The sequence below is a fragment of the Lycium barbarum genome, chromosome 3, assembly GCF_019175385.1.
Source record: "Lycium barbarum isolate Lr01 chromosome 3, ASM1917538v2, whole genome shotgun sequence".
NCBI classification, from domain to species: domain Eukaryota; kingdom Viridiplantae; phylum Streptophyta; class Magnoliopsida; order Solanales; family Solanaceae; genus Lycium; species Lycium barbarum.
The window spans coordinates 26,372,906-26,444,994 of NC_083339.1; positions in this window are offsets into that span (position 1 = coordinate 26,372,906).

Below are 72,089 nucleotides of genomic sequence, written 5' to 3' on the forward strand. Positions count from 1 at the left end.
AAGTTTTATAATTTAAAGAAGTGTAAATGAGCATACAAGGCCATCATATAAAACAGATGAGAGAATCGAGTCATGGATCAGCCCAGGCAAGTAAGTTCAAAACCCAAGTAAATAATCAAGTAGAAAACAGGCAGAATGGACCGAAGCAAATCAAATAGAGGCCTAACAGGGAAGAGACTAAAGGAAGCCCAAAATTAAAGAAGAACAAATTTTAACAGCAGCCCATAATAAAGAGTGATACACTATTTATACATTAGATATATCAACTCATATACACTGAAATGTATATGAGACTAAATATAGCTTGTATACACAAGCATATTCACTCAATATACCACACAAAATCAATTATGCAAAGGAAATTTTTAAAGGAAAATATGCTAAGACTATGCATGCTTCAAGTTATTAGTTAAATAGGGTCAACCAGGTTCAGAGAATAGGCAACATACCAAACAAATTTCAGGATATACATAGTATACACAGATCCACTTAAATAATCAAAAAATTGATCATTTCAGGATATTAATATAAACCAAGTAGACATAATATACAAGCAAACCTTGTCAACATGTTCATCAGCCCAAAACAGAATACCCTAAATTAGATTTTTATCCATTTAAGTCCAGAATTTCTTCAAGAGATCTTTATGTTATTTGGGAGGGTCCCATGAGGCATGAATTTCAATGAGGGAACCCCAACAACCTAGGACTAGGAATTTAGGCTGAGTTAGCTTGAAACTCCAAGTCCTCATCCCTTTCCTTGGGTCCTAGGTAAGTCACACTCATTTGCATCCATCCTTAAGTGCCAACCTCCTACTAATCCATGTACCTTATAGTTTGTACTAGTACTTAAATCCTAAGGTTTGTTTATAATATGCAAACATAAGCAAAAAACATACAGAGTGTTTCCATCATGAGTATGGAAACCATATACATCAGATCCTTTCACCTAAGTCAAGCAATGGATCATGCCATATCACTCCAATATACACAATGTCCTTAAGGGCACAAACAGACTCAGGTTTGTCATGGAAGTGATCACATAACATGAAGTTAACATGACTATCAATGTAAGCTCCTAAACAATCATCACAAACTTCACAAATCACCAAACAGGTTTACAGATGCCATAAACTACATTTTTTAAAAATCCTTTAACACATTTTTTAGAAATCCTTTAACCTTTTTGCATACATTCTAAGACCCAGAATTCAAGACCAGTTAAAAAAATTCATATCGTAGGCTTCACAACTTGAGATAGGATTATACAGAAGTCTTGGTTTCAAAAAAGGAGCCTTTTTAACTTTCAACAGGTTTTTTTAGGTTTAATAACACAGAGGTTCCATTTTTATCACGTCTTTGCTATAACATCTATGGGGCCAGGACAAAGTTTCAAACAAGTCATCATAGAGGAAAACAAGCATAGTGTATCCCAAATAGGGGTTATGAACAACCTTAAATGCCAAGCTACAAAACATACCACGAACGTTACACAAATCTTTATACTATCATAGATCAAGTAAAGAATTTAAATGTGTTAATCATGTTATCATAAATAAAGGGTTCATGGTCATACTAGTACATAGAACATGGTAATGATTCCCCACAGGCCATACTTAAACAACATGTGAAGCTACAGGACCCTTAATGCACAGAAAAGGACACAAATAGACATTGCATTGGTCTTTACTAGGCATCAAGACATAAGGCCACAGTTTGACACCCTCAGCATGGTAAATAGACCACATGACCCAACAAACAAGCTAAACACTGGACCTAAATCTTTTAATATCATCTCCACATTTCATCATATAAACAGGATTACCATTTGACATAATAGGGACTCACAGTATCATAAATAGGGCCATGTCCCAAAAACAAACACATGTTAAGCTAGATTCATGCTAGCAATATGATAGGAAGCTAAATAACCTAAGTCATGCTGTCTCTACAACTTGAAATAAAATTAATCTAGTCCATCATTAAGATCAGGCTAAGCAGGATGAACAAGTTAACATATAAGCACTTCTAAACAAACTGCCAACTAACACATAATCATGTTTAAAATGAATGGAATAATTACATAAGCATATTGAAATAACATCTAAAATTACATAACTTTAACTAGTACTATCATATAAGCAAAATTCTTTATTAAACAGAACTAATCCATACTAGTTAGTTTGCTTTAATCATAAGAATAACAAACTAGCATACATAAACATGTTGGATTTAAATAGCATATAATTACAACGTGATTGACCAAGTTAATAATCATATTTATCTACATAAGCTAAACTATAGAAGCACTTTTAACTGAGCTAAACATGCATCTAAAAAAGGCAAAGATATTAAACTGAGCTAAACAAGGAACATCATCTAACACTTAAGCAAATCAACAAGAAAACCATACAAAAATAACTAAGAAAGGTAGAAATAAAAGGGATAAAGGGATTTACCTCTTTCGTACGCAGCCGTGAAGAGAGTTGGACCTGGAAGCTTCAATACTCCACCCCAAATCCTCAAGAACACAGAACCCACACAAGAAAATAGAGGATAAAACTTTAAATTTTACTAACTCGAACTCTTCAAATTTTGAAGCTGAGAGCCCTAAAATTTAGGTATTTCGAGTATATGAGTGAATATATGAATACTCAGTCAAAAGGTGTCTAACAATGTAACTTAGGGTCCATTTATATAGAAACCCAAAAATCCTTCAAACCTTAACCGCATCGATGTGGGACAAGTCTATTTTTTGAACTTGTTTCCTCACAATTATCAACGTGCGGTGCGGATTGATTATGAAAATCAAATAAAGGGTCAGATTCAGACCCAAATTAGATCTATCCTGTGATTACTGATCGAACTAATAAGAAACCTCGATTCAAAAATGGACCAAGACAAGCCCCATTAAGGGATTCGTCTTTGTTTGACCTTAAAACACAGAAAAAGTAAGATAGAGGAAGAGTTTTACCTCTTTGGTGGTGGTAGCGTTGTGGTGTGGAGGAGAGATGTTGAGAACAATTAATGTTCTCACTGAAAATGGCCACACAGTACTGCATAAGGCTGATACGCCTGAGTTTTTCCCAAATTCCGCATAATGACGTTACACAAGTGACGTTACGACGCTTAGGGTTTCAAGAGGAGAAGGGTAAGGGGGTATATCGTGAAATGAATGTGTATAGGGGTTTTACCCCTTTTAATTTGTTGTTGGGCCGAGTCTTGTCCGATTGGACTAGGCCTGCTGGTTCATTAAAATAAAGGGAAAAAGGGGCCAGTATGATGTATACACGTATATACATTTGATATACGTGTATACACACATATATCAGTGTATATATGTGAGCATTCAACGCGTATTTAAATAAATAATCGTAATTAAGAAAAGACCAATTAAATTAGACCCTTAATCATAATTAAATGAGGCTAATTAAACAAATAAAGGTTAATTTTGCAAATATGGCCTTCAATTGACTTGGTCTTAAGACTAGGTTATTTCTATTATGGCCTTTTTTGGTCCAATAAGCCATCCTATGGTAACATTTGTAAAAATGACCTTAATTAATCAAACCAATGAAATTGGCCCTTTCATATGAGGTCACAATTAGACTAAATAACAATTTAAAAGGCTAATTTTGCAATAATGACCTCAATTATGGAAATTGATTTTCAATCGAGTCATAATTGAATCAAACAATTGATTATTTCAATGGTATCCATTTAGTGAACAATTTATAGAATTAATCACAATTAAATACTCAATTAATTACAATAAAATTCTAATAAATTGAATATGCAGAAATTGAGAATTGAAGAGTAAAATGATTAATTTGTTTAATTAACCAAATTCCTTGAATTAAATAGATTAAAATATTTGCTAATTGATGATTTATCAATTTTAACAATTTGGACAGTTAAATATATAATTGTTGTAAATTATGTTTCTGTTGGTTAATTTTAGCAAATATATCATAATTGTGAAAATATGCCAATTAATTTCTAAATGATTTATAATATTACAGAAATTATTTTACTAAATAAAAATGGTAAAATATTATCTAAACAATTTTATAAAAATCATTTTGACTTCTGAAAACACATATTTCACCTTGTTTGATATCCAATGACTCTGGGTAATTAAAATAAATTACGGAAGGTCAAAAAATTAGGTGTCAACAACTGCCCCTTAGGTGTTCGGGGATGGCAAGGCCATCCCTGAGCAACGAAATTGACTAACCCTGATTTTTGACTGACCCAACTCATTCTACCTCTCATTTTTTATGCCCGTTTCAAGTATATGGTCGGACGCTGGCTTTTGAGTTTCGTACATATCTCAGGTTTCTTGAGAATTCATGTCATGACCCGACTAGGGGCCGTGACGGGTACCCGGGGCTAACCACCGAGCACCACTCAATCTACTGCTCATCATACTTATTAAACATTCTGTTATCAAATACATACTCAAGTCATAAGGCAACTCATTTTTCATTTGAAAACATAGATACTTTTATAGACATAAGCCTTTCGGCTATCAAAATAGCATATATATACATAATAGCAACCTTGTGAGACCATATAAACCACACTGGGTATCTACGAGCCTCTACTAGAGTTCTAGACATAGGGACGGGACAGGACCCCGTCATGTCCAAAATATACAAATATACACAAAAGAATAGTCAAGGCACCTCCGGAACAATGGAGTGTTATCAATCAGCTACTAGCTCCTACGAGTCGGGATCCAGATCACCTCCCTGCCTACCTGTGGGCATGAACACAGCGTCCAAAGAAAACAGACGTCAGTACGAACATTGTACTTAGTATGAGAGGCATAAACAGTAGTAATACGTCAATGAGATAAAGGAAGCATCAATAAGGAGCAACTGTGTATGACTGTCACTTATAAATAAATAACACATACTGACTTACTCATAATCATCATCATATCATGTATACATATATATATAAGTATAAGCTGCCCGTCCGTATAGGTACGGTGTGATAAAAATTAACCTGCGCCCAGGCCTCCCACGTCCGGGCTATAAGATGCCCACTATAGTGGTGTGTGTCTGCCCGTCCATATAGGCACGGTGTAATGTCATGAACATTGACTCATCATAATGCATGTATAATAACTCAAAGACAGTTATACTTTATCGAGGTGACATAAGGTCGTGAACCCCCGATTCCATTATCGAACATTCATAAGTATTCTGCCTCACATTGATGGAAATAGTATATATATATATATATGAGGTGAGTGTATACAATATACGACATCATTAGCTTTATGGTACTCTGCCTCAGCTGGAAGGAAATAGTATATAAGGTGAGTGGATACAATGAATGACATCATTAACGTCATAGGAACATCATATCATGGGCTCTAGAACCTTTCGGCTTAAGCTCATCATTATCATTATTGAACTCATAATATGTCTCTTGTCTCGTATTGCTACTCATGATTCTAGACTCTTAGCTTTCTGAGGTATAGAGGATTTATGAGAAAGAAGGAGAAATCATGCTATAGGATTCATCCCATAGAAAGAAAGGAATAGCCTCACATACCTTTTACGTTTAACTAATCTATCGCTTGCTCGTTCTCCTTCAATGCCCACGTTTCTACCTTCAAGAGAATTCGCATAAACATTAGCTAATCGGTTACTTAAACGTACTTAATAATGCTAAAGAAAATTGGGGAGCATTTCCTTTGTTTATACAATTTTTCCCATATTCTATATATCAACTCCCAACATCCATGACAACATTCACAATATCGCAAACAACAATCATCATTCATCTACATTATCCACATTTCACCATTTCACTCCAATTTCTCCATAATCATGGTCATAGTTCATTATGGCATTTTATCACATATAATACTTATTCCATGTTCTAAATGTCTTTCATAACATACTTACAATCACAATATACCAATATTCATGATTCACCCCAATTTACTACTCAACACTGACACTATTCACTCATTCATGACCCATTTCCTATATCTTCTACAATCCATGTGTTTCAACTTTTCAAGTACCTTAAATAACATGCAAATACCATAAAACTTACCTTAGATGGTGTAGGAATAAGCTTTGGGTGGAAATACTTCACTTGAGCAAAACCCTAGTTTCACTTTCCATGGAATTTCTTGACTTGGATGAACTTTGATGTGTTTCTCACACTTAGTTTTGTTGATTTGATGAAGTTGATCATCAATTTCTCATAATTTCGTGTATAGTGAGTGTGTGGAAGGTTATAGAGAACTCTTGAGTTGTGTAGAAGAAGAATGAAATGAAATTGATGTGGTGAAGTCCTTATATCAACTTTTAAAAACTGTCCCGACGAGATTCTACGGGCACTTATATGGTCCGTATAAGTGACCGTGAAACTGTTCCAGTAGTCATCCCATTCTGTGTCGATTTCACGGCACATTATACGGTCCGTATAAGTGACCGTGAAATCACCCCTCTCCACAACTTCATTTTGTGACAATCCTACGGTCCATTATACGGACTGTATAACATTATACGGACCGTATAATCGACCGTATAATTCGTCCTTTCACTGATCTTTTTCCTGTCACTTCGTTTGATCTCCAATCATTAGGGAACCTTCTTAGCACTTGTTTATCACTTCTTTAACAATCGAAGGGACGTTATAACTCTCTCTCCAAAGCACCTTTTATTTATCATTAACTCGCTACTCGTAATTTCTTTCCGTTACACATCGTATGCCTTGCCTTTTCTCAGCAAACCTTCTTCCCTTAAGTCAAATGTCTTTGAATCTCGATTAGGATCCTCAGATGCTATTTGTTACTTATCAAAACAACGTATACGTCATGCCTTATGCTAGTCTATTCATTGTACATTAATGGGGAATTTTCCGAGGTGTAAAAATTTAAGTCATTTGTAGTTCAACTCGATTATGACTTCTAGATGCAAATTTAAAAAATTCTCGGGTATCCCAGTTATCAAGATGGGAAGTCCGGTGTGATTGGTAGGATCTTGACTGACTCTCTAGTATTGAGTCCGCCTACATAGCCCAATTTTTGGGAATCAAGTCACTTGTAGTTTGACTCGATCGGAGGAAAAGGATATCCCTTTATGCGGGAACTCCTATGTGTATGTGTCGGTGTGTGTCTGACCAGTTGCAGAATAATAAAAATAAACAAAACACATAAGCAAATAAGCATTCTTGTGTGGCTGATGAGGAGGAGCGATCTTCCAAGTCTTAGCCGGAGAGCTTGACTCTCATGGGCACCCTATCTCGACCGGCTGCGTAAGGAAAAAAGTTCCTCATTTGCTCTGCATCTGTCTGGATCTTGTTTGATCAGCCTGCTTAGTCTGGCGGCTGTAAATCTACTTCCACCTACTGAGTAACGTTGGTTGGTTTTGATGACGAACACTGCAGCCATCCGGCCAGATTTACATCGTCTTGATCTTTGGAGCGAATACTGCAGTAGTCTGACCTGTTTTACGTCTCTTTACCTCTTGGAGAGAATGATGCGGTCACCTGACCGGTCTTACATCTCTTTACCCTCTTGATTTTACCCTGTAGCTTGTATGAATGACCCTCTCGGTTGCTTGTACGAATGGCCTTCATGGCTGTGTTTGTATGAATGGCCCTCTCGGCATGTTGTATGAAATGTCCCTCATGGCAGTGTTTGTATAAATGGCCCTCTCGGCATGTTTGTATGAAATGTCCCTCTCGAAATGTTTTGTGTGAATATTACCCTCTCGGCATTTTCGTATGAATATCGCCCTCTTGGAAAAATAAGAAAAATATGAATGGCCTTCATAGCAAATGTTTGTATGAATGGCCCTCACAGCAACAGAATAAGAGATATGCAATGGCCCTCACGGAAAATTAGAAAAAAGTAATGGCCCTCACGGCAACAGAAAAGGAAATATGCAATGGCCTTCATGGCAAATAAGAAAAAGTGATGGCCCTCACGGTAACAGAAAAGGAATTATGCAATGGCCCTCACGGCAAATAAAACAAGTGATGGCCCTCGCGGCAATAGAAAAGTAGATATGCAATGACCCTCATGGCAAATAAGAAAAAGTGATGGTTCTCCAGGCAACAGAAAAATAGATATGCAATGGCCCTCATGGCAAAAAAGAAAACGTGATGGCCCTCTCGGCGATAGAAGAGTAAATATGCAATGGCCCTCACGGCAAATAAGAAAACGTGATGGGGATGACAGATATGGCCCCTTCGACTAAATCGCCTTTCTTTCATCCTTTATGTCGACTACGTCCCTCGTGGTCAGATATGCTGTGTTGTTTTACAACGACCCCATCGGTTGGAGATTTTGCCATTTATTGTTACACCTCCCATTTTATTTCAAGGAGATTTTGGCTTATTGGTGGTGTATACCTTCGGTACGGTAGTCCGCACCAGAGTTTTGGTCATGAGATATTCTGCTTGGTATGTGTACAGTTGTATAAGTATATATTCTTGACATTTCGAGGGAATTGGAAATGAAACGAATCGAATCGGAACAAAGCGAAGCAGTTCAGGAAACTGCTAACACCAGTCAGCGTCGACGGCCCAAGGTACGGACCGTCGACACATTGACGAGATGTCGCCTAGCACCGTCGACGAGGTTCTGCCATCAAACATCTCAGGCGGAGAATCGACGGCGCACGTCAACGAGCCGTCGACCCTGCACGTCGACCCGCGGATCTGGAAGCTTCCATCCCTGATTATAAATATAAGCTCCCACGTTTTATGTCATTATTTCTCCCAAGAACAGACCCTATATCTCTCTAGAACCTTCTAAATCTCTCTCTCTATTTCTACAACAATCTATACCAAGAAATCAAGATCAAGAACAAAAGCAAAGATTTAAGAGATTCATATACTGTGAAGCCTATTAAGGTTTGTGGAGAGTAAGAATTTCTTTGGCATGTAAGTGAAGGATTCCATTCTAATGGATTAGACTGACTCAAGGCTTTTTCCCAAGTGTTTAAGGTGGGTTTTATGTTTATTTCTTATCATTAAGGGTATTGAGGGGTTGAAGGACTTGGATTATGGAAGAACATAAAATATAGAGCTTAAATGTAGAATCAATGTTATTCTTGAATAATAGTTGACATCAATCATGACTCTTGATGTATTTTGAGTAGAATCTTGTTACAAATGACATTGAGAACATGGGATAAACATTATATGTGAGTAAATGTAGTAGTGCACTATGACCATGATTATGGATGACTTGAAATGAAATTGGGAAATGTGGATAATGTAAGTGAATGGAGATTATTGCTTAGGATATTGTGAATGTTATTATAGACATTTGGGAGTTGATATATGATATGGATAAAGTTGTATAAACATAGGAAATGCTGCTCAATTTTCTCTAGCCTTAGTCAAGCATGTTCATGTGATCGATTAGCTAATGTTAATATGAACTCTCTTGAAGGTAGAGACGTGAGCGTTCAAGTGATAGAGTAGCCAAACGAAAAGGTATGCAAGGCTAGTCCCTTCCTTCTAAGGCATGATTCTCATGAAATGAATTCCCTTTTCTTTCCATGACTTTCTTACATTCCGGAAAATATGAGTCAACGTTATATAGAGCTCCTTCTGAGACAAAGAATAAGAGATACGTTTTGAATTCGATAATGGTAATGAGAAGCCTAAGTCTAGAGATTCTAAAGCCTATGATATGAAGTTAATTATTATTGCTAGACCCACCTTATGATACTAGTTCCTTCAAGGTGAGGTACGATGATTATGATTTTCCCATAATAGAATCAGGGGTTCTCGACCTTACATCACCCCGCTATGGTTATAGATTATCTTAGGACTCTAATGTATGTTTTATGATGAGTTTATGAGACGTATGCGATGATACTATTCCACCGTGCCTAGATGGCCAGACGTGTCACCGCTAATGCGGGCTGCATGTGATTCCACCGCGCCTAGATGGCCGGACATGTCACTGCCAATGCGGGCTGCTTATTATTACACCATGCCTAGAGGGCCGGACATGACACCACTAGTGGGCGGCGTATGATGTTACCCGGACGTGGGTAAATGAGGATTATATATGTAATAGGTCGATATATGTGATATGTTTAAAATGCATTTACTCTTAAAGGATAAGCAGCTTATGTTTTCACCTTATGTTTCATGATTTCTTTATTATGCTTATTTTATTTAAGAATTGCATACTCAGTACAATGCTCGTACTGACGTCCTTTTCTTTGGACGCTGTGTTCATGCCCGCAGGTAGACAGGGAGGTGATCCAGACTCGTAGGAGCTATCAGTAGATTTTGAGAGCACTCTATTATTCCGGAGGTGCCACTGATTTACTATTTTGTGTGTATATATATGTTTTGGGCATGACGGGGTCCTGTCCCGTCCATATGTCTAGTACTCTAGTAGAGGCTCGTAGATACGTATGTGCGGGTAGTATGGCCTCACGATTTCCCATTTGTATATGTATATTCTTTTGATAGCTAAAGGGCTTGTGTATATAAAGGTAATTATGTTTCAAAGTGAAAATGGTTTCTCTATGATTAGAAGCATGAGATTAATGAATGAGCGCAGGATGAGTATGATGAATAGCAGTATGAGCGGTGCTCGGTGGTTGGCCCCGTGTACCAGCAGTGCTTGGTTGTTAGCCCCGTGTACCAGCAGTGCTCGGTGGTTAGCCCCATGTACCTGTCATTGCCCCTAGTCGGGTCGTGACAAAAGTGGTATCAGAGCAGTTCAGTCCTAGGATGTGTCTACGAGCCGTGTCTAGTAGAGTCTTATGTATGGTGTGTTGCGCGCCACACTTATAAACAGGAGGCCACGGGGCATTTAGGAAAAATGACCATTCTTCTTCTCATGAGATCGTGCGATAAAGCCATGTTATAGGATATTCTCATCCCTAATAGTGCGTTATGATTTCAGAGATGCCGCCAAAGAGGAAAGCTACAGCTGCCCAGAAGGGCAAGACTACGATGGAAAGGCGAGTGGAGAGGGAGCCGCCAACGGATGTAGAAGTGGGTGAATCACATAATGAGGCTCCATAAAATACCTCTCCCACTCTACATGTTCTAGAAGAACAAGAGGGGGCTTTAGCTCTAGCCCCTATGCCTCCAGTTCCTCCACCGGCTAATTCGGGTCAACAAATGACCGAAGCTATCCATTTATTGACACAGCTAGTTGCCGCCCAGGCACGGCAGCAGAGTTCGGGCCCGAATGATAGGGCAGTTAGTACTAGAGCGCGTGATTTCATGAGTTTGAACCCTCCAAAGCTTTTCGGGTCGAAGCCGGATGAAGACCCGCAAGGTTTCATTGATGAAATGTTGAGAACATTGAAGATTATTCACGCCTCCGAAACTGAATCTGTGGAGTTAGCATCTTAAAGACTCCGGGATGTGGCGGTCTTATGGTATAATAATTGGATATCTTCAAGGAAAGAGAATGCACCACCTCCGGTTTGGCAAGAATTTGTAGATGCCTTCATCCGCCACTATTTGCCACCCGAAGTCCGTCGAGCTAGAGCGGATAGATTCTTAAATTTGAAGCAAGGAAATATGAGTGCCCGGGAGTATAGCCTTCAGTTTAATTCATTGGCTAGGTATGCTCCGACCATGGTGGCCGACATGGGAGATAGAGTGCACAGATTTCTGAGTGGCCTAGGGCCACATTCATTTAAGGATTGCTTAATGGCTTCATTGTAGGACGGGATGGATATTTCCCGCATTCAGGCCCATGCCCAGAACCTAGAAGAGCAGCAGCATCCGCAAAGGGGCGAGCGTGATATTGATAGAGGGCAAGGTAAGAGGGCCAGATCTATGGGTGCCGATAGTGACTATAGAGACGGATCGAGGCAGTCATATTCCGAATATTCAGGCCAGTCCGAGACTAGTGCACCTCCACGATTTGCGGGTAGGAGATTTGACCTCTCTATTCATTCAGGGCAGGGTCAGAGCTCGAGAGCTTTAGGTTCCCAGTTTGGGGGTGATTATAGCTAGAGGAGACCACCGGTTCCACGATGTAATCAGTGCAGAAAGTTACATTCGGGGCCATGTCGCCAAGGTACAGATGCTTGTTATGTTTGTCGACAGATGGGGCACGTCATGCGTGATTGTCCTATGAGGTACGACAGAGGTGGAGTTCAGCCCACAGGATCAACGGCTGGTTCTTCTTCTGTGCGCCCGACAAGGCAGACTCCCCAGATTCCAGCAGGTCGAGGTAGAGGCAGAGGGGGAGCGTCCAGTTCAGGTGGTACCCAACCCCGTATCTATGCTTTAGCCGGACGTCAAGATCTCGAGTCTTCTCCAAATGTGGTTACAGGTATATTGACTATTTTCTCTCATGATGTTTATGCGTTGATTGATCCGGGTTCTACGTTGTCCTATATCACTCCGTATATTGCCAGTCGTATTGGGGTAAAACCCGAGCCAATTAAACCTTTTGAGGTATCTACTCCGGTTGGTAATCCCGTGATAGCTTGACAAGTCTACAAAAAATGTGTGATTGTGATATGTGATCACCAGACTAAAGTTGATTTAGTTGAGGTGGAAATATTAGAATTCGATGTGATTATGGGTATGGATTGGTTGGCCTCATGTTATGCTAATGTTGATTGCCGAATGAAAGTGGTTCGATTTCAATTTCCAGGAAAGGCCGTGCTTGAATGGAAGGGTAATACAGCATCCCCAAGGGGTAGGTTTATTTCCTACCTTAAGGCGAGAAAGATGATAGTTAAAGGCTATATTTATCATCTAGTACGAGTTCATGACACCGAAGCAAAGTCGCCAACTCTCCAATCCGTTCCGGTGGTGAATGAGTTTCCGGATGTATTTCCAGATGAACTTTTAGGCCTTCCTCCGGAAAGAGAGGTTGATTTCGCTATTGACGTGTTGCTGGACACCAAGCCTATTTCTATTCCTCCTTACCAAATGGCTCTTGTCGAGTTGAAAGAGCTAAAGGCACAATTGAAGGATTTACTTGAAAAAAGATTCATTAGGCCTAGTTCATCACTGTGGGGAGCGCCAGTCCTATTTATACGAAAAAAATCTGGTTCCCTACGGATGTGCATCGATTACAGGCAGTTAAATAGGGTGACGATAAAGAATAGGTATCCTCTTCCAAGAATTGATGATTTGTTAGATCAATTACAAGATGCCAAGTGGTTTTCCAAGATAGATCTAAGGTCAGGTTATCATCAAGTGAGAGTTAGGGAAGAAGATATTCCCAAAACAACTTTCAGAACGAGATATGGCCATTATGAATTTCGGGTAATGTCAATTGGGTTGACAAATGCTCCGGCTGTGTTTATGAATTTAATGAATATTGTATTCAGGCCACTCTTAGATCTGTTCGTGATCGTGTTCATTGATGATATTTTTGTATATTCTCTAAAAGAATCCGAGCATGCTGACCATTTGCGTATTTTTCTTGGAATTCTTCAAACTCAAGAACTGTATGCAAAATTTTCAAAGTGCGAGTTTTGGCTGAATTCTGTGACATTTTTGGGTCATGTTAATTCAGATGATGGCATCCGAGTGGATACTCAGAAAATTGAGGCTATGAAGACTTGGCCAAGGCCCACAACACCTACAGAAGTTCGTAGTTTTCTGGGACTGGCAGGCTATTATAGAAGATTTGTGGATGGGTTTTCCTCCATTTCAGCACCATTGACAAAGCTAACTCAGAAATCAGCAAAATTTCAGTGGAATGATACTTGTGAACGCAGTTTTCAAGAATTGAAAGATAGGCTAACATCAGCTCCAGTCTTGACGCTTCTAGAAGGGTCGGATGGTTATGTTGTATATTGTGATGCCTCTGGGGTGGGGATAGGATGTGTATTAATGCAGCGCGGTAAATTCATAGCCTATGCTTCAAGACAGTTGGGGAAACATGCAAAGAACTACCCAACTCATGATCTCGAATTGGCCGCGGTTATTCATGCATTAATAATGTGGAGGCATTACTTGTATAGTGTACATGTCGATATCTATACAGATCACAAGAGTCTCCAATATATTTTCAAGTAGAAGGAGTTAAATCTATGGTAGAGACGATGGTTAGAACTTCTAAAAGATTATGATGTAAGTGTTTTATACCACCCCGGAAAGGCGAATGTAGTGGCCGATGCACTTAGCCGTAACTCAATGAGACGTCTATGTGAGATTCCTCCGGAGAAGAAAAAATTAACCCGTGAGCTTCACCAACTAGCCAACCTTGGGGTTCGCCTAATTGATTCAGGCAATGCGGGAATTGGTGTTCACAACCCAACTGTTTCATCCTTAGACACGGAGGTGAGAGGACGTCAATATGAAGATCCTCAGTTAAGCTATTATAGAGATACATTTCATGAGAAAGAGAAGTCTCCCTTTGAAACTTCTATAGATGGATTTCTTAGATACCGAGGCAGGCTATGTGTTCCCAATGTTGCAGAATTACGTTGCCGAATTCTAGAAGAAGCTCATTATTCTCGGTATTCTATCCACCCAGGTGCAACAAAGATGTATCATGATCTCAAATTGATGTATTGGTGGGATGGAATGAAAAAGGACATAGCAGAATTTGTAGCACAATGTCCAAATTGCCAACAAGTGAAAACCGAACATCAAAATCCAGGAGGATTATTGCAAGCAACGGAGATTCCAACCTGGAAATGGGAAATGATCAATATGGACTTTATTGTAGGGTTACCTCACTCCCGAAGCAAGTATGACTCCATATGGGTGATCGTGGACAGACTCACAAAATCAGCCCATTTCCTTCCAGTCAGAACTACTTACTCAGCAGAAGATTATGCAAGACTGTATCTTAAAGAACTAGTGTGACTCCATGGTATTCCGATGTCCATTATTACTGATAGAGGAGCGCAATTTACAGCTAATTTTTGGAAGTCTTTCCAAGAAGGAATGGGTACTCAGGTGAAGCTTAGCACAGTATTTCACCCACAAACCGATGGGCAAGCCGAACGTACTATTCAGACCTTGGAAGATATGCTACGGTTATGTGTACTACATTTCAGTGGTAGTTGGGATAACCACTTACCCCTAATTGAGTTTGCATACAACAATAGCTATCATTCCAATATTCAAATGGCTCCGTATGAAGCCTTATATAGAAGAAAGTGTAGATCCCCAATTGGGTGGCTTGAAGTAAGAGAAGTACAACTAATAGGCCCTGAGTTGATTCAACAGGCAGTGGAAAAGGTCAAGGTCATCCGAGATCAATTGTTGATAGCCCAAAGTCGTCAGAAATCTTACGCGAACAACCGCCGGCGAGACTTAGAAGTTTAAGTTGATGACTGGGTATTCTTAAAGGTGTCGCCAATGAACAGAGTGATAAGATTTGGTAAGAAAGGAAAACTGAGTCCTCGATACATTGGACCTTATAGGGTTGCTCGCAAGGTGGGTCAAGTAGCTTATGAATTGGACTTACCCTCGGAACTGGAATCAGTCCATCCGATTTTCCATGTCTTGATGCTTCGTAAGTGTGTTGGAGATCCTACTAGGATCGTCCCATTTGATGATGTTCAAGTGACAGAAAAGTTGGCTTATGAAGAAGTACCCGTTGCCATACTAGATAGGCAAGTACAACGACTTAGTAATAAAGAGGTAGCTTCAGTCAAGGTTCTATAGAGAAATAACAATCGGGAAGAGATGACTTGGGAGGCGGAAGAAAATATGAAGGCCAAGCACCCACATTTATTTCAGCCCCCGGAAGAAATCCAAGATGAAACGTCAAGATTATGAGGTATGCAAGATTTCCTTTTATGCTTTTGGGTCGTGTGTGGCCAAACTTTACTACTATGATGTTATGGCCCTATGAGGCATTATTATTATGGGCTGTTGTGCCAGGTTGGTAGTGCCATATTACAGGGAAACTCTGGCGAAGTTTTCATAAAATTTTCGAGAACTTAACATTCGAGGACGAATGTTTCTAAAAGGGGGGGGGGGGAAGAATGTTACACCTCCCATTTTATTTCAAGGAGATTTTGGCTTATTGGTGGTGTAAACCTTCGGTTCGGTAGTCCACACCAAAGTTTTGTTCATGAGATATTCTTCTTGGTATGTGTACAGGTGTATAAGTATGTATTCTTGACATTTCGAGGAAATTGGAAATGAAACGAATCGAATCGGAACAAAGCGAAGTAGTTCAAGAAACTGCTGACACCAGTCAGCGTCGACGGCCCAACGGACGGACCGTCGACACGTCAACGAGCAGTCGCCTGGAACCGTAGACGAGGTTCTGCAATCAAACCTCTCAGGCGGAGAATCGACAAAGCACGCCGACGAGCCGTCGACCCTGCATGTCGACCCGCGGATCTAGAAGCTTGCAGCCCTGATTATAAATATAAGCTCCCACTTTTTATTTCATTATTTCTCCCAAGAACGGACCCTATATCTCTCTAGAACCCTTTAAAACTCTCTCTCTCTCTCTCTATTTCTACAACGATCTATACCAAGAAATCAAGAGCAAAAGCAAATATTTAAGAGATTCATATACTATGAAGCCTATTATGGTTTGTGGAGAGTAATAGTTTCTTTGGCATGCAAGTGAAGGATTCCATTCTAATGGAGTAGAGTGACTCAAGGCTTGTTCCCAAGTGTTTAAGGTGAGTTTTATGTTTATTTCTTACCATTGATGGTATTGAGGGGTTGAAAGACTTGGATTATGGAAGAACATTGAATATGGAGCTTAAATGTAGAATCAATGGTATTCTTGAATAATAGTTGACATGAATCATAACTCTTGATGTATTATGGATAGAATCTTGTTACAAATGACATTGAGAACATGGGATAAACATTATATGTTAGTAAATGTAGTATTGCATTATGACCATGATTATGGATGACTTGAAATGAAATTAGGAAATGTGGAGTGAATGGAGATTATTGCTTAGGATATTGTGAATGTTATTATAGATGTTTGGGAGTTGATATATTATATAGAGAAAGTTGTATAAACAAAGGAAATGCTGCCCAATTTTCTCTAGCCTTAGTCAAGCATGTTCATGTGATCGAGCGTTGGAAGACATGAGCGTTGGAAGAGAACGTTCAAGTGATAGAGTAGCCAAACGAAAAGGTATGTAAGGCTAGTCCCTTCCTTCTAAGGCATGATTCTCATGAAATGAATTCTCTTTTCTTTCCATGACTTTCTTACATTCCGGAAAATATGAGTCAAAATTATGTAGAGCTCCTTCTGAGACAAAGAATAAGAGATGCGTGTTGAATTCGATAATGGTAATGAGAAGCCTAAGTCTAGAGATTCTAAAGCCTATGATATGACGTTAAATATTATTGCTAGACCCACCTTATAACACTAGTTCCTTCAAGGTGAAGTACGATGATTATGATTTTCCCATAATAGAATCGGGGATTCTCGACCTTACGTCACCCCGATATGGTTATAGATTATCTTAGGACTCTAATGTATGTTTTATGATGAGTTTATGAGATGTGTGTGATGATACGATTCCACCGTGCCTAGATGGCCGGACATGTCACCGCCAATGCGGGCTGCTTATGATTACACCATGCCTAGAGGGACGGACATGACACCACTAGTGGGCGGCGTGTGATGTTACCCGGACGTGGGTAAATGAGGATTATATATGTGATAGGTCCATATATGTGATATGTTTAAAATACATTTACTCTTAAAGGCTAAGCAGGTTATGTTTTCACCTTATGTTTCATGATTTCTTTATTATGCTTATTTTATTTAAGCCTTGCATACTCAGTACAATGCTCGTACTGACGTCCTTTTCTTTGGACGCTATGTTCTTGCCCGCAGGTAGACAGGGAGGTGATCCAGACTCGTAGGAGCTATCAGTAGATTTTGAGAGCACTCTATTACTCCGGAGGTGCCACTGATTTACTATTTTGTGTGTATATATATGTTTTGGGCACGACGGGGTCCCGTCCCGTCCATATGTCTAGTACTCTAGTAGAGGCTCGTAGATACGTATGTGTGGGTAGTATGGCCTCACGATTTCCCATTTGTATATGTATATTCTTTTGATAGCCAAAGGGCTTATGTATATAAAGGTAATTATGTTTCAAAGTGAAAATGGTTTCTCTATGATTAGAAGCATGAGATTAATGAATGAGCGCAGGATAAGTATGATGAATAGTAGTATGAGCGGTGCTCAGTGGTTAGCCCCGTGTACCCGTCATGGCCCCTAGTCGGGTCGTGACATTTACGACCTTTTTCCCTTGTGAGCCTTCATGGCCAGGTGTTTGCCTTCATGGCATTTTCGTCCTTTTATAGCCCTCGTGGCTGTTGTTTGCCCTTATGGTATTTAAATCCTGTATAGGCTTTGTGGCTAGGTATTTGTCTTGAAACTTGAATTCCGCAGCGGTCCTGGCGTTCTTTCACTGAAACGTTTCCTACACATGAAATAAAGTTAGAAAAGGGATCGTCCTCCCAACGTCCTAGAGACCTGCATTATAAATAGGTTAGTTTTTTCCTATTTAAAGTTCATTAGTGTCGCCGGTGTTTTGCATCTTCGGTTTTCTGGATTTGGAACCCCTTTGGCTCCGGTATTTGAAAGATGAATTTTTATTTTCGATATGCAAAATCAATTTTTTATAAGAAAATAAATGCATTGTTTTGAAAGCTATAAATATTAATTGTCGTGACATGTGCTTTTAAATGAGGGGAATCCCCTTCTTTAGTAACTAGGACTCTTTGCTTCCCTGTACGAAATTTTTGAGACCTCTCAAAAATTCTGCCGCAGTTAAAATATTCTTCATCGACGAACTCTCGTGCCGAATCTTCTGAGTTGTGGGAAATTTTGAGGTCCCCTCAAAATTTTCCCTAGTTTACCGCATTGAATAGGTGATCTCAAATTTTTTTCCCTAGTTTGAAACTCTGGGTTAGCTGACTCTTTGTAGTGGATTGATGGCGCGAATTTTTGAGATCTTCTCAAAAATTCTGCCCCATTTGGGCGTGTGGAAATCTTTGTGTCCTTCGTGAAGTCCTATCTCTGAGGCTTCCTATAGGTTCCTTGAGTTTTTCTTTTGGTACGACCGAGCTCAAAGGGCGCTTACGTATCCTGTCGTAGCAGGAATCAGGTCGAATGTAGTTCAGAGTAAAAGTAAATGAGCTTTTGGATTTTAATAATAATACGACCCGATCCCAAATGGACTGCCTACGTATCCTACAGTGGGGAAGTCAGGTCATTGGATAGTTCATATTACAAAAGTTGTTTTGTTTTTCCTATTGTCACGACCCGACTCGGGGCCGCGACGAGCACTCGGGCACCCTCTTGGCTTACTCTCATGCTTACATCTAGGTGAGCCACATAATTATACATGCATTTCCATTCATTCGTCAACTAGTCCCATTTGGACAACAACAAATTTATATCATCACAGGCATCTATGCCACATCAATGCACATGGGCCAACGTGGCCGACAAAATGATATACAAAACATAGGCCAACAAGACCGGACATGTCTAACCATATACACGTGACTACGAGCCTCTAAGAAGAGTATAACATATCACATGAGCGGGACAGGACCCCGCTATGCCCATAACTATGTACACAAAAGAATAAGTACCCAAAAGCTACGGCTCCGATAGAAATGGAGCTCTGCTATGCAATCTCTGAATAAGCGGCTACGGATCGAGTCTGTCTCCCTGTGCACCTGCGGGCATGACGCAACGTCCACAAACAAAAGGACGTCAGTACGAAGAATGTACTGAGTATGTAAAGCATGAGCAACATCAATAAATGAGCATCGTGAACAACATATGAGATACCATAGGAGGGGAGACAATAATATCACCGTCATAGTACTTACCTGCCTTTCGTAGGACTTTCCATTTTTCATACGTATTAGTACACCTACGTCATCATTCGTATTCCATAATAGTACTCGTACCATACTTGTGCTCATATTCGTCTACATGTCCTTATTCGTGTTCTTATACATAATCTTATCACATTCATATTCATATTATATACATAGTCATTTCATATACATAGCATTTTACATAGCATACCCGACCTCATAAGATCGGTGTTTCATACATACTTGGCCAACCAAGGCTCAAGGTTACTCATACCTGGCCCTACCAAGGCTTCAGGGTTATCCGTACCATCTGCAGAGGTGTGAGCGCGTTTCGTATCGTATACATACTTATATATAAACATGTACTCTACCCGGAACCATAGGCTCGGGGTTTCATTATAGCCCTTATAGGCACATGTAAGTATAATGGCCCGTAGGCACCTTTAGCATCATTATTATTATCATCGTCATCACTATCATCATCATTATCGTTACTTCTATATCATAGGCTTACTCGTCGTATGAGGTACGTAGTACAATCGTAGTACATATCAAGGATCGTGAGCTTATGAGCTCGGAGTGTCAATCGTTTGAATACAACGTACTCATATAGAGGATTTAAGAGTTTGGCCAAGGAACCTTGCCTTATGAAAGAAGGGTTAGCCTTACATACCTCTTCGTCGAACTATTCTACACTTGCGCGTACTCCTTCGATGCTCAAGTTTCTACCTTCATTAATATAGTAACAATAGCCATTAGTCATTCACATTATCCACATTCTTCATTTTACCCTCCATTGACCATTTTAGTATATACTTCTACCACCCAAGTATTTCAACTCCCCAATATGTTAACCAACATATAAATATCATGAATCTTACCTTAGATGATGTAGGGACAAGCTTTGGTTGATAATACTTCACTTTGAGCAAAACCCTAGTTTTTCTCCATTTGCATTTCTTGAATTGAATGGTATTTAATGGCTTGCTTACACTTAATTCACTTGTTTATGTTGTTGGTGACTTATAATCCTTGAAACTTATGAAATAAATGTAGAGAGATGATTCTAGAGAGAAGTGGTGTAATGTAGAAATGAAATAAAACAAGCGTTGGTTCCCTTATTTAATGAATTGCAAAAATCTGTGCTGGGTGAACAGTGGTCGTCCATGGAGGTTTACGGTCTGTATTCCAGTTTACAGACCGTCCCTCGTGGTCGTCTTTAACCCTAAGCAGAACCAGAAACTTTGGCTGCATGCATGGTGATTTACGACCATGGTTTACGGGTCGTAAATCACTTTACCGTCCGTCCTCCTGGTCGTATTTTACCATTTATCAACTGGGCAGAAAGTTGAAGTCTTGCATGGTGATTTACGACTGCCAGTTTACGGACCGTATTCCATTTTACGGTCCGTATTTTGCACTTTACGACCACTGGGCAGTTTTTCCAACTTTCAACTTTTCACATTTCTCGACTTTTCATTCTAATCATTCTCGTCCATTTACGCACATTGATCATGAAACATTATACACTCGCACTCCTCGCACACATCACTAGTTTGTTTACTTGCGTACCATCGGGAATTTTTTCGAGGTGTAACATTCTTCCCCCCTTAGGAACATTCGTCCTCGAATGTTAAAGTCTCGGGGAATTCTACAAAAATTTCGCCAGAGTTTCCTTTGTAATGTGGCATTACCATCCTGTCATAACAACCCACAATAGCAATAGAAATTTGGCCACACACGACCTAAATGCATAAAAAGGAATCATACATACCTTGTGATCTTGACGTCTCATCTTGGCCCTCGTCCAAAGGCTGAAATAAATGTGGGTACTTGGATCGCATATTCTCTTCCGCTTCCCATGTCATTTCCTCTCGATTGCTATTCTTCCACAGAACTTTAATTGAGGCCACTTCCTTGTTCCTAAGCCTCCGTACTTGCCTATCTAATATGGCAATGGGTATTTCATCATAAGTTAACTTTTCTGTCACCTGAACATCATTCACTGGGACGATCCTCGTAGGATCTCCAACACACTTCCGAAGCATCGAGGCATGGAAAACTGGATGGACTGACTCCAAATCTGGAGGTATATCTAGCTCATAGGCCACTTTGCCTACTTTACGCACAATCTCGTAAGGCCCTACATACCGGGGACTAAGCTTCCCCTTTTTGCCAAATCTCATAACGCCCTTCATCGGCGACACTTTCAAGAACACCCAATCCTTAACTTGGAACTCTAAGTCCCTTCGACGATTATCCGCATAGGACTTTTGGCGACTTTGAGCCGCTAACAACCGATCTTGTATGAGCTTGACTTTCTCTATAGCTTGCTGGACCAAATCTGGCCCTATCAACTTGGCCTCTCCAGTTGCAAACCACCCAATCGGGGATCTACACTTTCGCCCATATAAAGCCTCATACGGTGCCATTTGAATGCTAGAATGATAACTGTTATTGTAAGCAAACTCAATGAGTGGAAAATGGTCATCCTAATTTCCTCTAAGGTCTATCATACATGCTCGTAACATATCCTAGAGAGTCTGAATAGTGCGTTGAGCTTGCCCATCGGTCTGTGGGTGAAATGTCGTGCTTAGGCGCACTTGGGTCCCTAGACCCTCTTGGAACGATCCCCAAAACTTAGCTGTAAACTGAGTCCCTCTATCGGAGATCATAGATACTGGAACGCCATGGAGTTTCACTATCTCTTTAAGATAAAGCTTCGCATAATCTTCTGCCACATAGGTCGTCCTGACCGGTAAGAAATGAGTTGACTTTGTGAGTCTATCCATAATCACCCATATGGAATCATGCTTACGTCGAGAACGGGGTAACCCTGTAATAAAATCCATATTAATCACTTCCCACTTCCAAGTTGGGATTTCTATAGCTTGCAACAATCCACCCGGCTTTTGGTGTTCAATCTTCACTTGTTGGTAATTAGGACACTGAGCTACGAATTCCGCTATATCTTTCTTCATTCCATTCCACCAGTATATAGACTTAAGATCATGATACATTTTCGTCGTTCCGGGGTGTACGGAGTAACGGGAACAATGAGCTTCCCTCAATATTTGGTGACGTAGGCCTACCACATCGGGAACACATAACCTGCCTCGACATCGGAGAACTCCGTCTCCCGAAATATCAAATGATGACTCCTCTTTCTGAGGGAGTGTATCTCTGTACTGCATTAGCATTGGATCCTCATATTGTCGCTCTTTTACTTCCGCTACTAGCGATGAAACTGCTGAATTCTGAATAGTAGCTCCGCTGCTACCTGAGTCCACTACTCGGACTCCTAGGCTAGCTAACTGTTGAAGCTCACGGGCCATCTCTTTCTTTTCTGGTCGTACATCACTTAGACTTCCCATGGATCTGCGGCTAAGAGCGTCCGCCACAACGTTAGCCTTTCCGGGGTGATACAAGATATCAACATCATAATCCTTTAGCAACTCCAACCATCGTCGTTACCGCAAATTCAACTCTTTCTGCTTGAAGATATACTGAAGGCTCTTATGATCTGTATAAACATCCACATGGACACCATATAAATAATGTCGCCATATCTTTAATGCATGGACCACTGCGGCCAATTCTAAATCATGGGTCGGGTAATTCTGTTCATGTTTCTGCAATTGCCTAGAAGCATACGCAATCACCTTACCGTGTTGCATCAGTACACAACCTAGCCCGACGCCTGAAGCATCGCAATAAACAACATACCCTTCCAATCCCTCTGGAAGTGTCAAGATTGGGGCAGAAGTCAATCTATCTTTCAACTCTTGGAAGCTACGCTCGCAGGCATTTGTCCATTGAAACTTAGCTGACTTCTGAGTCAACTTTCTGAGCGGTGCAGAAATGGAAGAGAAACCCTCAACAAATCTTCTGTAATAACCTGCTAAGCCCAAAAAGCTATGAACCTCCGTAGGAGTCATGGGCCTTGGCCAAGTCTTCACGGCCTCGATCTTTTGGCTATCCACCCGAATACCATCAGCTACAACAATATGGCCCAGAAATGATACTGAGTTCAACCAAAACTCACACTTGGAGAATTTTGCAAACAACTCTCGAGCTCGCAGAACTCCAAGGACTATACGCAGATGCTCCGCATGATCTGCCTCGGATCTAGAATACACCAAGATATCATCGATGAATACAATCACGAATAGATCCAGAAAAGGTCTGAACACATTATTCATTAAGTCCATAAACGCTGCCGGTGCATTAGTTAACCCAAACGACATTACTCGGAACTCGAAATGGCCATATCTTGTTCTGAAAGCTGTCTTAGGGATATCTTTCTCCCTAACTCTTACTTGGTGGTACCCGGACCTCAAATCAATCTTTGAAAACCATTTGGTACCTTGCAATTGATCAAATAAATCGTCGATCCTCGGAAGAGGATACTTGTTTTTAATCGTCACTTTATTCAATTGCCGATAATCAATGCACATTCTCAAGGAGCCATCTTTCTTTCGGACAAACAGTACGGGTGCTCCCCACGGGGATGAACTAGGCCTAATGAAGCGATTTTCGAGCAAGTCTTTCAATTGATCCTTCAATTCTGCGGGTGCCATTCTGTAGGGAGGAATAGATATGGGCTTAGTGTCTGGCAACACATAAATAGCAAAATCAATCTCCCACTCAGGAGGAAGGCCTGGTAGCTCTTCCGGGAACACATCCGGGAATTCGTTCACTACGGAAACTGACTGAAGAGTCGGAGATTCAGCTTCCACATCTTGAACTCGCACTATATGATAAATGCACCCTCTCGTGATCATCTTCCTTGCCTTTAGATAGGAAATAAACCTACCCTTTGGTGACGCCGTATTCCCTTTCCATTCTAAGACTGGTTCTCTCAGAAACTGAAAACGAACCATCTTCATTCTACAATCAACATTGGCATAACAAGAAGCCAACCAATCCATGCCCATAATAACATCGAAGTCTACCATTTCTAGCTCATGCAAATAAATCATGGTACGACGGTCACAAATCGTGACTATACAATCTCTATATACTCGGCTAGCTATTACCGATTCACCCACGGGTGTAGACACCTCAAAAGGTTTGATAGACTCCGGCTCAATTATAAATCGACCCGCAATATATGGAGTAACATATGATAACGTGGAGCCCGGATCAATCAAAGCATATACATCATAAGAGAATACCGATAATATACCTGTGACCACGTCAGGAGAAGACTCTAGATCTTGGCGTCCAGCCAAAGCATAAATACGGTGCTGAGGGCCGCTAGTACTGGGAGCTCTCCCTCTGCCTCTACCATGGCCAACTGGCGCATGTGAACCTGGACCCATAGGGCGTACAGATGTCGAAGATCCGGCTATCGACCCTGATGGCTGGGTCCTACCTCTACTATATACTGAGGGGCAATCACGCATGATATGGCCTGGTCGACCACACGAATAGCATACATCTGAACCTAATCGGCATTGACCCCAATGAAACTTCCCACACTGGGAACATCGTGGTACCGGTGGCCTTGACTGGCCTGAATCATTTCTAAACTGAGGTCCTGGATAACACGGACCTGAACGAGCAGATCTATCAAATCTCTGGCCTGAAACCTATGGAGGTGCACTAGTCATAGAATAGCCCGAATGTTTGGGAAACTGCTGCCTGTGCCCGCCTCTGGACTCACTTATTGGGCCCAAAGATCTGGCCCTCTTGCTATGTCCCCTATCCTGTTCACGTTCACTTCTCCGCTGTTGTAGGCTTTCCTCTAAGTTCTGAGCATGTGCCTGAATGCGTGTAATATCCATATCGTCCTGAAGGGACGCAGTCAAGCATTTATCCATCAAGTATGGCCCTAGGCCCTTCACAAATCGGTGTACCCGGTCACCCATATCCGCCACCATAGCTGAAGCATACCTAGCCAAGGAGTTGAAGCAGAGGCTATACTCTAGGGCACTCATACTACCTTGCCTCAAGTTTAGGAATTTATAGGCCCTAGCTCGCTGAACTTCTGGAGGCATATAATGATGGAGAAAAGCATCAAAAAACTCTTGCCATACCGGGGGAGGTGCATTTGCTCCCCGTGAAGCCATTCATACCGTATACCACTGAATCGAGACATCTCTCAATCTATATGACGCTAGTTCCACCGACTCGGTGTCTGAAGCATGCATCAATCGTAGCGTCCTCAACATGCCATCGATAAAGTCCTGAGGGTCCTCCTCCGGCTTTGACCCAAAGAATTCCGGAGGGTTCAAAGTAATGAAATCAAGGGCCCTTGCACTAACCGCCCTATCACCATGCCCTGAAGTTTGCCTCTGAGCCTGGGCCACAACCAACTGAGTCAAAAAATTAATGGCCTCTTTCACATCTTGGCCAGAAGCATTCGGTGGAGGAGCTGGAGGTGCTGGAGCTGGGGCTGAGGCTCCCTCACGCTCCTCAGTAATAGGCACTGTCTGGGAGGACAGAGATTGAGCTGCACTCTGGGACTCACTTTCCTCTACTACCGGTGGCGGTGCTCTTTCAGCCCGCTTTTCTGCCACCGTCTTTCCCTTTTGGGCTACTGTAGCCTTTTTCTTTATAGGCATTTCTGAAATACACAACACACGATTAAGGAACAGAAATTTCTTACATCATAGCTCTATCGCACGATTCTTATGAAGAAAGAAGGTCATTTATTCCTAAAATGTCCGCAGCTTCCTGTTTATAAGTGTGGCGCGCAACATACCCATAACCAGGACTCTACTAGACACGGCTCGTAGACACACCCTAGGACTGAACTGCTCTGATACCACTTTTGTCACGACCCGACTCGGGGCCGCGACGAGCACCCGGTGCTAGCCCACCCGGGCACCCTCTTAGCTTACTCTCATGCTTACATCTAGGTGAGCCACATAATTATACATACATTTCCATTCATTCGTCAACTAGTCCCATTTGGGCAACAACAAATTTATGTCATCATAGGCATTTATGCCACATCAATGTACATGGGCCAACGTGGCCGACAAAATGATATACAAAACATAGGCCAACAAGACCGGACATGTCTAACCATATACACGTGACTACGAGCCTCTAAGAAGAGTATAACATATCACATGAGCGGGACAGGACCCCGCTATGCCCATAACTATGTACACAAAAGAATAAGTACCCAAAAGCTATGGCTCCGATAGAAATAGAGCTCTTCTATGCAATCTATGAATAAGCGGCTACGGATCGAGTCTGTCTCCCTGTGCACCTGCGGGCATGACGCAACGTCCACAAACAAAAGGACGTCAGTACGAAGAATGTACTGAGTATGTAAAGCATGAGCAACATCAATAAATGAGCATCGTGAACAACATATGAGATACCATAGGAGGGGAGACAATAATATCATCGTCATAGTAATTACCTGCCTTTCGTAGGACTTTCCACATTTCATACGTATTAGTACACCTACGTCATCATCAGTATTCCATAATAGTACTCGTACCATACTTGTGCTCATATTCGTCTACATGTCCTTATTCGTGTTCTTATACATAATCTTATCACATTCATATTCATATTATATACATAGTCATTTCATATACATAGCATTTTACATAGCATACCCGACCTCATAGGATCGGAGTTTCATACATACTTGGCCAACCAAGGCTCAAGGTTACTCATACCTGGCCCTACCAAGGCTTCAGGGTTATCCGTACCATCTGCAGAGGTGTGAGCGCGTTTCGTATCGTATACATACTTATATATAAACATATACTCTACCCGGAACCATAGGCTCGGGGATTCATTATAGCCCTTATAGGCACATGTAAGTATAATAGCGCGTAGGCACCTTTAGCATCATTATTATTATCATCGTCATCACTATCATCATCATTATCGTTACTTCTATATCATAGGCTAACTCGTCGTATGAGGTACGTAGTACAATCGTAGTACATATCAAGGATCGTGAGCTTATGAGCTCAGAGTGTCAATCGTTTGAATACAACGTACTCATATAGAGGATTTAAGAGTTTGGCCAAGGAACCATGCCTTATGAAAGAAGGGTTAGCCTTACATACCTCTTCGTTGAACTATTCTACACTTGCGCGTACTCCTTCGATGCTCAAGTTTCTACCTTCATTAATATAGTAACAATAGCCATTAGTCATTCACATTATCCACATTCTTCATTTTACCCTCCATTGACCATTTTAGTATATACTTGTACCACCCAAGTATTTCAACTCCCCAATATGTTAACCAACATATAAATATCATGAATCTTACCTTAGATGATGTAGGGACAAGCTTTGGTTGATAATACTTCACTTTGAGCAAAACCCTAGTTTTTCTCCATTTGCATTTCTTGAATTGAATGGTATTTAATGGCTTGCTTACACTTAATTCACTTGTTTATGTTGTTGGTGACTTATAATCCTTGAAACTTATGAAATAAATGTAGAGAGATGATTCTAGAGAGAAGTGGTGTAATGTAGAAATGAAATAAAACAAGTGTTGGTTCCCTTATTTAATAAATTGCAAAAATCTGTGCTGGGTGAACAGTGGTCGTCCATGGAGGTTTACGGTCCGTATTCCAGTTTACGGACCGTCCCTCGTGGTCGTCTTTAACCCTAAGCAGAACCAGAAACTTTGGCTGCATGCATGGTGATTTACGACGATGGTTTACGGGCCGTAAATCACTTTACGGTCCGTCCTCCTGGTTGTATTTTACCATTTCTCAACTGGGCAGAAAGTTGAAGTCTTGCATGGTGATTTACGACTGCCAGTTTACGGACCGTATTCCATTTTACGGTCCGTATTTTTCACTTTACGACCACTGGGCAGTTTTGCCAACTTTCAACTTTTCACATTTCTCGACTTTTCATTCTAATCATTCTCGTCCATTTATGCAAATTGATCATTAAACATTATACACTCGCACTCCTCGCACACATCACTAGTTCGTTTACTTGCGTACCAACGGGAATTTTTCCGAGGTGTAACACCTATCTACTATGAAACGGTTACAAGAAAAAGAAAATAGCTAATACAAGCAAATAAATTAACGATTACAAGCAAAAATTACTATTATAGATTGAAAAACTTGTCTTCATGCACAGTAGCACTTGCTTGTGACTGAGTTGGTTGGCTTTGGCCACTCTAGTCCGTCCATTTCTACCAGTACTACTGCTCCTTCGGAGAGTACTTCGCGGACAACATAAGGACCTTGCCAATTTGGAGCGAATTTCCCTTTGTATTCATCTTGATGGGGGAAAATTCTTGTGAGCACCATCTGCCCAATTTGGAAAAGTCGAGCCCTGACTCGTTTGTTGAAGGCTTTTGCCATCCTTTATCGGTATAGTTGACCGTGGGATATGGCAACCATCCTTTCCTCATCAACTAAATCCAATTGCTCATAACGAGCTCAGACCCATTCAACATAGTCCAATTCTGCTTCTTAGATGATCCTTAGGGAATATCTCGACCTCGGAGGTATAACAGCTTTAGTACCATAGACCAGCAGGTATGGAGTTTCTTCTGTTGAAGTTCTAGCTGTAGTATGGTATCGCAGTAAAGTGTAAGGCAATTGCTCATGCCAACCTTTGTAATTGTCTGTCATTTTCCTCAATATCATGTTGATATTCTTGTTGGCTACTTCTACAGCTCCGTTCATTTGTGGCCGATAGGCTGTAGAGTTTCGATGAGTGATATTGAATTGCTCACAGATATCCTTCATCAGATGGCTATTCAGATTGGCCCTATTGTCAGTTATGATGGACTCGGGTATGCCGAATCGGCATATGATATTGTTTCGCACGAAATCGGCCACCATATTCTTTGTCACTGACTTGTGTGATGTTACTTCCACCTATTTGGTTAAGTATTTGATGGTGACTAAAATGAATCGATGCCCGTTTGAGGCTGCAGGTTCGATGGATCAAATGATGGTCCATGCCTCGGGAAACGAAAGGCCATGGTGAGCTCATAGCATTAAGCTCACTCGGTGGAGCCTTGATTAGATCACCGTGGATTTGGCATTGATGGCACATTTGCACATATTTGTAGCAATCACTTTCCATAGTCATCCAATATTATCCAGCTCGCAGAATCTTCTTGGCCAGTACAAATCCATTCATATAGGGTCCACATGTCCTAGCATGTACTTCTTCTAGAAGTTTGGTGGCTTCACCGGCATCTACACATCGAAGCTGACCCAAGTCCGGCATTCGTTTGTACAACACTTCCTTGCTCAAGAAGAAACCATTTGTCATTCTTCTGATGGTCTTCTTTTGTCCACTCGTGACTCCTTCGGGGTATTCCCGTTTCTCCAAGTATATTTTGATGTCACTGTACCACGACTTGCAATCCGACTCTGCTTCTATGTGGCGAGAATGGGCATACTCTTCTTTTAAGCTTATCCTTAGTGGGTCGATGTGACTTCTTTCAGGATGTTGGATCATTGACTTTATTGTGGCCAGTGCGTCGGTAAACTCATTCTGAGCTCTTGAAGTATGTTGGAACTCAATGTTTCTGAATTTCTTGCACAGTCTTTGTGCCAAGTTCATGTATGGAAAGATCTTTTCATTTTTGGTGGCCCATTCGCCTTGTACTTGATGAATTAGTAGGTCGCAATCTCCAATGACCAGCAATTCAATGATGTCCATATCCAGTGCCATCTTGAGACCTAGAATGCAAGCCTCCTATTCAGCCATGTTGTTGGTACAACGGAATTTGAGCTTTGCGGCCATTGGGTAATGTTGCCCATTTTCTGGTATTAAAATTGTTCCTATTCCGGAACCCTTGTACTTGACTGCTACATCGAAGAACAGTCTCCAGCCTGTGTATGGGTCCATTGCTTCCTCTTCTATGGTTAATACCCCTTCGTCTGGGAATTGAGTACAGATGATTCGAGCTCTTCATCCATTGCGCTTTCAGCTAGCAGGTCGGCCAAGGATTGTCCTTTAACGGCCTTTTGGGCTATGTATACAATGTTGAATTCACTCAACAACATTTTCCATTTGGCCAATTTTCTGATGGGCATGGGCTGGCAGAATATGTACCTCAATGGATCCATCTTGGATATAAGGTGAGTGGTGTACGAGGGCAAGTAATGCCTCAATTTCTGGGCCACCCAACTTAAAGCACAGCAGGTTTTCTCCACTAGCATATATCCTGCCTCACAGGCAGTGAACTTTTTGCTTAGGTAGTAAATGGCATGTTCCTTTTTCCCTTCTTCATCGTGTTATCCTAACACTCAGCCGAAGGCATTTTCTGCAACAGATAAGTATAGCAACAGTGGGCTCCCGAGCCTTGGTGGTACTAACACTGGTGGATAGGACAGTATCTCTTGATAGTATCGAATGCCTCTTGACACTTCTCTGTCCATTTTGTGGGATCGTCTTTCTTCAAAATCTTGAGTATGGGCTCCATAATGATGGTGGATTGAGCTATGAATCGTCCAATGTAATTTAACCTTCCCAGGAAACTCATGACTTCTTTCTTGGTTTTGGCAGGAGATTTGGATTGCTTTGATCTTTGTTGGGTTTAGCTCTATGCCCCTTTGGCTAACTATGAAGCCCAATAACATTTCGACTGGTACCCCAAATGCACATTTAGCCGGGTTCAACTTCAACTTGAGCTTTCGAAGCCTATCGAAGAATTTCCTCAGATAAGTAGTATGCTCTGAACTTTCCCTTGACTTGATAATGACATTGTCCACGTATACTTTAATCTCTCTATGAATCATGTCATGGAAAATTGTAGTCATGGCTTTCATGTAGGTCGTACCAGTATTTTTGAGTCCGAAGGGCATCACTCTGTAATGGTACACTCCTCATGGAGTAATGAAGGTTGTTTTCTCCGCATCCTCTCTATCCATTAGGATTTGATGCTAGTCGGCGAAACAATCCACAAATGATAGTCATTCGTCTTTGGTATAGTTATCTATGAGTATGTGAATGTTTGGTAGTGGAAAATTGTCCTTTGGATGGCCTTGTTGAGATCTTAGTATTCTACACAGATTCTTATCTTTCCATCCTTTTTGGGTATCGGCACTATGTTGGCCAACCAGGTGGGGTATGAGGTTACTTTTACTACCCCGGACTTGATTTGCTTTTTAAGTCGTCCTTGATGCGGATACTGAGGTATGGCTTGAATTGTCGGGTTTTCTGTTTCACGGGAGCAAAACCCGCATTGATAGATAACCTATGGGATACTATGCTGGTACTTAGCCCTAGCATGTTAGCGTATGACCATGTGAAGATATGCACATACTCCTTCAGTAGGTTTATCAATTCTTCTCTTAAAGGTGCCTCTAGGTGCACATTTATCCTTGTTTCTTTAACATTCTCTTCGTCACCTAGATTTATGGCTTTTATTTCCTCCATGTTTGGTTTCTACTCATTCTCTAACTGCTCTACCTCTTCCACGAGACCCTCGGGTAACATGTTGGTCTCATCGCATTCCTCGTACTCTTCTTCCTCTATGCTGCCCGACTCATTTGTTTCGCAACATGTTATGACATTTAGGGTTGCTTTATCATTTTTATTAATGAAAATTCAAGGAAAAGTATGTTAGTATAAAATATGCATTCGTAATAAATAAATAAAATTGTTTTGATTAAACTGAGGCTTTCGTTGATTTAGATTAATAAAAGTACAAATTGTGGTCCTGGCTTGGATCAACGTCAAGCCAATTCTATTTTTTAAAACATTACGAGGTACATAAACTAAATTAATCGGGCGTCGACTGATTCTTCCTATTTTCAAAATAAATTCATCTTTCTCTACCAAAGAGCCAGTAGCGGGGTAGAGGTCCAATTGGACAGCTGCTCGCCTGGATCTGCATCTCTGATGGTAGGTGCTTCTGTATTTTTTTCTAGGATTACTGAGCAATCTTCTTCTCAGAATAATATCCCTATCCTCTCTTCAATGTCAGCGTCACCCGGCATAGGCATTCGGTTAGGAAATGACTAGTACATGTTTGGAATGGTTTTGCAGAGATCCACAACCTCTTGCCTCTTCTTAGTAGGTATCTCATCTTCAGCTGGGACATATCCCAGTCCAAAACGAAAATTGTCTTGGGGAATGGGAATTGGATCAGTGATGCTGTGCAAATTCTTTCCCAGACCTTTTTCGGGTTCGAACCCGTTCAAGAGCATAGTTGAAGCAATCATCTTATATACTGCCGGTATAGGAGTCTAGGTGGATTTTATTTTGAGGGCATCCCGCACGAGTTCCATTACATAAAAATTCGTTCCTTTGGGTGTCGCTTCGATGACAGGCACGAAATTATCCGGGTAATTGTGCATGCTTGCTTCTCCATGGATTATCACCTCTTGCCCTTCCTAGAAAAATTTCAGAGACTAGTGAAGTGAAGATGGTAATGCTCCTGCCATGTGGATCCATGGCCTCCCCAAGAGTAAATTGTAGTTGGCAGGTATTTTCATAACCTGAAACTCGGTAGTGAACTTTGCTAGACCTATTTGAATGTCCAGGTCAACTACTCCGGTGGCATCACATCGGCCTCCGTCAAATGCTCTTATATTAGTGTGGCTCTGACGAACCTTTCCAAGGTCATATCCCAGCTGCACTAGAGTAAACTCGGGACAAATATTGAGCTCCGCCCCGTTGTCGATCAGTACATGAGTCATTACTTTGTAGTGGCACATGACAGTGATGTGCAGTTCTTTGTTGTGATCGTGCCTTCTTTGGGGAACTCTTTTTCCGTGAAGATAATTTGGTTTTCCTCCATAGCATGGGCGACCATTTTGGCCAGATTTTCACTACTCCTTCCAGCTGGGACATGGGCTTCCTCCAACACCTTCATTAGAGCCAAGCGGTGCTGGGGTGAACTTTGTAAAAGTGCTAACACTGAGATTTGGGCCGGTGTTTTCTTTAGGTGCTCCACTATAGAGTATTCTTTGGGCTGTATCCAGTGCTATAAATATTCAGCTTTACCCTCATTGATTGCTCTTTTCTTATTTCCCTCACTTCGGAGTGCCCCTTGGGCTAGGTCTTCATAAGTATAGCACCTTCCCAATCTCGTAATTACATGGGCAGTAGCGACTTAGGCCACATGCGCAATAACTGGCGCAGGGATAGTACTTTGAATTATGGGCGCTCTTGTAGAGAAAGCAACGCCACTGTGCGCTCAGGTTCTTTCATAAATTCTCGGATTGTGGGCCTGCCTACGAGCCAGTCCTCTTTTCTTTCAATCAAATGAATCATGTTGTTGCCATGGTTTGGCAGGACATTAGTGTTCACATTTGAAGGAGCTATTTGGAGCACAATCTCCTTCCGATCAATCATGTCTTGTATCTTGTACTTGATATTAATGCAATCTTCAGTAATGTGATCCAATCACGGAAGTTCTCGATAGATTTTTGCTTCACTTTCTCCAAATAGCACCTATCTGATACTGTTTCCATATTAAAATGGAATCTTTCCATAAAGGCCGCAGCCCTGCCTTCCCATGTGATCTAACGGCGTATGTCTTGCGGCGTGAACCTCTCTGAGGCTTCTCCAGTAAAACTCCAACTGAACAATCTCATGATGAGGGCTTGATTGTCTCTAACACTAACCAATTGGTAGTAGTAGGCCCGGAGATGAGCTTTTGGATTATCCATCCAGTTAAATAGCTGAAATGAGGCACTTAGAAGCCCTCGGGTAAATACAGGTTCGGATGCATACACAGGTCGTCATAAATTAAGCCCGTGCTTGTGTGAGCAGTTTTCATGGTTTGCTCCAGCATTGCAGTCATATTTCGCTCGAGCCTTTCTTCTTGTTTTTCCCGCTCAGCCTTTTACGCCTTTTCGATCTCCTCATAGTGGTTGATTTCTTGATCAGGCGAGAAGACATTTGGGGTGGTAGGTGTATGGAATGAAACAATGGGGCGATTTGGGTGAGTAGGTGTAGTTTTGGTAGTTGGTAGTGAGATGGTTCTTGGTTGCATAGTGATACCGGGGTGGGTATTTTATGGTGTTTGGAAGGATGGAATAGAGTTAGTGGTTCTAGAAATTTGGGTAGTGTTTAGCGGTGTTGGGGTATATTAAAAAGTACCAATGTGACACTCGTGAATTGGGGTGAATGATATGGTGGTCATAGTTTACTGGGTGGGAAAGTGGTTGGGTAATGGCTAATTCAGAGATGGAAAGAACGGTGGAGGCCTTCTTTCTTTAGCTGGGGCCTCTCGAGCTGCATTAGTAGCTTTGTTTCGTGCCACTTCCTCTTGAAGATGGGCGATTTTCTCAAACATTATTTTCATGACGTCTTCAGTAGGTGATGACTCAAGCAATTCTCTGATAGCCATGTTAGTAGGGATAGTTTCTTTCCCTGATGTACTTGTCATCATTTTTTTGCCTTTATCTTGTTGGGATAGGGATGTTATTGCAGCTTTAGATCTGGTGAAGTATGCCAGTATGAACACGAATCAACATCTCATTCTATAAGAAAAGAATAACTCAAAGGCAAGCAAAGTTAGTTCATTAGGTAATAGAAGATAATCAAGATATCACACATAGATGGCAGTTAAAAACACTTAGCACATAAATAATTATATGTTTGACTCAAATGCTCAATTGATCTTTTGTATCGATTCCTGGGTACTTGGGCTTTGTAAAGTGGGGGAATATAATATTTATAATATATAAGGACTGAGTCTTACGTAGACTGCCTACGTATCCCTCCGCAGGAAATCAGGCCCTTCCGTAGTTCAGTTTACATAAAAATAAGATCCCCTAAATCTTAAAACCTACCCGTGACCAGGCCCGATAGGGGCTTCCTGCGAATACTTCCTTGGGACATCAGGTCGGCGCAGTTCTATTTACATAAAATAGGGGGGACAAATCTGTGTTAAGTACAAAAAATGGGATCCCCTAAAACTACCCATAAGCTGACCTTTCTTTTGAGGTCATAACATGTCCACCCTTTTCCGGCCCTAAAGGCCCTAAATTCTAATACTGAGGTAGGTGCACATACCAAATGGCGCCTTTGTGGACCATATTCTCCACCTCAAACTTGAATACCTCGTGTTCTTCTATTCGTTCCCTAAAGCTCCAGAATGGTACACACACATTTTGCAGCGGCCAACTCCTTCAGTCTAAGCCTTTCTGGTTCTGATGGGGCTAATCTTTCCGATGCTGACCAACTTATGGAAGATGCTGGCATAAGAGTCCTTGAATACTGTAAAGTCATAATGCCAGTTATGAGTGTTCAGCGTAATCCCTTCTGTTAGGAAGATCTCGTGGACCAAAAATGCCTGTGGGCCGTATATCTTAGTGATGCTTTTCTTATCTATCAGCCTGATTAACCTTTTCCTGAAGGTTAAACATTCACTAATGGTGTGCCCTGCTTGATCCTGGTGAAAGGGCCATCTCTTGTGCGCTAAGACCGGATTACACGGTGGCAACCTATCGAAGCTGACATAGACTATCCCTCTGCTTCGAAGCTTGATCATCACTTCCCCGCTTGTTACGTTCTTAGGTGTGACGTGGAAGGGACAATCTAAGTCCTTGAGTGCAATAGCCCACCATTCAGGCGAAGCTGGTCGGACATACTCTACCCGTTCCTCGGGTTCTCCTCTGGGACTTGGTGGTGCAGCAGAAGTCCCTTCCTTTTTTGGGCTTAATGGCGCAACGGAGGCAGCCTCCCTTGATGGCCAAGTAGGCTCCTGCGGGTCAGATTCCATTTCCTCCTTCTCGGATTCTTCCATTATTGGGATGTTTTCGGGAAGGATTTCTTTTCCCTTGTCCAGGACATTCTCTCCTTGAGTTTCAGTTAGTTCCTTGCGCGGACTTTCCGCTAAATTTATCAACTCTTCAGCCTCTTTAATCTTGGCCGGAACTGCTCGGATTTGCTTTTCGAGGTCCTAAATCTTTCACCAAAGCGAGACCTCATTCTTCCTCATAGCTTCCAGCTTTGGTTCGTTCGTGGTATTCATCTTCAGATTCTGAGAAGGTTACTAAACTTAGTACGGGTATTTTTATTCATTGTTTTTCTTTAGAAGAGTGGACGGTACTTGATATCAATTAAGCATTTAAGCGAAATATATGAAATCAAGTAAGTCACATAAAGCAGTTTATAAAATTACACTACTCGCGTTCCTAAGCCTTTTTGAACCAAAGCATACTAACATTTTGAAACATAAATGTGCCATTTGAATCAAACCATTGCCCATAATCATTAATAATAATATTCTTCCCCAAAAGGGTACAAAAGATAAAGTAAAGACAGTGCATAAAGTAAATTAGCAGAAGCGCCCTCCGGTGGTGGATGATGAAGCCCGATCTCGATCGGTCTTGGCCTTCTTTGCCTTCCGAAGAGTACTCTGAATATGCAAATAGGCCAAAGTCAAAGTGGCCACTATTAGAAATCCCTTTTGTAGAAAAGTAAAGGGAGCAACGTTATCCAAAGTCTTCTTCATCCGTTCATTGAGCTCGACCAAACAGTCATTAGTAAGCTCCAACTCATGTCTTAGACTCTCTATGATGGTTTTGTCATGCTCAATCTTTTCCAAATATTTGGCATCTCTGTCGTCAGCTCTCCTTTGAACCAAACGGGCTCCAATCTCGACTTGCGAATCCTTATCTTGCATACAACTGTAGAGAATAGGTCTGGGAGGATGATTACCTTGTAAGTCAGCCCTCAACCAGTCTTTATACACCACAGCACAACCCGCACGAAAACCTATCCCCGGCTAAGATATCAGGACCCCAAATCATGCGACCTTTCCATTATCATATGCAATCCAAAGCCCTCGGCGGTCTATCGATGTCATAGTCAATGATAAAGTCTCCCATGCCTCTGACCTGGGGTATGACTTGAATCCTCCCAAATTGTCTCAAAACCCTAGCAGCCGCGTAAAGGAGAATCCCTCGGATCCCCATAAGCGGTAAACATGGACACTTTCAACCCTTAAACACAACTTTATCGAACACGAAGTCGTGGAACATCCATTGAATACTTTCTTCTTTCAACTTGGAAAAGGTAAAGGTCTAACTTTGTTTGTTTTGTTCCCCGATGCTCGGTCAAAAATCCAGAAGGCCATCCCTTTCGGCTGGCTTACTTAGGTGTTTTTCACCCTTAACTTTGATCATATGCTTAAGGATCCACCATTGTAGGAGTAGGTCACAACCTTGAAAGTATTTGTAATGGTTTCAGTAGAGGCTCAAGGCTTGGTACAAGTCGGCTAGGATAATTGGGGTTAGGTCAAAGTGTTTAGTTATTTTCTTGTTGTGTTATATCGTAGAAGATGGCATGGGCAACTGAAATGACTCGGGTGTCTATGGCTAATGATCAATCTTTGGCAAAAACTATGGTTCCCCGAAAGCAAATGGCGAAAGCTAAAGGTCCGGTGGCCATCTATTCGGCATAAGCCTTGAACTCCCAAGGATGTTCCACAAATCAACTCAGGCTCCCAAACCTTTTGTATAACTCTCTAAAGGGTATGGTTGGACCATGGGCCCAATTGGCATAGTTTAAGGAAAGCATTTTGCAAATTTGGGAGTAGGTGGGTTTTTTAGGATTAAGGCATTTTGGTTGGGTTTCTTTCTTCTTTTCAATCCTGAGCCTACGTTAGTCAATACATCCCTGAACTCCTCTAAGGTTGGTGTCATCTGGACGTCATCCCCAAATCAAAAAATCATCCTATCTCGGTCCCAAAACCCGGTAATTACTTCTATTAATTCCTTGCAACCCGTCATAGTCATAATGGATGTCAAATTTCCTAAATGACATGAAATACCCTTTTTCTCATTCGGGGACATTTGGCCCCACCAAATACGTAGCAAGTCTGGTGTAGTCAAAACCATGTCAAAATTCAAACTGATCAACATCTACAAAACAAAAGCCAAGGTTAATTTCCCCCTCAATAGGAAATGGTTCCATTCATAGGCACATTACGTATTTCCAAATAGCACATAATATGTGATGCGGTGTTTTTCAGGTCATAGACCGTACTTGACACGGGGTGGTCTTCCTATTGGGTTTGGATACTTCTAAGATATCCAAACCACCCGGTCTACTTCATCTTTGGATTTGGTTTAGCTTTAACCTAGGCATATACAAGAGTGGGCATTTTGAATTGACCTTGGACCCGAGCAGACTACTCAGGGTGAACTGTTGTCGGCCGTTGGGTGACTGCATACCAACTTAACATTCAACGTGTTCCAAAGAAAGGGTATTTCAGGTTTTTTAGTGAAGGTCAGACCGTTATCCCGCGCGTCCCCTTTGAAACCATGTTTTTTGCTAGAAGTGGCGGGGTTTATGATATGAATGCATGACAGTTGAAAATTGTAGAAATGTAAACACATAAGCAAATAATGCAGCTAAAATCACATTATATTGAAACCCTTATGGTTAGAACCTATCCCAAGCAAAGTCACCATCTGTTACAGTTCACTTTTACGTGGGTGCATAAAAGCTACTAAGAGGTTGTTGGTGCTCTAAATCAGATTTCAATGTTTTTAGATTCGCCACCTAATTTATTAAGGGAAATTAGGAAAAACCGGGTTTAAAGAGTTTTTCAAGCGGGAGAAAAAGTCTTATTGGATCAAAGTTCAAGGTAAGGGTTCTGGTGATCCCCTAGGGAAGGTTTTACGCACCCTAGTATTAAAGATCCGTAGAATACGGTTGACCTACGAGCTTCAATGTGTGATTTTATAATTATTTGCTTAAAATTTCTTAAGTTCCCGCAAAGTGTCATTTCATTCATATCGTTAATTTTGAGAAAAAAATCGGCAAAATATATATATACACACACACATAAGTGTGTGTGTGTGTGTGTAAACACAAGTATTTTATTTAAGTCCATTTTTGATTCACTTGAAGCTCATAAGGTCAATCCCATTCTAAATCCAGAATCCGACTTAATCTCAAAAATCAGTCCAGCAAGTCCTTTTGATTTTTGTCCAATTTTAATGTTGGGAATCGAGGCCCAATGTCCTTTTCAAAAAACGGTACCAGAGTCCAGGTCTCAAAATAGTCCAAATTTTCTCTTTGATTCAACATCATTCTTTAAGGCCCAAATGTGCGAATTTGTGTCATAATCCTTAGCCCAGTTTTAAAATTATTTTTATACCAATCTCATAATGTATTTTTAAGTCCACTTTGTTAACATGAATATGATTCCCAGCAGTTAAAAATGGATCAGTTTTAGACTTAGGAAAAGCCATTTCAAATTAGGCAAATTTCACTGCTTTATATTCCTTAAACCATGACCCTTTTTGAAAAGAACAGTTTCAAAATATTTATGTTAAAGGATGCTTATTGGCCATTTTTTAGAAAATTAACTTGTTGTGCCAACTTTCCTAACTTACTAGGTGTTTCTTAGGTCCTAACATACATGTGGGTTCCAATAGTTTCAAGCATCCTTTAAACAATTTTACACACATGAATCAAGAAATAAAGAGGAGTTTAGGCTGGTGGGCCTACCTAAGCCCACCAGTTAGTATTTTCACCCATGGTTGGGTCTTCACCATTTTCACCCATGGTTGGGCCTTCAATGTATTTGCCTCCCTTTATATTTTCTCAATCGCACTCGATGAAGTAAATTAGTTGGGTCTCAGGCCAAACAGGTTTATGTAGAACATAGCCCGAATGGCCCGAGACAGAGTCACATAGAACAAGCAAAAGATAAGGATTAATAACTAATCTAAATGCTTAATAACGCAAAGTTTTATAATTTAAAGAAGGTTTAAATGAGCAAACAAGGCCATCATATAAAACAGGTAAGAGAATCAAGTCATGGATCGGCCCAGGCAAGTAAGTTCAAAACCCAAGAAACCCATCAAGTAGAAAACAGGCAGGATGGACCGAAGCAAATCAAACAGAGGCCCAACTGGGAAGAGAAGAAGGGAAGCCCAAAATTAAACAAGAACAAATTTTAACAAGAGCCCATAATAAAGAGTGATACACTACGTATAAATTAGATATATCAGCTCATATACACTGAAATGTATGAGACTAAATATAGCTTGTATACACAAGCATATTCACTTAATATACCACATAAAATCAATCATGGAAAGGAAAATTTTAAAGGAAAATATGCTAAGAGTATGCATGCTTCACAGTTATCAGTTAAATAGAGTCAAACAGGTTCAAAAATGGGCAACAAACCAAACAGATTTTAGGATATACATAGTATACACATATCCACTTAAATAAGCTAAAATATGATCATTTCAAGACATGAATATAAACCAAGTAGACAGAATATACAAGAAAATCTTCTCAACACGTTCATCAAGTCAAAACAGAACACCCTAAACTAGATTTTTATCCATTTAAGTCCAGAATTTCTTCAAGGGATCCTTTATGTTATTTAGGAGGGCCCATGAGGCATGGATATCAATGAGGGAACCCCAGCAACCTAGGATTGAGAATTTAGACTGAGTTAGCTTGAAACTCCAAGTCCTCATCCCTTTCCTTGGGTCCTAGGTAAGTCACACTCATTTGCATCCATCCTTAAGTGCCAACCTCCTACTAATCCTTGTACCTTATAGTTTGTAATAGTACTTAAATCCTCAGGTTTGTTTTTTAATATGCAAACATAAGCAAACATCATACAGAGTGTTTCCATCATGAGTATGGAAACCATATACATTAGATCATTTCACATAAGTTAAGCAAGGGATTATGCCATATCACATCAATTTACCCAAGGTCCTTAAGGACATAAAAAGACTCTGTTTTATCATGAAAGTGATGACATAATACGCAGTTAACATGATTGTCAATGTAAGATCCCAAAAAGTCATCTCACAAATCACCAAACAGGTTTACAGATGCCATAAACTACAATTTTTTAGAAATCCTTTAACCTTTCTGCATATATTCTAAGACCCAGAATCCCAGACCAGTTAACAAAGTTCATATCGTAGGCTTCACAAACTTGAGATAGGATCATACAGAAGTCTTGGTTTCAAAACAAGAGCCTTTTTAACTTTAAAACAGCAGTTTTTTTTTAGGTTATAACATAGAGGTTCCATTTTTATCATGTCTTTGCTATAACATCTACGGGGCCAGTACCAAGTTTCAAACAAGTCATCATAGAGGAAAGCAAGCATGGTGTATCCCAAATAGGGGCTATGAACAACCTTAAATACCAAGCTACAAAACATATCATGAACATTACACCAATATTTATAATATCATACATCAAGTAAGGAATTTAAAGATGTTAATCATGTTGTCATAAATAAAGAGTTCATGGTCATACTAGTACATAGAACAGGGTAATGATTCCCCACAGGCCATACTTAAACAACATGTGAAGCTACAGGACCCTTAATGCACAAAAAAGGACACAAATAGACACTGCATTGGTCTTTACTAGGGTTCAAGACATAAGACCACAGTTTGACACCCTCGGCATGGTAAATAGACCACATGACCCAACAAACAAGCTAAACACTGGACCTAAATCTTTTAATATCATCTCTACATTTCATCATATAAACAGGATTACCATTTGATATAATAGGGACTCACAGTATCATAAATAGGGCCATGTCCCAAAAACAAACACATGTTAAGCTAGATTAATGCGAGCAATATGATAGGAAGCTAAATAACCTCAGTCATGCTGTCTCTACAACTAAGTTACACCTAAATCATGCTTAAACTTGAAATAAAATTAATCTAGTCCATCAATATGAGCAGGCTAAGCAGACTGAGCAAGTTAACATATAAGAACTTCTAAACAAACTGCCAACTAACACACAATCATGTTTAAATTGAATGGAATAATTATATTAGCATATTGAAATAACATTTAAAACTACATAATTTTAACTAGTACTATCGTATCAGCAAATTTCTTTATTAAACTGAACTAATCCATGATAGTAAGTATGCTTGAATCATAAGAATAACAAACTAGCAAATTAACATAAACATATTGGATTTAAACAAACTATAATTACAACATGCTTAACCAACTAGACTAAGTTAATAATCATATTTATCTACACAAGCTAAACTATATAAGCACTTCTAACTGAGCTGAACAAGCATCTAAAAGAGGCTAAGATATTAAACTGAGCTAAACAAGGAACATCATCTAACACTTAAGCAAAACAGCAAGAAAATCATACAAACATAACTAAGGAATGCAGAATTAAAAGGGAAAAAGGGAATAACCTCTTTTGTGTGCAGCCGTGAAGAGAGTTGGACCTGGAAGCTTCAATACTCCACACCAAATGCTCAAGAACACAGAACCCACACAATAAAACAGAGGATAAAACTTTAAAATTTTACTAACTCGAACTCTTAAAATTTTAAAGCTGAAAGCCCTAAAATTTAGGTATTTCGAGTATATGTGTAAATATATGTGAATACTCAGTCAAAAGGTGTCTAACAATGTAACTTAGGGTCTATTTATATCGAAACCCCCAAATCTGTCAAACCCTAACAACATTGATATGGGACAAGTCCATTTTTTGGACTTGGTTCCTCACAATTATCAACGTACGGTGCGGACTGATTGTGAAAATCAAATAAAGGGCCAGATTCAGACACAAATCAAATCTATCCGTTGATCACTGATCGAACCAATGAGAAACCTCGATTCAAAAATGGATCAAGACAAACCCCGTTAAGGGATTCGTCCTTGTTTGACCTTAAACCACAGAAAAAGTAAGAGAGAGGAAGAGTTTTACCTCTTTAGTGGTTGTTAGCTTTAAGAATATTTATTTTATATGTTTTAATGATGACAATTTTACGTGTTATGTGTAGGAAAATCAAAAAGGAAGATGATGGAAACAAATAGAGATGCTTGACATCAAAGGAGGTGAGCCAACTATACAAGGAAACTATTTGACCGCTGGCCCTACATTTTAATGGACAGCCAGGATCTTCTCTACAAGGAAGGAAGACCAATCAAGTAATCACGAAGTAAATTAAGTAATCTACACAAGGAAAGCATACAAATCAATCTTAGTACCAGTATATGGCAACTCATCAGAGCCTTCACAAGGAAAGAAAACATTGCCCAGAAGATTCTTACACCTACCTACAGAAAGGAAAGAAGACTTTGAATCATTCACGAAGAAGTAAGAATCAAGATCGAGATCAATCAGTGGATACCCTTAAGATCCCTGATTGATGCAAATTCCCTTGGGTTACCTTAGAGCAAACAAATAAGAATCAATCAAATGGAGCGATTGAATTTTCATCATCTACTGAAGATCACAATACAAAACGGTACACTAATTTAAATATAGCCCTCTAGAATCAGAGACACTTACAACTTCACTTAAGCAACATAGTTATTTACTCTTCATCTTGTAAAAAGCATTATAGTGTTAAGAAAAGAAAAGAGAAAATAGTTAGCTATACATGTTGAGGGTGTCATTAGGAGAAAGATTGACAAGAGTCAAAATCAAAGTCACGGTTCACTCCGAACAAGATTTTAAATCAAGTTACTCGAAGAGCTCAAAGGAAACCCTTGGAACCCAAGGGGACTGGATTAGGCACCACACCGGTGATCCGAACCAGTATAAAACTCTTTGTGTTCATTTACTTTCTACATTACATTTACTTAAGATTAATGATTTGCTAACTTGTCTTTTGAGAATTGCATGGGAGTCGACTAAGTACACTAACAGTTGACTCATAGTATTAAATTTACAATTCACCCTCCCCCCCCCCCCCCCCCCCTCCTTGTGTTTCAATTGGTATTAAAGCAGGTGTCACAGAAAGTTACCTAACAGCACGTAAGTAACGATCAAAATGTCAAGTTATCACGTTCTCGGTGCAATTCTGCAAGATGGTCACTCACCGTTGAAACTACAATACGTCAACGGACTATATTACAATCACCGGAAGGAAAGGTTCAAAATATTGGTGCTCTCAACTTACTACCAAGCAAGGCTGGTAATCAAAAATGGACCTAAGCTAATACCGAATGTTGATCCAAAGACCAAAGTTGACACTGAATCATTCGAATGCTCAAAAGAGTAGCAAGAGGTAATATCAACTAACGCTAGAGCGATTAGTTTGCTTTATTTTACAGTTAGCGGTGAAGAATTTGGAAAGATCTCAAACTGTGAAACAGCTAGAGAAATGTGGGACCAACTGCAAGTCATTTATGAGGGCACATTAGAAGTCAGAAAATCCAAAGTTGATGCTCTAAAAAAGGAATATGAAATGTTCATGATGAAAGATGATGAAGGAATCGAATCCATGTTTACTCATTTTAGTAAGATCTTAGGTGAAATGAAATCACTTGGATCTGTCTATACGAGTGGGCAACAGGTAAGGAAACTGATAAGAAGTTTACCTAAGGCATGGTAGACAGAAGCTATTGTCTTTGAGAGTTCAAATGTAGATCATATGAGATATGATGAACGCAGAGGAAATCATATGGCCTTTGAGACTAATCATATCAAAAGATAAGCTCAAGAAGAAAACAAAAAGACTGTCACATTCAAAGCGACCACTGAAGAAAGTGAAGATGATGATGATAGTAATGAGGCCCTTGCTATGATCAATCGAGGAGTCAAAAGTATCATGAGGAAAAGGAGACAAAAGCCACGAAGGGGTTACAGAAACAATGATAAACAAAAGAATGATGACAGATGTGATCAATATGGAAATCCAGGACACATTAAAGCTGAGTGTCCAGAACTGAAAAAAGAAAAACCACATAAAATATCACACGTCCAGATGATATAGAGCATGTAGTGATGAAGATGAATTAGAATCCGAAGATGTAACAAACATATGCTTCATGGACAAATCAGACACTAGTAAAGTAAGAACTCCTACTTGCTCTAAATGCCCTGATCTTCAAGCATATTTTGACTTGGTCGCTGATGACCTTCAAAAGATGATTGATATATACAATAAGTTGGCAAAAGAAAAAAAGGACTGGCAAAATATTCTAGAAGCAAGTCAAATTGAAGTAGACCTGCTCCAAAAAGAAATAGGTGAAATAAAAATGCAATTGAATAGCATTAAGAAGTCACCTAGCCACAGCTTTGTCGGATCTAACAAGATCACCATTAATACAGATAGAAAGTTCAGTTTTAATAAAAGTCAGTCAACTAGTAAAACTAGTCGTCTACTGAATTCTATTCTATATCAAATGATTTTCCTAAACATTTCTCATGTTATTCTTGTGGTAAAAGGGGTCATAAATCTTTCAACTGCAAATACAAGAATACAAATTCTGGAAAATGGATTTAGAGGCCCAAAGTCAAAAGTGTTGGGCAAGATACCACTAACCCTCCAGGACCTAAGACAACTTGGGTACCTAACAAAAACTGATTTTTCTGTCCTATAGGAACAACCCAGGAAGAGCTTTAAAAAGGACATGTGGGTAATTGATAGTGGGTGTTCCCGACATATGACAGAAAAAAGGGAAAGCTTTAAATCAGTGAAAAAGATAGATAGAAGACAAATCAGATTTGGAGATAATGCAAAAGAAAATGGTGTTGGAGTTCGATGCATCACTCTGAGTCCCTCCTGCGATTTAGTTGAAGTATACTTGGTAAATGGACTCAAGTATAACCTCCTAAGCATTAGTCAACTATGTGATGCAGGTTTCAAAGTACTGTTCGATGCCATCAAGTGCACTCTAAGTCATGCTGAGAGAAAAATCATCATCTTTGGTGAAAAGTTAGATAATATCTACGTGCTAATTAATGTTGATCTCCCAATTCTTAATTGTCTTGCATCAATAGCTAATGATCCTTGGCTTTGGCGTAGAAAACTAGGTCATGCTAGCATGCACATTCTTGAAAAACTTTCTAAACTTGACTTAGTTCTTGGCCTTCCTAAACTGAATTTTTCAAAAAATCATATTTGTGATGCATGTCAATTAGGAAAACAAACCTGCACCTCTTTTAAACCCAAGGAAACTGTTAGTACCACCAAGCATCTTCAACTTCTTCACATGGACTTATTTGGACCTACTAGAACTGCTAGCATAGGTGGTAAAAAATATGGATTTGTTGTTGTAGATGAATTTTCCAGGTATACATGGGTCGTGTTCTTGACTCATAAAGATGAGGCTTTCGGACAATTCAAGACATTCTGCAAAAGAGTTCAATGAGGAAATGGATATTTCATATCAACTATTCACAGCGATCATGGAAAGGAATTTGAAAACAAATCCTTTGAAGAATTTTGTGCAAAACAAGGATACACTGAGACATTCTGATCTCCAAGGTCTCCCCAACAGAATGGAGTTGCAGAATGGAAAAATCGATCGCTTCTAGCTACTACAAGAACAATGATTCTGGAACAAGGATTGTCAAATCGTTTATGGGCAGAAACAATGAGCACTGCATGTCATATATTGAATAGATGCCTGATAAGACCTGTGTTAAAGAAGTCACCATATGCTCTATGGAAAGGTAAACGTCCAAATATAATCTACTTTCATCCATTTGGATTCAAGTGCTTTATTCATAATAATGGTAAGGACAATATCGGGAAATTCGACCCACGCAGTGATTAAGGTATTTTCATGGGTTATGCACCTATGAGCAGATCTTTTAGAGTTTACAATAAACGAACTCTTTCCATTGAAGAATCTGTTCATGTTGTTTTCATTGATACTAATCCTAGTGACCAAGACACTAGTTCTACTAATGACAATGCAGGAGAAGAACTTTTGTTGAGCCAGTCGACTACTACTCTTGAAACTGAGCCCGCAGCAGTAGAAAATGAATCAATAGATAAAGCTGACACAGATTAGTCGACTCCGGAAGAGGTAGAGGATACAGAACCTCAAGCTGACGTCATTTCAAGAGAATGGCGAGGTGAAGCAAGCTTTCCAAATGATTTTATCCTTGGAGACCCAAAAGAAAAAATGTAGACTAGATCGTCTGTATAACAAACATCAGTATTCGCACTCGTGTCAAAACTGGAACCCAAAAAAGTTGATGAAACCCTTAATGACGAATCTTGGGCCAAGGCAATGCAGGAAGAACTTGATAAATTCGAAGGAAATCATGTATGGAAACTTGTTCCTAGACCCAAAAATGCTTCAGTGATTGGAACAAAATGGGTATTTCAAAACTAAATAAATGAATCAAGGCAAGTTATCATAAACAAAGCAAGACTAGTAGCCCAAGACTACTCCAAATAGGAAGGTATTGATTACGATGAGACATTCGCTCCTATACCAAGGTTAGAATCCGTTATTATTTTACTAGCATATGCATCCTTCAAACGCTTTAAATTATTTCAAATGGATGTAAAAAGTGCTTTCCTGAACGTTTTATAAAAGAAGAAGTTTATGTAAAACAGTCCCTATGTTTTGAAAATTCCTCATGCCCAGATCATGTTTTTAAGTTTACTAAAGCTCTATACGGTCTAAAGCAGGCTCCTAAAGACTGGTATGAATGTCTAAGCTCTTTTCACCTTAAAAATAACTTTCTCAGAAGAAAAAATCGACACAACTCTTTTCATTAAGAAATCCTCATCAAATATCTTAATTGCTCAAATATATGTTGATGATATTATTTTTGGATGTTCTAACCCACTTCTTGGGGAGAATTTTGCTAATTTGATTAAAGGAGAATTCAAAATGAGCATGATGGGAGAGTTAACTTTATTCCTAGGACTGCAAATGAAACAGTCGACAAAGGGCACATTCATAAGTCAAACAAAATACACGAAGGACCTCATCAAGAAATTTGGCTTGGAAAAGGCACAGGCTTTTGGCACTCCGATGAGTCCCATACACATGCTTAGAAACAGATGTGCCAGGAAAAGATGTTGATGAAAAGATGTATAGAGGAATGATTGAATCATTACTATATCTCACTACTAGTCGACTAGACATAATGTTAATATGCATGATTCCAGTCGGCTTCCAAGGAATCTCACTTAACAATATTCAAGAGGATTATCAGATATCTTACAAGAACTCAAGAAATTGGGTTATGGTATCCAAACTGTAATAATTTTGATCTAATTGGTTTTTCAGATGCAGATTCGGTAGGTGATAAAACTGACAGAAAAAGTACCAGCGGTACCTGTCAAATATTGGGTGACTCGCTTATTTCATGGCATAGTAAAACAATAGACTTCAGTTGTCTTGTCCACAACTGAATCATTCAAATGCTCAAAAGAGTAGCAAGAGGTAATATCAACTAACGCTAGTGCGATTAGTTTGCTTTATTGTGCAGTTAGCGGTGAAGAATTTGGAAAGATCTCAAACTGTGAAACAACTAGAGAAATGTGGGACCAACTGCAAGTCATTTATGAGGGCACATTAGAAGTCAGAAAATCAAAAGTTGATGCTCTAAAAAAGGAATATAAAATGTTCATGATGACAGATGATGAAGGAATCGAATCCATGTTTACTCGTTTTAGTAAGATCTTAGGTGAACTGAAATCACTAGGATCTGTCTATACGAGTGGGAAACAGGTAAGGAAACTGATAAGAAGTTTACCTAAGGCATGGTAGACAGAAGCTATTATCCTTGAGAGTTCAAACGTAGATCATATGAGATATGATGAACTCAGAGGAAATCATATGGCCTTTGAGACTAATCATATCAAAAGATAAGCTCAAGAAGAAAACAAAAAGACTGTCACATTCAAAGCGACCACTGAAGAAAGTGAAGATGATGATGATAGCAATGAGGCCCTTGCTATGATCAATCGAGGAGTCAAAATCATCCTGAGGAAAAGGAGACAAAAGCCACGAAGGGGTTACAGAAACAATGATAAACAAAAGAATGATGACAGATGCGATCAATATGGAAATCCAGGACACATTAAAGCTGAGTGTCTAGAACTGAAAAAGAAAAACCACATAAAATAGCACACGTCCAGATGATATAGAGCATGTAGTGATGAAGATGAATTAGAATCCGAAGATGTAACAAACATATGCTTCATGGACAAATCAGACACTAGTAAATTAAGAACTCCTACTTGCTCTAAATGCCCTGATCTTCAAGCATATTTTGACTTGGTCGCTGATGACCTTCAAAAGATGATTGATATATACAATAAGTTGGCAAAAGAAGAAAAGGACTAGCAAAATATTCTAGAAGCAAGTCAAATTGAAGTAGACTTGCTCCAAAAAGAAATAGGTGAAATCACAATGCAATTGAATAGCATTAAGAAGTCACCTAGCCACAGTTTTGTCGGATCTAACAAGATCACCATTAATACAGATAGAAAGTTCAGTTTTAATAAAAGTTAGTCAACTAGTAAAACTAGTCGTCTACTGAATTCTATTCTATATCAAATGATTTTCCTAAAAATTTCTCATGTTATTCTTGTGGTAAAAGGGGTCAAAACTGGAACCCAAAAAGGTTGATGAAACCTTTAATGACGAATCTTGGGCCAAGGCAATGCAGGAAGAACTTGATAAATTCGAAGGAAATCAGGTATGGAAACTTGTTCCTAGACCCAAAAATGCTTCAGTGATTGGAACAAAATGGGTATTTCAAAACTAAATGAATGAATCAAGGCAAGTTATCATAAACAAAGCAAGACTAGTAGCCCAAGCCTACTCCAAATAGGAAGGTATTGATTACGATGAGACATTCGCTCCTATACCAAGGTTAGAATCCGTTATTATTTTACTAGCATATGCATCCTTCAAACGCTTTAAATTATTTCAAATGGATGTAAAAAGTGCTTTCCTGAACGTTTTATAAAAGAAGAAGTTTATGTAAAACAGTCCCTATGTTTTGAAAATTCCTCATGCCCAGATCATGTTTTTAAGTTTACTAAAGCTCTATACGGTCAAAAGCAGGCTCCTAAAGACTGGTATGAATGTCTAAGCTCTTTTCACCTTAAAAATAACTTTCTCAGAGGAAAAATCGACACAACTCTTTTCATTAAGAAATCCTCATCAAATATCTTAATTGCTCAAATATATGTTGATGATATTATTTTTGGATGTTCTAACCCACTTCTTGGGGAGAATTTTGCTAATTTGATTAAAGGAGAATTCAAAATGAGCATGATGGGAGAGTTAACTTTATTCCTAGGACTGCAAATGAAACAGTCGACAAAGGGCACATTCATAAGTCAAACAAAATACACGAAGGACCTCATCAAGAAATTTGTCTTGGAAAAGGCACAGGCTTTTGGCACTCCGATGAGTCCAATACACATGCTTAGAAACAGATGTGCCACGAAAAGATGTTGATGAAAAGAAGTATAGAGGAATGATTGAATCATTACTGTATCTCACTACTAGTCGACTAGACATAATGTTAATATGCATGATTCCAGTCGACTTCCAAGGAATCTCACTTAACAATATTCAAGAGGATTATCAGATATCTTACACGAACTCAAGAAATTGGGTTATGGTATCCAAACTGTAATAATTTTGATCTAATTGGTTTTTCAGATGCAGATTCGGTAGGTGATAAAACTGACAGAAAAAGTACCAGCGGTACCTGTCAAATATTGGGTGACTCGCTTATTTCATGGCATAGTAAAAAAATAGACTTCAGTTGTCTTGTCCACAACTGAATCATTCAAATGCTCAAAAGAGTAGCAAGAGGTAATATCAACTAAAGCTAATGCGATTAGTTTGCTTTATTGTGCAGTTAGCGATGAAGAATTTGGAAAGATCTCAAACTGTGAAACAGCTAGAGAAATGTGGGACCAACTGCAAGTCATTTATGAGGGCACATTAGAAGTCAGAAAATCCAAAGTTGATGCTCTAAAAAAGGAATATAAAATGTTCATGATGAAAGATGATGAAGGAATCGAATCCATGTTTACTCGTTTTAGTAAGATCTTAGGTGAACTAAAATCACTTGGATCTGTCTATACGAGTGGGCAACAGGTAAGGAAACTGATAAGAAGTTTACCTAAGGCATGGTAAATAGAAGCTATTGTCCTTGAGAGTTCAAACGTAGATCATATGAGATATGATGAACTCAGAGGAAATCATATGGCCTTTGAGACTAATCATATCAAAAGATAAGCTCAAGAAGAAAACAAAAAGACTGTCACATTCAAAGCGACCACTGAAGAAAGTGAAGATGATGATGATAGCAATGAGGCCCTTGCTATGATCAATCGAGGAGTCAAAATCATCCTGAGGAAAAGGAGACAAAAGCCACGAAGGGGTTACAGAAACAATGATAAATAAAAGAATGATGACAGATGCGATCAATATGGAAATCCAGGACACATTAAAGTTGAGTGTCTAGAACTGAAAAAGAAAAACCACATAAAATAGCACACGTCCAGATGATATAGAGCATGTAGTGATGAAGATGAATTAGAATCCGAAGATGTAACTAACATATGCTTCATGGACAAATCAGACACTAGTAAATTAAGAACTCCTACTTGCTCTAAATGCCCTGATCTTCAAGCATATTTTGACTTGGTCGCTGATGACCTTCAAAAGATGATTGATATATACAATAAGTTGGCAAAAGAAAAAAAGGACTAGCAAAATATTCTAGAAGCAAGTCAAATTGTAGTAGACTTGCTCCAAAAAGAAATAGGTGAAATCACAATGCAATTGAATAGCATTAAGAAGTCACCTAGCCACAGTTTTGTCGGATCTAACAAGATCACCATTAATACATATAGAAAGTTCAGTTTTAATAAAAGTCGGTCAACTAGTAAAACTAGTCGTCTACTGAATTCTATTCTATATCAAATGATTTTCCTAAAAATTTCTCATGTTATTCTTGTGGTAAAAGGGGTCATAAATCTTTCAACTGCAAATACAAGAACACAAATTCTGGAAAATGGATTTGGAGGCCCAAAGTTACAAGGGTTGGGCAAGACCCCACTAACCCACCAGGACCTAAGACAACCTGGGTACCTAAAAAAAACTGATTTTTCTGTCTTATAGGAACAAGCCAAGAAGAGGTTTAAAAAGGACATGTGCGTAATTGATAGAGAATGTTCCAGACACATGACCAAAAAAAGGGAAAGTTTTAAATCTGTGAAAAAGATAGATGGAAGACAAATCAGATTTGGAGATAATGCAAAAGAAAATGTTGTTGGAGTTCGATGCATCACTCTGAGTCCCTCCTGCGATTTAGTTGATGTATACTTGGTAAATGGACTCAAGTATAACCTTCTAAGCATTAGTCAACTATGTGATGCAGGTTTCAAAGTATTGTTCGATGCCATCAAGTGCACTCTAAGTCAAGCTGAGAGAAAACTCATCATCTTCGGCTAAAGGGTAGATAATATCTACGTGCTAATTAATGTTGATCTCCCAATTCTTACTTGTCTTACATCAATAGCTAATGATCCTTGGCTTTGGCATAGAAAACTAGGTCATGCTAGCATGCACATTCTTGAAAAACTTTCTAAACTTGACTTAGTTCTTGGCCTTCCTAAACTGAATTTTTCAAAAAATCATATTTGTGATGCATGTCAATTAGGAAAACAAACCTGCACCACTTTTAAACCCAAAGACATTGTTAGTACCACCAAGCGTCTTCAACTTCTTCACATGGACTTATTTGGACTTACTAGAATTGCTAGCATAGGTGGTAAAAAATATGGATTTGTTGTTGTAGATGACTTTTCCAGGTTTACATGGGCCGTGTTCTTGAATCATAAAGATGAGGCTTTCAGACAATTCGAGACATTCTGCGAAAGAGTTCAATGAGGAAAAGGATATTTCATATCTACTATTCACAGCGATCATGGAAAGGAATTTGAAAACAAATCCTTTGAAGAATTTTGTGGAAAACAAGGATACCCTGAGACATTCTGATCTCCAAGGTCTCCCCAACAGAATGGAGTTGCAGAACGGAAAAATCGATCGCTTCAAGCTACTGCAAGAACAATGCTTCTGGAACAAGGATTGTCAAATCGTTTTTGGGCAGAAGCAATCAGCACTGCATGCCATTTATTGAATAGATGCCTGATAGGACCTGTGTTAAAGAATTCACCATATGCTCTACGGAAAGGTAAACGTCCAAATATAATATACTTTCATCCATTTGGATGCAAGTGCTTTATTCATAATAATGGTAAGGACAATCTCGGGAAATTCGACCCACGCAGTGATGAAGGTATTTTCATGGGTTATGCACCTATGAGCAGATCTTTTAGAGTTTACAATAAACGAACTCCTTCCACTGAAGAATTTGTTCATGTTGTTTTCATTGATACTAATCCTAGTGACCAGGACACTAGTTCTACTAATGACAATGCAAGAGAAGAACTTTTGTTGAGCCAGTCGACTACTGCTCTTGAAACTGAGCCCGCAACAGTAGAAAATGAATCAATAGATAAAATTGACACAAATTAGTCGACTCCGGAGGAGGTAGAGGCTACAGAACCTCAAACTGACGTCATTTCAAGAGAATGGCGAGGCGAAGCATGCTTTCCAAATGATTTTATCCTTGGAGACCCAAAAAAAAATGTGGACTAGATCGTCTTTGAAACAAACATCAGCATTCGCACTTGTGTCAAAACTAGAACCCAAAAAGGTTGATGAAACCCTTAATGACGAATTTTTAACCAAGGCAATGCATGAAGAATTTGATGAATTCGAAGGAAATCAGGTATGGAAACGTGTTCCTGGACCCAAAAATGCTTCCGTGATTGGAACAAAATGAATGAATCAGGGCAAGTTATCATAAACAAAGCAAGACTAGTAGCCCAAGGCTACTCCCAATAGGAAGGCATTGATTGCAATGAGATATTCCCTCCTATAGCAAGGTTGGAATCCGTTCGTATTTTACTAGATTATGCATCCTTCAAACTCTTTAAATTATTTCAAATGGATGTAAAAAGTGCTTTGCTGAACCATTTTATAAAAGAAGAAGTTTATGTAAAACAGTCCCTAGCTTTTGAAAATTCCTCATGCCCAGATCATGTTTTTAAGTTTACTAAAGCTCTATAAGGTCTAAAACAGGCTCCTAAAGACTGGTATGAATGTCTAAGCTCTTTTCACCTTAAAAATAACTTTCTCAGAGGAAAAATCGACACAACTCTTTTCATTAAGAAATCCTCACCAAATATCTTATTTGCTCAAATATATGTTGATGATATTATTTTTGGAAGTTCTGACCCTCTTCTTGGGGAGAATTTTGCTGATTTGATGAAAGGAGAATTCAAAATGAGCAAGATGGGAGAGTTAACTTTACTCCTAGGACAGCAAATAAAGCAGTCGACTAAGGGCACATTCATAAGTCAAACAAAATACACGAAAGAGTTCATCAAGAAATTTGGCTTGGAAAAGGCAAAGGATTTTGGCACTCCGATGAGTCCATCCAGATGCTTAGAAACAAATGTGCCAGGCAAAGATGTTGATGAAAAGATGTATAGAGGAATGATTGGATCACTACTGTATCTCACAACTAGTCGACTAGACATAATGTTAATATGCATGATTCCAGTCGGCTTCCAAGGAATCTCACTTAAGAGCAGTCAAGAAGATTATCAGATATCTTAGAGGAACTCAAGAAATTGGATTATGGTATCCAAACTCTAATAATTTTGATCTAACTGGTTTTTCAGATGCAGATTCTGCAGGTGATAAGACTGACAGAAAAAAGTACCAGCGGTGCCTGTCAAATATTGGGTGACTCGCTTATTTCATGGCATAGTAAAAAAACAGACATCAGTCGGCTGGTCTACAACTGAATCATGCGAATGCTCAAAAGAGTAGCAAGAGGTAATATCAACTAACGCTAGAGCGATTAGTTTGCTTTATTTTGCAGTTAGCGGTGAAGAATTTGGAAAGAACTCAAACTGCGAAACAGCTCGAGAAATGTGGGACAAACTGCAAGTAACTTATGAGGGCACATTAGAAGTCAGAAAATCCAGAGTTGATGCTCTCAAAAAGGATTACGAAATGTTCATGATGAAAGATAATGAATGAATCGAATCCATGTTTCATCATTTTATTAAGATATTAGGTGAACTGAAATCACTTGGATCTGTCTATACGAGTGGGCAACAGGTAAGGAAACTAATAAGAAGTTTGCCTAAGGCATGGCAGACAAAAGCTATTGTCCTTGAGAGTTCAGAAGTAGATGTTATGAGATATGATGAACTCAGAGGAAATCTTATGGCCTTTGAGACAAATCATATCAAAAGATAAGCTAAAGAAGAAAACAAAAAGACTGTCACATTCAAAGCCACCACTGAAGAAAGTGAAGATGATCATGACAGCAAAGAGGCCCTTGCTATGATCAATCGAGGAGTCAAAAGCATCCTGAGGAAAAGGAGACAAAAGCCACGAAGTGGTTACAGAAACAATGATAAACAAAAGAATGATGACAGATGCGATCAATATGGAAATCCAGGACACATTAAAGCTAAGTGTCCAGAACTGAAAAAGAAAAACTACATAAAATAGAACACCTCCAGATGATATGAAGCATGCAGAGATGAAGATGAATTAGAATCCGAAGATGTAACAAACATATGCTTCATGGACAAATCAGACACTAGTAAAGTAAGAACTCCTACTTGCTCTAAATACCCTGATCTTGAAGCATCTCTTGACTTGGTCGCTGATGACCTTTAAAAGATGATTGATGAATATAATAAGTTGGCAAAAGAAAAAAAAAGGACTGGCAAATTATTCTAGAAGCAAGTAAAATTGAAGTAGACCTGCTCCAAAAAGAAATAGGTGAAATCAAAATGCAATTGAATAGCATTAAAAAGTCACCTAGCCACAGTTTTGTCGAATCTAACAAGATCACCATTAATACAGATAGAAATTTCAGGTTTAATAAAAGTCAGTCAACTAGTAAAACTAGTCGTCTACTGAATTATATTCTATATCAATGATTTTCCTAAACATTTCTCATGTTATTCTTGTGGTAAAAGGGGTCATAAATCTTTCAACTGCAAATACAAGAATACAAATTTTGGGAAAGATAGCACTAATCCTCCAGGATCTAAGACAACTTGGGTACCTAAAAAAAAACTGATTTTTGGGTCCTATAAGAACAACCCAAGAAGAGAGTTAAAAAGGGCATGTGGGTAATTGATAGAGGGTGTTCCAGACACATGACCGAAAAAAGGGAAAGTTTTAAATCAGTGAAAAAGATAGATGCAAGACAAGTCAGATTTGGAGATAATGCAAAAGAAAATGTTGTTGGAGTTCGATGCATCACTCTGAGTCCATCCTTCGATTTAGTTGAAGTATACTTGGTAAATTGACTCAAGTTTAACCTCCTAAGCATTAGTCAACTATGTGATGCAGGTTTCAAAGTACTGTTCGATGCCATCAAGTGCACAATAAGTCGTGCTGAGAGAAAACTCATCATCTTTGGTGAAAGGGTAGATAATATCTACGTGCTAAGTAATGTTGATCTCCCTATTCTTACTTGACTTGCATCAATAGCTAATGATCCTTGTCTTTGGCATGGAAAACTAGGTCATGCTAGCATGCACATTCTTGAAAAACTTTCTAAACTTGACTTAGTTCTTGGCCTTCCTAAACTGAATTTTTCAAAAAATCATATTTGTGATGCATGTCAATTAGGAAAACAAACCTGCACCACTTTGAAACCTAAAGACATTGTTAGTACCACCAAGCGTCTTCAACTTCTTCACATGGACTTATTTGGACTTACTAAAACTGCTGGCATAGGTGGTAAAAAATATGGATTTGTTGTTGTAGATGACTTTTCCAGGTTTACATGGGTCGTGTTCTTGACTCATAAAGATAAGGCTTTCGGACAATTCGAGACATTCTGCAAAAGAGTTCAATGAGAAAAAGGATATTTCATATCTACTATTCACAGCGATCATGGAAAGGAATTTGAAAACAAATCCTTTGAAGAATTTTGTGCAAAACAAGGATACACTGAGACATTCTAATCTCCAAGGTCTCCCCAACAGAATGGAGTTGCAGCAAGGAAAAATCGATCGCTTCAAGATACTGCAAGAACAATGCTTCTGGAACAAGGATTGTCAAATCATTTTTTGGCAGAAGCAATCAGCAATGCATGCCATTTATTGAATAGATGCCTGATAAGACCTGTGTTAAAGAAGACACCATATGCTCTATGGAAAGGTAAACGTCCAAATATAATCTACTTTCATCCATTTGGATTCAAGTGCTTTATTCATAATAATGGTAAGGACAATATCGGGAAATTCGACCCACGCAGTGATTAAGGTATTTTCATAGGTTATGCACCTATGAGCAGATCTTTTAGAGTTTACAATAAATGAACTCTTTCCATTGAAGAATTTGTTCATGTTGTTTTCATTGATACTAATCCTAGTGACCAAGACACTAGTTCTACTAATGACAATGCAGGAGAAGAACTTTTGTTGAGCCAGTCGACTACCGTTCTTGTAACTGAGCCCGCATCAGTAGAAAATGAATCAATAAATAAAACTGACATAAATTAGTAGACTCCAGATGAGGTAGAGGATACAGAACCTCAAGCTGTCGTCCTTTCAAGAGAATGGCGAGGTGAAGCAAGCTTTTCAAATGATTTCATCCTTGGAGACCTAAAAGAAAAAATGTAGACTAGATCGTCTTTGAAACAAACATCAGCATTCGCACTTGTGTCAAAACTGGAACCCAAAAAGGTTGATGAAACTCTTAATGACAAATCTTGGACCAAGGCAATGCAGGAAGAACTTGACTAATTCGAAGGAAATCAGGTATGTAAACTTGTTCCTAGACCCAAAAATGCTTCCGTGATTGGAACAAAATGGGTATTTCAAAACAAAATGAATGAATCAGGGCAAGTTATCATAAACAAAGCAAGACTAGTAGCCCACGCTACTCCAAATAGGAAGGTATTGATTACGATGAGACATTCGCTCCTATACCAAGGTTAGAATCCGTTCATATTTTACTAGCATATGCATCCTTCAAACGCTTTAAATCATTTCAAATGGATGGCAAAAGTGCTTTCCTGAACCGTTTTATAAAAGAACAAGTTTATGTAAAACAGTCCCTAGGTTTTGAAAATTCCTCATGCCCAGATCATGTTTTTAAGTTTACTAAAGCTCTATACGATCTAAAACAGGCTCCTAAAGACTCGTATGATTGTCTAAGCTCTTTTCACCTTAAAAATAACTTTCTCATAGGAAAAATTGACACAACTCGTTTCATTAAGAAATCCTCATGAAATATCTTAATTGCTCAAATATATGTTGATGATATTATTTTTGGAAGTTCTGACCCTCTTCTTGGGGAGAATTTTGCTAATTTGATGAAAGGAGAATTCAAAATGAGCATGATGGGAGAGTTAACTTTATTCCTAGGACTGCAAATGAAGCAGTCGACAAAGGGCACATTCATAAGTCAAACAAAATACACGAAGGAGCTCATCAAGAAATTTGGCTTGGAAAAGGCAGAGACTTTTGGTACTCCGATGAGTCCATCCACATGCTTAGAAATAGATGTGCCAGGCAATGATGTTGATGAAAAGATGTATAGAGGAATGATTGGATCACTACTATATCTCACTACTAGTCGACTAAACATAATGTTAATATGCACGATTCCAGTCAGCTTCCAAGGAATCTCACTTAACAGCAGTCAAGAGGATTATCAGATATCTTATAGGAACTCAAGAAATTGGGTTATGGTATCTAAACTGTAATAATTTTGATGTAATTGGTTTTTCAGATGCAGATTCTGCAAGTGATAAGACTGACAGAAAAAGTACCAGCGGAACCAGTCAAATGTTGGGTGACTCTCTTATTTCATGGCATAGTAAAAAAACAGACTTCAGTCGGCTTGGCTACAACTGAATCTGAGTATTTGGCTCTCGGTAGTTGTGGAACGCAGTTGCTATGGATGATGCACCGGTTAATTGATTATGAACTTGCTTATGAATCTGTCCCTATTATGTGTGATAATACTAGTGTCATTAGTTTATCGAAATGTACTATGCATCACTCTAGGGCAAAGCATATAGACATTAAACATCATTTTATTCGTGATCACGTTGATAATGGTGATTTTGTGCTTGAATTTGTTGATTTAGAAAATCAGTTGGCTGACATTTTTACAAAACCTCTTCTAGAGGAATGTTTTTGTACACTTCGTAACAACCTTGGTATAATTGTCTATCCTAAAGATTTTTAGATTCACATAGTATTTTAGGTAAACCTTATAAAATAAAATAAAAGATTTTTTATTATTCTCTTTTCCTTAATTAGTTTTACATGTTTTCTTTAGGCCAAACCCATCGACAGACACTTGTGGTCGTCCACTTCTTTCACCTGAACATCACAAGTCACCCTTTTTTCATTTAGACATCTGAAGTAAGTTTCGACTGTGTCATTTAGAAAATTTTTGCACAATCAGCCAAATATGTGAAATGTGTGTGTTACACTCGCCGATGACGTGGCAAAATGACAAATTAATTAGGACCTGTGGCGTTTGATCAAATAATAATATTAAAATAATTTTTGAGAAAAAAAATAATATTTCAAAAAAGAGAAAAATACCCTAACCCTCCACCTCCACCCCCACCTCCACGCCCTATAGTCGTCTTCTCCACCGCACCCCTCCTTTTTCACCATCGTTTTCGGCGCCCCTCCCCTCCACCCACACCCCCCCCCCCAGATCTGATCGTCTTCCTCGCCGCACCTACCCCCACTCCTTTTGCATCGTGTTTGCTTAAGAATCCAAATGAAGCAAACGTTAACTGTATGCGTAAAACTACCACTGCACCCAATTCTTCATTTTCCAAAGTTCTTAGACAACTGCATTGCATTCTGAGGTGGTGAAAAATGTCATTTAAATTGAATCTGACCGCTTTTCTTTTGGGAATTATTATTTGATATTGTGTTTTCCATTGATACGTTTTCCAAAAGTTGCTGAAATTAGAAAAGTTTTATCCTATTTTGGTGAATATTAAGAACAAAATCAATCATCCATTTTTTTTTAAGAATCCATATGAAGCAAATGTTGAAACAGAATTTTAGTAGATTGATTATTAGGTGTAGCAGTTGTGGTGGTGGAAATGGCAGCAATAGCGATGGTAACAGATTTGAGTCAAAAAATCCAACCTCCATTAAAGGAGTAAGCTTGGTGCTCAAGTAAAAGAAGTGGACGACCACAGGTGTCTGTCAATGGGTTTGGCCTTTTCTTTATTTACTTTTTTTTCTCTGTTGTTCGCCTCTTCCCCATACATCGTTTCCCTCACACCATCATGACCCCTAGTCCCTATGACTGAAGAGTCATAACACTTCAAGTCACGTCTCTTCATCTCTTTTCAAAAGATTTCCTCTTCTCACCCTCTTTTATTTAACTTCTCCTCTATCTCTCTCTTCTCTTCAAACCATCTCAGAAACCCTTTTATCTTCTCCTTCTCTCCACCTCTCTCTAAAAAGTGGTTAGAGTCAAAGTGAAAGATCAAACTGTCAAAGGTCGAGTCGGCTTCTGCAATGTATCTCCGAGGAACATGTTGATCTCACTAAGTCCTCCGATGATGATCTTACCCCTTGTGTTTTTTCTCAGTGAAAATGAGGTTTTTAAAGAACCTGTTAGGATGCTTTATGCGAATCTTCGTCTGTTCAAAGATAGTGGTGAACTAGAAACCCTTGTTATGGGTACTCAATTGGTGATAAATGAATTTATGTTTGAAAAAGTGTTTGTTGTTAGGTTTTCTGGTAAGATTGAGTACATGAAAAATAGTTGGCCTGAGAATTTTAAACTCTCCCTTAAAGAAGCCCGCGCCTTTATCTCTGAACCTAGGTTAGACCTGTCAGATTTTGGTCCTTCCAACTATGCTTCATTAATCACATTGTTGCTCATATCACTGCTACAACCCTTTTACCCCGAGTTGGCTCCTTAAGCAACATTACAAATAGGGATGTGCATATGGTCTATTGTCTGCTCAAGTAATAAAAAATTAATTGGGCTCTGTGGTTCAAAAAATATATGTTTGAAAGTGCTGAGGACCCCTCTCCTTCTGCTAGCCTCTTATATTGTATGCTTATCTCTTGCATTCTTAAAGATCAGTTTGTTAATCTCATTGACTATCATACGCAAGAGGTACACCCTACCTATAACAATCATGCCTTCGCTAGTATAAAGTTTGTATTTTCTAATAATGAGTGGATCAAAAAGGATGTTGTTAAGGTCAAGGACGAACCAGGTTATGCTCCACCTCCTCCTATTATGACACAGGACATTGCTGAGGTGAAGCAGCGTTTGGGTGTTATAGAAAAGAGTATCCAACAGGTTAAGGATTCTCTTACGATGATTATGAGCAGCACAAAAGAAAAGGGTTGTGCCGTCAGCAAACTGTGTCTTGAAATGGAAGGGATGAAAAAGGTAGGCATCAGGACCGTGAAGAAGCTGCTCGAGCGAGTCGACTCTTTTTCCAGAAATGCCACAATCTCCAATAATGATCTCGCTGTAGCTGTCCAAAACTCCTACTCCACTCTGTCCCAGAATGTTGAAACCTCCTACAACTCATTTTTTGACCGCATCATCAACACCTTAAAATACTTTTGGAAGCGCTTCTCTTAAGACTGTTTATGTGTTTTGGCTGGACAACTTTTTTGTTTTTCTTACTGAGGACTTGGTTTGTCCTTATTAACTATGTTTGTTCTGGTTTCTAGGGGACTGTTTGTGTTCCCCGTTAGTTAGAATATACTAACAAGTTCTTATGCTACCTCATATTTGCTATGTGTTGCTTGCCTTTTGTGTATGTGTTTTTTTTTCGTGTTTTGTGATGATGTCAAGGGGGGAGAAGAACAGCAAGGAATGTAATTGAATGAAGAATCTCCAGCACATGCTCAGGGGGAGCATATGTAACTCAACAAGACTTAGCTTAAAGATCTCCGGCACATGCTCAGGGGGAGCTTCTCAAGTTCAACAGGGAAGTAAAATGTCACATTCCCTTTTGTGGTTGTCATCATCAAAAAAGGGGAGATTGTTAGCTTTAAAAATATTTATTCTATATGTTTTAATGATGATAATTTTACGTGTTATGTGTAGGAAATTCAAAAAGGAAGATGATGGAAGAAAATATAGATCCTCGACATCGAAGAAGGCGAGCCAACTATACAAGGAAACTATTTGACCGCTGGCCCTACATCTTAATAAAGGACAGGTAGGATCTTCTCTACAAGGAAGGAAGACCAATCAAGCAATCACGAAGTAAATCAAGCAATCTACACAAGGAAAGAATAGAAATCAATCATAGTACTAGTACATGGAAACTCATTAGAGCCTTCACAAGGAAAAAACACATAACCCAGAAGATTCTTACACCTGCCTCCAAAAAGGAAAGAAGACGTTAAATCATTCACGAGGAAGCAAGAATCGGGATCAAGATCAATCAGTTGATACCCTCAAGATCCCTGATTGATACAAATTCCCTTGGGTTACCTTAGAGCAAACAAATCAGAATCAATCAAATAGAACGATTGATTCTTCATTGTCTGCTGAAGATCACACTACAAGACAGCACAACAATATAAATATAGCCCTCGAGAATCAGAGACACTTACAACTTCACTTGAGAAACATAGCTATTTACTCTTCATCTTTTAAAAAGCATTATAGTCTGTGAGCATTATAGTGTTAAGAAAAGAAAAATGAAAATAGTTAGCTATACAGGTCGAGGATGTCATTAGAAGAAAGATTGATAAGAGTCAAAATCAGAGTCACGGTTCACTCCTAAGCTGATTTGTAATCAAGTTACTCAAGGAGCTCTAAGGAAACCCTTATAACCCAAGGGGACTGGATTAGGCACCACACCGGTGATCCGAACCAGTATAAAACTCTCTGCGTTTATTTACTTTCTACATTACATTTACTTAAGATTAATTATCTGCTAACTTGGCTTTTGAAAATTGTTGGGGATTCAACTAAGTACACTAACAGTTGGCTCATAAGTTTAAATTTACAATCCCCCCCCCTCCCCCCCCCCCCCCCCCCCCCCGCCCTCCTTCTGTTTCAGTGGTGGTAGCATGGTGGTGCGGAGGAGAGAGGTTGAGAACAATTAATGTTCTCACTCAAAATGGCCACAGAGTACTGCACCGGCTGATACACTTGAGTTTTTGCAAAATCTGGGATAATGACATCACACAGGTGATGTTGCGGCGCTTAGGGTTTCAAGAGGAGAAGGGTAAGGGGTAAGAGGGTGTAGCGTGAAATGAAAGTGTATAAAGGTTTTACCCCTTTTAATTTGTTGCTAGGCCAGGTCTTTTCCGATTGGACTGGGCCTGGTTCATTAAAATAAAGGGAAAGGGCGGCATGCATGATGTATACACACGTATATACATTTGATATACGTGTATACACACGTATATCAATGTATATATGTGTATATATATGTGAGGATTCAACGCGTATTTAAATAAATGACCGTAATTAAGAAAAAGACCAATTAAATTAGATCCTTAATCACAATTAAATAAGGCTAATTAAACAAATAAAGGCTAATTTTGCAAATATGGCCTTCAATTGACTCGGTGGTAAGACTAGGTTATTTCTATTACGGCCTTTTTTGGTCCAATTAGCAATCCTATGGTAACATTTGTAAAAATGACCTTAATTAATCAAACCAATGAATTTGTCCCTTTCATATGAGGTCACAATTAGACTAAATAACAATTTAAGAGGCTAATTTTGCAATACTGACCTCAATTAGGGAAATTGACTTTCACTTGAGTCACAATTGAATCAAACAATTGATTATTTCAATTATAGCCATTTAGTGAACAATTTATAGAATTAATCACAATTAAATATGCAGAAATTGAGAATTGAAGAGTAAAATGATTAATTCATTTAATTAACGAAATTCCCTGAATTAAAAAGAGTAAAATATGTGCTAATTGACGATTTATCAATTTTAACAATTTGGACAATTAAATAAATAATTATCGTAATTTTTTTTTCTCTTGGTTAATTTTAGCAAATATATCATAATTGGGAAAATATGCCAATTAATTTCTAAATGATTTATAATATTACAAAAAATATTTTTCCAAATAAAAATGGTAAAACTATCTAAACAATTTATAAAAATCATTTTCCCTTCTAAAAATACATATTTCGCTTTGTTTGATATCCACAGACTCTGGGTAATTAAAATAAATCACGAGAGGTCAAAAATTAGGTGTCAACACCAACTAGTATCAAATATAAGTAATTCAAGATAATGGTCTATGGTTATAGCAACTAAACCCAACTGTGCCAAGTCTCAGTATAGCAATCCAAATCAGTACATCACAGTAGTATCACAACAATCAATAGAAACTAAGATACAATGCAATGCAATAATGTATGTAGGATGAATGCAATGCATATGCAGCTTTGTCCAACATGTCCCGGACGGAGTGACTCCACATCTCAGCAATCATGACCCATGGGAGACCTGTGAAGTTCAATTACCACTCACTCCGGAATATGACCTCGGATCATGAGCACACTTTCACGATCCTGGAAAAGACCTCAAGCATCGGACACTCTATCGTTCCCGGCAAGAAACATTGGGCAACGAACACTCATCTCTCTTTTGCGCTCTCTGGGAAAAACCTCGGAGGCTACATTCTCTCACATATCATCATCAGTACCAAAACCATGCATTTGTCAATGTATCATGGAAATACGTATGAATATGATGAAATATGATATCAACAACCAATGTAATCTGAAACAGTACCAGACATGGCACACAAGTAACATCACCATTAAGGCTACATAATAAGCCACAATGAATCACCATTCTCATCTTAGTATCGAACGAGTAAGTAACGCAATATCAAATCCATGATATATCACTAGCCACGATGTTACACCTCGTATCTTCGAAGAGCACTTAACAAATTTGAAACATAAGTACGTTGAGTTATGGTTAAGTAAAACCACTTTGGAATGTAAGGAGCAAGCATTATTAAATATATTTAATGAGTGAAGGATGTATATAAGGTATACCGGAAGGTTTTATAAGGAAATGAGTGGAAGAAATGGAGTAGTATGACTTTGGAGAAAGGATGGGTGAAGTTTTGTGTGAAAATTTCGGTCCAACTTGAGGGCCAAATATCTCTTAGTATATGAAGTGTTTTGAAGTGAAACAAAAGCCTATAATTAAGTTCGTCGAGTCTGGTTTTCAACACAACAAACCGTTCGCCGATAGGACATCGGAGTAGAGAATTTTGGACGTTACAAGTTCGGCTAACAGAGCAGAAACGTGTGCTACATTACTGCTACAGTACTGACCTGCTACAGTTCTGCTACAGTAAAATGCTAAAATGACCTGACCCGAATTTGAACCTTATAAAAAGGGAAAAACCCCTTTTTTCACCAGGTTCTGTCCAGAAATTTCCAGAAATCAGTACAGAGAGTGAGGGTATTAAAGAAGTGAGCAATTTTCAAGTGGCGGAATATTAGTTTAGGTCTGGATAGCGCGTGGTTATAATTGTAGTCTTGTTTTGCGGTGGATTCGAAGCGGATGTTGGATATATTTCTACTTCAAAAAGAGTAAGGTATGGATCTCTTTCCATTTACGCTAATACCGGCTCATTCACGAAGATATGGTGGTTAAATAATTGTACAATAAGTTGGTTAGTTATGGAAGTTGGAAAAATAGTGTGTGGGCTATTTTATGGTATATATTGGTGCTGGAAATGATGTTATTGATGTTGGTATTGTTGTGGTTGTTGTTGGTTGTTGAGTTGAGGTTTCGGGATAGGCATATAAGTAGAGGAGATGCTGCCGAAATTTCGGTAGATTTTAGAAGGATTTATTTGAAGGCTTAGGATAAGTATATAACAATGGGCCTAATCATAGTATGAATGGTCTTATATGTAGACTTGCGGACTCGGACGGATAAGCTTAGGTAGTTGGAGGCGGAACAGGCATGTTAAGGCTCGTCCCTTTCTTTCAAAGGCATGATTCCATAAATGTTTCCGTAATCTCATTGATTTCAAAAGTTAGAGGTTCATAATTCCTAAAGCTTCTCATGATGTTAAAGATGAGAATGATTCTATGATGATTACAGCGAAAATGATGATTTTATGTTCAAAGGTCTCAAGTTATGATTTCAACGATGATATGAAAATGTTGAGCTATTTCATGATTTTCTAAATTTATTTCATTGTAGTTGATCTCACCTTGTAAATTGTTCCTCCAAGGTGTGATAGAGCGATAGTTTTCATTTAGACTCCTATGCATGCCATGTGTATAATATATGTATATGGATATTTTGTGACATTACAGAAAGCTCTATTATTTCATTTTGATTATGCATTGCACTCATTTTCATTCTTCATGTATATATAAGGCACAGTTTACATGGGGTGACGTTGTGACCTTTGTTGTGTATTAAAAGGCCCAGTTGACAAGGGGTGATGCTGTGGCCCTTGTTGTGATGGATATATGGCACAGTTGACAGGGGGTGACGCTGTGACCTTTGTTGTGATGTGTATATATATGGCACAGTTGACAGGGGTGACGCTGTGGCCTTTGTTGTGATGTGTATATGTATGGCACAGTTGACAGGGGGTGACACTGTGGCCTTTGTTGTGATGTGTATATATATGGCACAGTTGACAGAGGGTAACGTTGTGGCCTTTATTGTGATATTTCTATAGATATATGTGTTTCTTTGATATATCTGTACTGATGCATTTATTTTGCCCATTCATTGACATGTCCCAAATGTCTTCCAGGATTTTATGTATATGCTGATTTCATGACTTACATACTCAGTACACTATTCGTACTGACCTCCTTTCTTCGAGGGCTGCGTTTCATGCCCGCAGGTACAGACGCCCAGCTTGTTTATCCTTCGGGTTAGGACTTCTGCCCAGCTGCTTGGAGAGCTCCATTGTTTCGGGGCTTTAGCTATTTTGGTACTGACCCTTTTGATATAGACTTTGTTATACTCTTAGAGGTCTGTAGACATATGTGGGTTGTATATATGGTTTGGTCAGTTACACGGATGTAGTTCGTTTTGGATATTCCTGTGTATAGTGGCAGCCTTGTCGGCTTGCATATTTTGTTATGTTTGGTTAACTGTGACTCCTCAGGAGATAGGTTCATTTTGATATATGGAATTATGACTTTACAGCACGTTTTTGCAAATTTTCCGCACTGTCCTAGTATCAGTTTGATTATAAGTTATATTGCTGGATTTGGGGAAAAGAAATTAAAGGGAGAGTTTCGGCAAGAACTCGAAGATATTGTGAGCAATAGACCAGTTCGAACTATGATTATTGGTTCATTGCAACATATAATCCAGCTACGAGGAATAATAAAGATGGTGATGGAACATTAGGAATGTAGGTATTTAAGAAACTGTATTGAGGATATGGTTATAACTGATCATGCAAAGGAATTAAGACGAATAGTGGAAGAAACGTAACCGTTAAGAGTAAGGATTTGTCACTAGCAGAGTAACACTGAACAAGCAACGGGACATTAGTATAAGAAAATTACGATGAATCAGAGAGCTTGGCTGATGAATTACGAGAGGATAATCTAGCACATATCTAAGCTCAACAAGTACAAGTAGGGATAGCCAAGATAGCATCGGAGGAGTCAACAAAAGAAAGCGTTGTGTTCGAGCAAGGGAGTCATCTGTTAATAAAGAAATGAGGAACGAAGAGGAAGGACGCTCGCAGGACGGCGAGTAGCCGTGGCGTGGCTAGTTAAACTACAGGAATGAAGACAGAATGAGAACGAAATACTAGTTGACTTGTGATCATATATATGAGGATTGAGGATTGTACGACTCACAAATGAATTCGATGAAGAGCTAAGAAAGAACAGGACGGAACCGACCAAATTATAGTATAAGTATATGGTAATCGAACAAAAATTCAATGAGGATCGGCGCACTACAACATTCAAGGACGAATGTTTTTAAGTGGAGAAGGATGTTACACCCCGTATCTTCGAAGAGCACTTATCAAATTTGAAACATAATTACATTGAGTTATGGTTAATTAAAACCACTTTGGAATGTAAGAAGCAAGCATTATTCAGTATATTTAATGAGTGAAAGATGTATATAAGGCATACCGGAAGGTTTTATAAGGCAATGAGTGGAAGAAATGGAGTAGTACGACTTTGGAGAAAGGATGGGTGAAGTTTTGTGTGAACATTTTGGTCCAATTTGAGGGGTGAATATCTCTTAGCATATGAACGTTTTTGAAGTGAAACAAAATCCTACAATGAAGTTTGTCGAGTCTAGTTTCCAACACAACAAACCGCTCGTCAATAGGACATAGGAGTAGAGAATTATGGACGTTATAAGTTCGGCTAACAGAGCAGAAACGCGTGCTAAGTACTGCTACAGTAACCGACCTGCTCCAGTACAGCTACAGTAAAATGCTATAGTGACCCGACCCGAATTTGAACCTTATAAAAGGGGCAAAACCCCTTTTTTTCACCAGATTCTGCCCAGAAATTTCTAGATATCAGTAGAGAGAGTGACGGTATTAAAAAAGTGAGCAATGTTCAAGTGGCGGAATATTAGTTTAGGTTCAGATAGCGCGTGGTTGTGATTGTAGTCTTGTTTTGCGGTGGATTCGAAGCGGATATCAGAGATATTGCTACTTCAACAAGAGTAAGGTATGGATCTCTTTCCATTTACGCTAATACCGGCTCATTCACGAAGATATGGTGGTTAAATAATTGTACAATAAGTTGGTTAGTTATGGAAGTTGGAAAACAGTGTGTGGGCTGTTTTATGGTATATATTGGTGTTCGAAATGATGTTATTGATGTTGGTATTGTTATGGTTGTTGTTGGTTGCTGAGTTGAGGTTTCGGGCTAGGCATATAAGCAGAGGAGATGCTGCCAAAATTTCGGTAGATTCGAGAAACATTTATTTGAAGGCTTAGGATAAGTATATAACAACGGGCCTAATCATAGTATGAATGATCTTATATGTAGTCTTGCAGGCTCGGATGGATAAGCGTAGGTAGTTGGAGGCTGAACAGGTATGTTAAGGCTCCTCCCTTTCTGTCAAAGGCATGATTCCATAAATGTTTCCATAACCTCATTGATTTCAAAAGCTAGAAGTTCATAATTCCTAAAGCTTCTCATGATGTTAAAGATGAGAATGATTCTATGATGTTTTATGTTCAAAGGTCTCAAGTTATGATTTCAATGATGATATGAAAATGTTGAGCTATTTCATAATGTGTATATATATATATATATATATATATATATATATATATATATATATATATATATATATATAATGTTGAGCTATTTCATGATTTTCTCGATTTATTTCATTGTTGTTGATATCACCTTATAAATTGTTCCTCCAAGGTAGGATAGAGCGATAGTTTTCATTTGAACTCTTAAGCATGCCATGAGTATAATATATGCATATGGTTGTTTTGTGACATTACAGAGAGCTCTATTATTTCATTTTGATTATGCACTGCACTCATTTTCGTTCTTCATGTATATATAACGCAAAGTTGACAGGGGGTGACGCTGTGACCTTTGTTGTGTATTACAAGGCCCAGTTGACAGAGGGTGATGTTGTGTCCCTTGTTGTGATGGATATATGGCACAGTTGACAGGAGGTAACGCTCTGACCTTTGTTGTGATGTGTATATATATGGCACAGTTGATAGGGGGTGATGTTGTGGCCTTTGTTGTGATGTGTATATGTATGGCACAGTTAACAGGGGGTGACGTTGTGGCCTTTGTTATGATGTGTATATATATGGCACAGTTGGCAGGGGGTGACGCTATGGCCTTTATTGTGATATTTCTATAGATATATGTGTTTCTTTGATATAGATGTATTGATGCATTTATTTTGCCCATTCATTGACATGTCCCAAATGTCTTCTAGGATTTTATGTATATGTTGATTTCATGACTTACATACTCAGTACACTATTCGTAATTATCCCCTTTCTTTGGGGGCTGCGTTTGATGCTCGCAGGCACAGACGCTCAGCTTGGTTATCCTCTTAGGACTTCTGCCCAGCTGCTTGGAGAGCTCCATTGTTTCGGGGCTTGGGCTATTTCGGTACTAACCCTTTTGACATAGACTTTGTTATACTCTTAGAGGTCTGTAGACATATGTGGGTTGTATAAATGGTTTGGTCAGCTATACGGATGTAGTTCATTTTGGATATTCCCGCGTATAGTGGCAGCCTTTCGGCTTGTATAATTTTTATGTTTGGTTAATTGTGACTCCTCAGGAGACAAGTTCATTTTGATATATGGCATTATGAGTTTACAGCACGTTTTTGCAAATTTTTTGCACTGTCCTAGTTTCAGTCTGATTATAGCTAACAGGTTCGTGTACGAGTGTCCAGCTCGGGCACTAGTCATGGCCCATCGGTTTGGGTCGTGACACACGATTACCAATGTCTCAACGTGTCAACGAACCAACAAGTAAATAGATCAAGACGAGTCAACAACACAACGAGGTGGCTTGCCCCAAATCATACAACAAGGCCCAACCTAAGACAATATCCATCCCAACTTAGTACCCGAAGGCTTACATGCATTCTCCGACAATATCATCTAAATATATGCTTCGCTACTCAAAGTCTCACCATAAGGTAATCATAAACTCACAACGATCTTGGTATTACACAATAACCATGAATTCTTACACACTACCGGTGTACCATATCCTTCCCAATTTCCAAGACCCTATACATGCATTCTCCGTTTCATCTAAAACGCGTATATGAAAATGTAACCAGAGTCTACCATGACAGGGAAGCCGTAACCTACCTTAGGGCTGAACAGGTGCACGAACATCCACTTGGATTCCATCTTCCATCTCCGTAGCAAACTTGTAGGTCCGGAAGGTCTAAAAACAATGGATGCATTCGAGTAAGTAACAATTGAGGAATTTGGGGTCATAGAGGTAGAATCGTCATTTCTAAAATACTCAATCTAGATTCTTTATCATTGATATTTCACCTCTTTCATGGAAAACAAGGTTTTACCCAAGTAAACATACCTTACTACCTCACATAGTTCATTATTAGCCTCTAACAAATTAACCCATTTAGGAAATAGAATGATTTAGGCTTAGAACTTGCTATTTAGTCTAGGTTTGCAATACAAGAGCTATCTTGAATTTACTAATTGTTCTAGGTTAATCATCGCCACATTTTCCCAAAGGTCTCATACATGAGAGAAATAACCCTCATTCGATACTCTACTATAAGCATAAATAGTGCAAGAAGAAATAGGGGATTAAAGGAAGATGAAATGAGGGATTTAAAGGGTTTACCTTCCAAACATTTAAGTCTCTAGGGCTGGAATTTGCTCTTAATAGCGGCTACTGATTTGGGGAAATGAATATTAGGTCAAGTCAATATATGGGCTTTAAATAGGGAAATAACTGCCCGTCAACCGCTGTGGCGGTCTAGCGGTACTGTGGCGGCACCGCTTCAGCGGTAGCCCCACTACTGGGGCGGTCCTTTAATGATTCTATAGCTCAGCTTCAGCGGAGCTTCC